Raw genomic sequence first — 72,089 nt, forward strand, 5'->3', positions numbered from 1 at the left:
AGACTGTTGGAAATATGCCCTAGAGGCAATAATAAATTAGTTATTACTATTATATTTCATTGTTCATGATAATCGTTTATTATCCATGCTAGAATTGTATTGATAGGAATCTCAGATACATGTGTGGATACATAGACAACACCATGTCCCTAGTAAGCCTCTAGTTGACTAGCTCGTTGATCAATAGATGGTTACAGTTTCCTGACCATGGACATTGGATGTCCTTGATAACGGGATCACATCATTAGGAGAATGATGTGATGGACAAGACCCAATCCTAAGCCTAGCACAAGATCGTGTAGTTCGTATGCTAAAGCTTTTCTAGTGTCAAGTATCATTTCCTTAGACCATGAGATTGTGCAACTCCCGGATACCGTAGGAGTGCTTTGGGTGTGCCAAATGTCACAACGTAACTGAGTGGCTATAAAGATACACTACAGGTATCTCCGAAAGTGTCTGTTGGGTTGGCACGAATCGAGACTGGGATTTGTCACTCCGTGTAAACGGAGAGGTATCTCTGGGCCCACTCGGTAGGACATCATCATAATGTGCACAATGTGACCAAGGAGTTGATCACGGGATGATGTGTTACGGAACGAGTAAAGAGACTTGCCGGTAACGAGATTGAACAAGGTATCGGGATACCGACGATCGAATCTCGGGCAAGTACTATACCGCTAGACAAAGGGAATTGTATACGGGATTGATTAAATCCTTGACATCGTGGTTCATCCCATGAGATCATCGTGGAGCATGTGGGAGACAACATGGGTATCCTGATCCCTCTGTTGGTTATTGACCGGAGAGTTGTCTCGGTCATGTCTGCATGACTCCCGAACCCGTAGGGTCTACACACTTAAGGTTCGATGACACTAGGGTTATAGGGAAATTATGTACGCGGTTACCGAATGTTGTTCGGAGTCCCGGATGAGATCCCGGACGTCACGAGGAGTTCCGGAATGGTCCAGAGGTAAATATTCCGGGCATCACCGGTAGTGTACCGGGACCACCGGAGGGGTCCGGGGGTCCACCGGGAGGGGCCACCAGCCCCGGAGGCCTACATGGGCCAATAGTGGGAAGGGACCAGCCCCTAGGTGGGCTGGGCCGCCTCCCACCAAGGCCCAAGGGGCCTCCTAGAGGGGAAGGGGGCAAACCCTAGGGCAGATGGGCCTTAAGGCCCACCCTAGGTGCACCTCCTATCTCTCCCCCCTTGGCCGCAACCCTTGATGGGTTTTGGGGCTGCTGCCACCCCTAGGGAGGGAACCCTAGATGGGGGCGCAGCCCCTCCCCTTCCCCTATATATACTTGAGGTATTGGGGGCTGCAACATACACGAGATCATCTCCCTCTTGGCGCAGCCCTACCTCTCTCCCTCCTCGTCTCTCGTAGTGCTTGGCGAAGCCCTGCTGGAGTTCTGCGCTCCTCCACCACCACCACGCCGTCGTGCTGCTGCTGGACGGAGTCTTCCCCAACCTCTCCTTCTCCCCTTGCTGGATCAAGGCGTAGGAGACGTCACTGGGCTGCACGTGTGTTGAACGCGGAGGCGCCGTGGTTCAGCGCTTAGATCGGAATCAACCGCGATCTGAATCGCTACGAGTACGACTCCTTCATCCTCGTTCTTGCAACGCTTCCGCTTAGCGATCTACAAGGGTATGTAGATGCACTCTCCTTCCCCTCGTTGCTAGATTACTCCATAGATTGATCTTGGTGATGCGTAGAAATTTTTTTAAATTTCTGCTACGATCCCCAACACCTAGCTAGGCATGATGATTTCAATGATGCTCACATAAAAGATAAGAATTGTAACATAAAGTGAGCATTTTGAAGAATATGACTAGCACATTTAAGTCTAACCCACTTCCTATGCATAGGTATTTTATGAACAAACAACTTATGGGAGCAATAATCAACTAGCACAGGAAGGCAAAACAAGCATAACTTCAAGATTTTCAACACAGAAAGAGGAAACTTGATATTATTGCAGTTCATACAAGCATATGTTCCTCCCTCATAATAATTTTTAGTAGCATCATGAATGAATTCAACAATATAACTATCACATAAAGAATTCTTTTCATGATCTACAAACATATAAAATTTACTACTCTCCACATAAGCAAAATTCTTCTCATTCGGAATAGTAGTGGGAGCAAACTCAACAAAATAACTATCATGTGAGGCATAATCCAATTGAAAGTTAAAATCATGATGACAAGTTTCATGGATATAATTAATCTTTATAGCATACAAGTTATCACAATAATCATCATAAATACGGGGCATGCTCTCATCATAATAAATTTGCTCATGAAAACTTGGGGGACAAAAAATATCATGATCATCAAACATAGCATCCCCAAGCTTGTGGCTTTGCATATCATTAGCATCATGGATATTCACGGAATTCATACTAACAACATTGCAATCATGCTCATCATTCAAATATTTAGTGCCAAACATTTTATAGACTTCTTCTTCTAGCACTTGAGCACAATTTTCCTTTCCATCATTCTCACGAAAGATATTAAAAAGATGAAGCGTATGAGGCAAACTCAATTCCATTTTTTGGTAGTTTTATTTTATAAACTAAATTAGTGATAAAACAAGAAACTAAAAGATTCGATTGGAAGATCTAAAGATATACCTTCAAGCACTAGCCTCCCCGGTAACGGCGCCAGAAAAGAGCTTGAAGTCTACTACACAACCTTCTTCTTGTAGACGTTGTTGGGCCTTCAAGTGCAGAGGTTTGTAGGATAGTAGCAAATTTCCCTCAAGTGGATGACCTAAGGTTTATCAATCCGTAGGAGGCGTAGGATGAAGATGGTCTCTCTCAAGCAACCCTGCAACCAAATAACAAAGAGTCTCTTGTGTCCCCAACACACCCAATACAATGGTAAATTGTATAGGTGCACTAATTCGGCGAAGAGATGGTGATACAAGTGGTATATGGATGGTAGATAAAGGTTTTTGTAATCTGAAAATATAAAAACAGCAAGGTAACTAATGATAAAAGTGAGCACAAACGGTATTGCAATGCGTTAAAACAAGGCCTAGAGTTCATACTTTCACTACTGCAAGTTCTCTCAACAATAATAACATAATTAGATCATATAACTATCCCTCAACATGCAACAAAGAGTCACTCCAAAGTCACTAATAGCGGAGAACAAACGAAAAGATTATGGTAGGGTACGAAACCACCTCAAAGTTATCCTTTCTGATCGATCTATTCAAGAGTCTGTAGTAAAATAACATGAAGCTATTCTTTCCGTTCAATCTATCATAGAGTTCATACTAGAATAACACCTTAAGATACAAATCAACCAAAACCCTAATGTCACCTAGATACTCCAATGTCACCTCAAGTATCCGTGGGTATGATTATACGATATGCATCACACAATCTCAGATTCAGCTATTCAAACCAACACAAAGTACTTCAAAGAGTGCCCCAAAGTTTCTATCAAAGAGTGAAGAAGAAAACGTGTGCCAACCCCTATGCATAGGTTCATGGGTGGAACCCGCAAGTTGATCACCAAAACATACATCAAGTGGATCAATAGAATACCCCATTGTCACCATGGGTATCCCACGCAAGACATACATCAAGTGTTCTCAAATCCTTAAAGACTCAATCGGATAAGATAACTTCAAAGGGAAAACTCAATTCATTACAAGAGAGTAGAGGGGGAGAAACATCATAAGATTCAACTATAATAGCAAAGCTCGCGATACATCAAGATCGTATGACCTCAAGAATATGAGAGAGAGAGAGAGAGAGAGAGATCAAACACATAGCTACTGGTACATACCCTCAACCCCGAGGGAGAACTACTCCCTCCTCGTCATGGAGAGTGCTGGGATGATGAAGATGACCACCAGAGAGGGATTCCCCCTCCGGCAGGGTGCCGGAACGGGTCTAGATTGGTTTTCGATGGCTACGGAGGCTTCTGGCGGCGGAACTCCCGATCTATTCTGCTCCCCGATGGTTTTAGGGTATATTGGTATATATAGGAGGAAGAAATACGTCAGGGGAGCCACGAGGGGCCCGCGAGGGTGGAGGGCGCGCCCAGGGGGGTGGGCGCCGCCCTGCCTCGTGCCTTCCTCGATGCTTCCCTTACGTACACCCTAAGTCTTTTCGATTTCTTCCGTTCCAAAAATAAGTTCCGTGAAGTTTCAGGTCAATTGGACTCCGTTTGATTTTCCTTTTCTGCGATACTCTAAAACAAAGAAAAAACAGAAACTGGCACTGGGCTCTAGGTTAATAGGTTAGTCCCAAAAATCATATAAAATAGCATATAAATGCTTATAAAACATCCAAGGTTGATAATATAATAGCATGGAACAATCAAAAATTATAGATAAGTTGGAGACGTATCACGGCCCAAGCCGCCCACGGCCCACACCGTCACATGGCCGAGCTAGCAAGCCAGCCGCCCACCGCCCTCCTAGACACGCACCAACGCTGCCACGCCTCCATAGCACCAACCTTCAGCCCACCCACCTAGCCCCCACGCCGCTGCGAGGGGCAAAGAATGGCAGCGCCGCCACCAGCCATAGCCGCCACCACTCCACCACACACGCGTCGCCTCGCCCTGGCCAGATCTGGCCAACACCTCGCCGCCCACATGGAGCAGCCGAGATGCCAGCCGTTACGCCACCACCTGGGCCTGGCCGTCGGCCACCCCCAAGGACAACCGCCGCCGCCACCTCCCGGATCTGGGCAGAGGCACCTAGATCCGACGCTAGCAAGATCCCCGCACCCACCCCGGATTCGCCATGGGAGGAGGGCGGGAGTCACGCTAGGACGCTAGGATGCCGAGGGGAAGGAGCCGAGCACGAGGGACAGCCGACGACCGCCGCCGCCGCCGAGGAGGACCGCGCCCCGCGACGGATGACTCCAGGCGCGGGAAGAAGCCCCCCCCCCCCCGCCGCCGCCTACGCCAAGCGGCCTTTGGCCGGCGACGCAACCGGCGGCGGCGGGGAAGGGGAGCCAGGGCAAGGGGGAGGGGGTGGCGCTAGGGTTGGCTCCCGGAGTCGCCCGCGGGAGCGACTCGGGGAGCGAGTTTCGATAATTGTTTCGTCCTTGATCCCTAGATGAGTTGTTCCGCCGCCGCAAGCCTTTGTTCCAAAGAGATCCCATCTGGAGGCCTTTTCCGGCACCTTGCCGGAGAGGGAAATCATCACCGGAGGCCATCTTCATCATACCCATTGTCTCCAAGACGAGGAGGGAGTAGTTCACCCTCGGGGCTAAGGGTATGTACCAGTAGCTATGTGTTTAATATCTCTCTCTCTCTCCCATGTTCTTGATTTGGCACGATCTTGATGTATCGTGAGCTTTGTTAATGTAGTTGTGATGATGAATTGAGTTTTTACCTCTGAGATATCACTATTATCGGATTGAATAAGTTTTGAATTTGAGAACACTTGATGTATGTCTTGCATGTGGATACACATGATGGTAATGGGGTGTTCTATTGATTCACTTGATATATGTTTTGGAATTCAACTTACGGATTATCGTGACATTGGGGTAATCTATGCATAGGGATTGATGCACGTTTTCGTTCTACTTTCTTCGATAGAAATTTTGGGGCACTTTGTGAAGTTTTTTGTGTTAGATTGAATATTATGAATCTGAAGTTGTTTAATGCATATCGAATAATCTGAATGGAGGTCGCTTTTTCGATCTATCGGCGGCAGTTTTGATGATATATATCACCTTGCGTGTGATTTTCCGCCTATTATTTTTTAGCATGCTCCTAAAGAGACTAATTGTGCTTCCCATGATTTAGTCAAACTAGCTAGAAATAAGGTGCATGGAAGTGGATGGAAGATCCACCTGTAGAAATTGTTGATACTCTTGTAAAAGATAATATAATGAGCATCTTGCAATAAAGAGTACTTTGATGTTGCACGAATCATAAAGCTGTATCGGTCGGACGACTGAGCATGTGACCGAGACTTTGCTAAATCTCAGTCGATTCAGATCTAACAAGCCCGCTGCATATAATGATGAAGTCATTGCTTATGACACGCATCATGGATAGATACATGCAGTTTACTACTGTACTATATTACGTTATCGGTTATCCGCCTCACCAGCTCATCTTATCGATCTCATCATAGCTTACGTAAATCAAATGCTGCATTGCTTCTATCTCACTTGAGCTGTACCAGTCGATCGTACAGCACGCGTACAATATTCTCGCATCTCTCACGAAGCTTCTCAAGTTCTCACTTGACCCATCCAACACACACCAGCAGCTACTTCTGACTGACTAAACCTCTTGGCTGATCAACATCCGTGTCGTTGCTTTCGTTTAAAATCTCAGCAGCGTCAGTCCAGGTGGTGTGAAAAGGATAAGATGTCGACGGATCCTTTCCTTGTAGAAGAGGCAGCGTGCAGCCCGCCATCTCTGACCATGCGCAACCACCACCCTTCCTCGCCCATATAAATACACCAGCTAGCAGCTAACCCAGAGACCACTCAGTTGACGATCAACGAGAAGAGCAGTTTGAGCACCTACGGCGATCGGTCTATCTCATTCTCGAGAGAGCGAATTTTACTTGTTCAGGTCTTCAGGATGTCGCAGCAGCCAGCACAGGGCCCGGCGCCGGTGAGGCTCATCACGGCGTTCGGCAGCCCGTTCGCGCACCGCGTGGAGGTGGCGCTCACGCTCAAGGGGGTGGCATACGAGCTGCTCGTGGAGGACCTGACCAACAAGAGCGAGCTGCTGCTCGCCCACAACCCCGTCCACCAGTCCGTGCCCGTCCTCCTCCACGGCGACCGCGCCATCTGCGAGTCCCTCGTCATCGTCGAGTACGTCGACGAGGCCTTCCACGACGACGGCGACGGGTCGGCGCCCCGGCTCCTTCCGGCGGACCCCTACGAGCGCGCCACGGCCCGCTTCTGGGCTGACTTCATCGCCAACAAGTGCTTGAAGCCGCTGTGGCAGGCGATGTGGACGGACGGCGAGGAGCAGGCGCGGCTGGCGAGGGAGACCAAGGAGAGCCTGTGGGTCCTGGACGCGCAGCTGGAGGGGAAGCGGTTCTTCGGGGGCGACGCGCTCGGCTTCGTCGACCTCGCCGCATGCACGCTGGCTCACTGGCTCGGCGTGCTGGAGGAAGTCGCCGGGGTGCGGCTGATGAAGGACGGCGAGTACCCTGCTCTTCGCCGGTGGGCCAGGGAGTACACCTCCGACGAGGTGGTGAGGCGGTCCCTGCCGGACAGGGACGAGCTCATCGCCTACTTCACCAAAAACAAGGAGAGGTACAGGTCGTTCATGGTCAAGGCAGCAGCAGCGGTGCAGTGAAGCGGTAGTGAGTGACGCGATCGTCGCAGCAGTACAGCGAAGCAGCAGCCACATCAGAGCTTATGCTACAGTCTATAAATACGCAATGTATTTTTTTAGATGTACGGAGTACTAAATAACTAATCAGCATGTATTTTGTTCTACACCATAATCATGCATGGTTTGCCAAACTTTCATCACGGGGGTTGATTTCTTTTTACGAAAAGGACATGCATGAATTGTTGATGTGATAGGGCCCCATGCTTAGAGAAAATAGTTAGTGATTGCAACTACTTAAGAATAGAACATTATGCAATGTGTGTCGGATAAAATGGATCAGTACACCCTTGTGACAAAGTTGTGCAAGAAAACACACATGAGGCATGTAGAGAAAGCGGCAAAAAAGAAGCAATCCACAAACTATTTTCCCCACGCATGCAACCCTTTCACATCAATAAATCATGCATGGCTGCCAAATAATTTATCATCACATTATAATTAGAGTGAATTCCTTTTTTACCCTCTATTTTGACATTTTTTACACTAATTACCTCATTTAACGGGATTTCTTCCATTTTACCCCATTTAGCAAAAGTTCTGCCACAATTTACCCATTTTAAAATTTTGCGAGCGTTCTGATGAGCAGGTCCCAATTGTTAGGTCCACCTAGCATGCCACATCGACGGTTTTTACCTATCTATTTTTCTCCATGTTGAACCGGTCCTCGCAGCTTCGCTCGACCGGGCTGGCCCGATATGATTGCCAGAGCAGGTAGCTCGCGTCCAACACACAACACCTAAGTTGGGCCGCACCACTCTGGCCTCCAATATTCATAGCACGCATCGCTCGCCTTCCTTCGAATCACACGCACGCCGCAAACAAAGAAGTAAAAGGATTTCGACAATATTCAAAATGTTGAAAAAATACTTTAAATCATTGTACGTCAATTATAGATGAGTGATATGTATACACGTAATCTTCTAATAAGCATTTTAATTATGTCCGAATCAAACGCCTCACCGGCTAATGCATGAGTCAGGAAAATTTCATAATACACAAATTTGCTATATATGATGGAGATGGTCAAAATCATGTGGAATGGGGTACGACGAGAGGGCTTGCCTGTTCACCAACCTCGCTGATTTGTTGGACCAGCGGTCCGCATCGACCCGCAACCGAGCACAACCTGATGGGGCCATGTAAATGGACGCGCGCACGCTGACGTCGTCAAGCTTGACGGAGCCAGATTACATGGGGCCGTTTCTTACCTTGATCTCGCGGCCAGACGTTGGTGAGATTGACGGAGCTGGATTCCACGGGGTCGTTTCTTGCATTGATGTCGCGGCCAACCATACAACGCCGCTCGCGGAGGTATGAAATTGCGCTGCTGCCGCTGCCGCTGTCTGACAATCCCTAACCCTAAGTTTGAGCGAGCCTGACAGGTACGTGTGGGCAGAAGCCTGGACGGGCGATGCAATCGATTGGGCATGATTAAGGAGCATGGTCGACTCGGGCATTATGCGTTGGACGCGACGCGAGCGACCTCATCGGGCCGGTCCGGTCGGAGAAGCCGCGATTACTGGTTCAGGAGAGAGAAAAATAAACAGAAAAAAAATCATCGACGTGGCATGCCAGTTGGACTTTACAATTGGACCTGTCTGTCTGAACATTCACGAAATTTTAAACAGGGTAAATCGTCACAGAACTTTTGCTAAATGGGCTAAAACAAATGAAATTTTGCTAAATCAGGTAATTAGTGTCAAAAATATCAAAATAGGGGGTAAACCTAGGAATTCAGTCTATAATTATATCTCATAATTATTTATGTCATCAGCCTTGTTTGTATGAAAACAGAAATATGAGGGTGCACACTGCAAAATGTTGGGACCCTTTTTGTGAAGTATGTCAAAATTTTGTCCTTGTTTGTATCAAAACAGAAATGTGAGGGTGCACACTGCAAAATTTGAGGGTGCCACAACAATCGCATTTCCTACAATATATTCTCCTCAGTCCCCAAGCTAAGCCACTCCTCTGGTCATTAATTATTCCTTTCACCTTGTCCCCCATGACTAATCGCGGTTCGATTCTCCCCCATTTCATTTTTTGAGGAAGACGTAAACCCTTGACTTATAAACCAACAGATTTGTTACATAAATGAATAAAAAAAACCAAAAAAGCAACGTGGGGGAAAACACTATGCCACTCAAGGGGGAAAGAGCCCCCTTGGGGATTGGGGGGAAGAGGGGGCTGCCACCAAGGGGAAAGAGCCCCCTTGGGGCGCCGAAGAAGAGAGGGGGAGTAGGACTCCCCCTCCAAGCAGGATTCGGCCCCCCTTTAGGAAAGGGGGGAGGGGGCGCCTCCCTTGTTGGGCCCTTGTGGCCCAACTCCTTTTGCACCTCTTGGCCTTATTTGGCCCGTTGATATTAAATTAAATATATTTTTTGTTCTTCAATAGAGGTGTTTGTAGCAGAGTTCATGTTGTAGAACTTTCGCAACAGAGGTGTTGTTGCAAAATTGTTTTTGCAACTAAGCTAATTTTGTAGATTTTTTTGTCTTCACCTTTATATGGCGCTCCAAAAGCAAGCTTTGCAACATCACTGGTATTGTAGAAATCCCGTTGTTCTTGCAACAGTGAGGATGTTGCAAGAAAAAACATACCATGGTTCGTCGCGGTCTTCCATCGACTGGTTGTGAGGGAGGAGCGGCATCGCCCGTCCCTGCCATCGCAAGAATCATTTCAACTATTTGGTTGAGCTGTAATTCTGAATTTACACTGAAATTCTGGATTCTGAATGATACCATATTAGGTTATTTTCATGTAGTCTGGAAAACGTCATTCATATGTTCTCATAGTCTTTTATGTGTGATTACTGTGCTTGATTTTAGTGATACATCCATCACCATTTCCTTCATCTTTGTGATTCAATAACGGATCATTTTCATGTATTTCAGATCTGCCATCAACCTGGGCTTTCATGTCTTTTCTGAAACCCGCGGTACTTTGTTCGGTTTCAATGTCACTAATATGTCGGTTAAATCAGTTGATATACACCTGGTTTTTCATTCTGCCGCCTACATGCTGGCCGAAGTTGTTCGGCTCGACAATGCTCGAGATGATATATCTACCTACATCAGGTTCATGAGAAATGTGTATGCGGAAGAATCCATTGGTCAACTCGTGGTTAAACAACTGCAACGTTGCATACAGGTATGAGATCCGCGAACAACAATGGATCTTGAAGGATGCTGAGAAGAAATACGGGCTGAACCTTACCCAAGAGGGGGCTAAAGATAGTCAGGTGAGCATGCTTGTGGGACCTACGAGGTGTAACACATGAACAAACTGGATAAATTTTTTTAATAATATCTTGCGGCCATTTTGTGGCATATATTTATTTGATCTGGTGACATAAAATAAATATGTTTATACTAAACTTTTATACTCTAATAAGTGTGTGTTTATAATATTACAATATGAAAGAGTATAATTTTCTGCTACTTAGATGAAATAGTTAAAGTCATAATAAATGTTGCTAGATATTACTTATAATGTTATTTGTTAAACATCGTGTATCACTTATTATGCGGTTCTACTAAATTAAATTGTGTTTTGAATTGTTTGTTTATAGTTTCATAAAGTATATAGTTTATTATTAAATCTTGATGCGTATGTGATCGTGTTCATATATATTTTAATTTTATTAAATTTCATGGTACAATTCTCTAAAATGTAGGGGCTAACTAATATCTTCATAGTGGTTTCTATTGTATTATTAGATAAGCAAGTTTAAAGAAAATTCTAGAGTATAAATTATACCCCTGCATATACATCTTGCAAGTTGGGTCTAATAACGAGTTGATGACATGTGAATTCTTTATATTTTGTAACGAACTAACATCGTCTATTGTAATCACCTTCAAATGTAAAAATACCACCGACTATGCATACACATGATTTGGTTACTATGATGTGCTCATTTGAAATGTGCTTGGTTTCATATGATGTGTACAAGAGCTCATGTCAGTTTCTGAAATTTAAAAGTTGAGAATGGAACTCAAGACAACGAATTTTACTTATTCAGGATGTTGCAGTAGCCAACACCGGTGAAGCTCATCACGGCGTTCGGCAACCCGTTCGTACAACGCGTGGAGGTGGCGCTCATGCTCAAGGGGAGGAGGAGCTGCGACCACTCATGATTTTGACCCATACGCCTGGACGGAGGATATCTCATTCGAGAAGGAGGAGGGGGACGACGACTGTGCGGAGGACAACGACAACGACGACTAGACGGCGCCGGCCACTGATCGAGTAGTGTAGGTAGTCAAGGTAGCAAGGCCGCTCGAATAGTGGCATTGCTTATTCTCAAAATGTTAAGTGACCTTCGTAGTCACTAATTATGTGTAATGATATGGATTTTTGCAACTGTTATAGTTTCTATTAATTTATTGTATTTAAACTTGTGTTTGCTTGTTTGGTATGTCTAGTTTGAGCTTAAATTGCCCCTATATTTTTCAAAAAGATAACCTAGAAAATCAAATAAAATGAAAGATAAGGATGACGGCTTCCATATCCCTCCATCATATGGCAGATGGCGATCCGTACATCATATGGCGGATGGCAATCACGAATGTGCTAGAGTTGCTCTAAATGACTAGAGGTAGCATATCATCTCCTTTTATATCCCAACTTAATTTTGTAAACATGGATATATGCTGAGGTCATTGCTTATGCCATGCATGATGCATAATCAGAGTAGATAGATACAAGCAGTCTATGTACAACCGTCGCTGCATTGCTTCTATCTCTCTGGAGCTGTATCAGTAACATTCTCCCACCCGTCGCTGCTTTTGCTAATGTCGGCGTCAGTCCAAGTGGTGTGAACAAGGCAAGATATCGCCAGATCCTTTCCATGGAGAAGAGGCGTGCAGCCCGCCATTGCTGACCATGCACAACCACCGCTCTTCCCCAGCCATATAAATACACCAACCAGCAGACACCCAGTTCACGAGCAGTTTGAGTTCATCCTCCAAGAAACAACAAAAACCTACGGCGATCGATCCATCCCATTCTCCAGAGAGCCAATTTGACTTGATCTCAGCCAGGATGTCGCAGCAGCCAGCGCCGGTGAAGCTCATCACGGCGTTCGGCAGCCCGTTCGCGCACCGGGTGGAGGTGGCGCTCACGCTCAAGGGGGTGCCATACGAGCTGCTCGTGGAGGACCTGGCCAACAAGAGCGAGCTGCTGCTCGCCCACAACCCGGTTCACCAGTCGGTCCCCGTCCTCCTCCACGGCGACCGCGCCGTCTGCGAGTCCCTCGTCATCGTCGAGTACGTGGACGAGGCATTCCACGACGTCGACGGGTCACTAGTAGAAAACAGGGCTTTGGTCCAGGCCGGGTCAGCCCATTAGTCCCGGTTCAGTCTAGAACCGGGACCAATGTGGGCATTGGTCCCGGTTCGTGAGCCCAGGGGGCCGGCCGGGCCACGTGGGCCATTGGTCCCGGTTCGTCTGGACCTTTTGGTCCCGATTGGTGGGACGAACCGGGACCAATGGGCCTCGCTCCTGGCTCACCACCATTGGTCCGGTTGGTGGCTTGAACCGGAACCAAAGACTCTCCTTTAGTCCCGGTTCATGCCACCAATCGGGACCAATAAGGTGCCTATATATACCTCCTCGCGCAAGAGCAGAGCACAGTGCTCTGTTTTTTCTGGCCGAGGGGGAGAGGGCTTTGTGGTGCTCTAGCTCACCTCCTATGCACATGAGGTGTTCGATGGAATGCCTGAGCCACACTACTTAAACTTTCTCCTCTCGAAGCTCGACCTCCAAGCTCCATTTTCCTCGAGATTTGTCTAGATTTAACGGTCCGTCACGCCCCGTCCCCGTCTTCACCGCCATCGATCACCCGCGCCGATCTCATCACCGACACCACCGTGGTGAGCCTCTTGTTCTTATCTTCTTTCTGAAAGGAAAAATATTCTTACTTGTATGTTTAGATAGATACTTATATCATTTTCTTACATTTATTATTGCATCTTATATAGTGCGATGGTTTTGGTATCCGCCCCCGTCGGCCCTCGTCCTGTCTATGATTCGGATGTGGTATGTATATTATCTTTATAACTATTGGTTCATTTATTGTTCATGAAAATTATGCCGACCAACGTGACATAAATTTTATTTATCTAGGATGTATGTGAATCGGAAATGCCAACCAACCCTATTGTCGAGAGGTTAAATTTAGTTGAAGAAGAAAACAATTTGTTGAAGGAAAAAATAAAAAAAGTTGAGGAGGAGAAGATGATATTGGAGTTGCATGTTGCGGATGTCGTCGATGATCACAAGATCAAGCTGGATGCAATGCGCTTGAAGATTAGAAAGATTAGAAAATATGCCATTCATAGCGAGCCTTGGTATCATTATGCCGTTGGATCAATTGTTACCTTGGTTGCGATTATGATCGCATTTGTTTTCGCATTGAAATGTTTTACATAGTTTCAATGTATGGTTTAATTAATTAGATGCTCTGGAGAGCTATATGTTGTTAGATGAGAACTATGTATGCATTTTGGTTTTAATGTGATGATGAACTTCTATTAATTTGGACACTTAATTATATATAATGCACGCAGATGAACTGGCAATGGATGTACGGTGACAGACACACCCGCGAGTACATTAAGGGCGTGCATAAGTTTCTCGATGCGGCTGAGGCAAACAAGTAGAATGGTTTTATGTGTTGTCCATGCATTGAATGTGGGAATACGAGGTCTTACTCTAACCGGAAAATCCTTCACTCCCACCTGCTTTACAAGGGTTTCATGCCACACTATAATGTTTGGACGAGGCACGGAAAAATAGGGGTTATGATGGAAGACGGCGAAGAAGAAGAGTACGATGACAACTATGTGCCCCCTGAATACGGTGATGCTGCAACGGGGGGAGCTGGTGAAGATCAAGAGGAACCAGACGATGTGCCCAATGATGCTGCCACGGGTGAAGCTGCTGAAGATCAAGAGGAACCAGACGATGTGCCCGATGATGATGATCTCCGCCGGGTCATTGTCGATGCAAGGACGCAATGCATTAGTCAAAAGGAGAAGCTGAAGTTCGATCACATGTTAGAGGATCACAAAAAAGGGTTATACCCCAATTGCGAAGATGGCAACACAAAGCTCGGTACCGTACTGGAATTGCTGCAGTGGAAGGCAGAGAATGCTGTGGCTGACAAAGGATTTGAGAAGCTACTAAAAATATTGAAGAAGAAGCTTTCAAAGGATAACGAATTGCCCGACAGTACATACGCAGCAAAGAAGGTTGTATGCCCTCTAGGATTGGAGGTGGAGAAGATACATGCATGCCCTAATGACTACATCCTCTACCGCGGTGCATACAAGGATCTGAACGCATGCCCGGTATGCGGTGCATTGCGGTATAAGATCAGACGAGATGACCCTGGTGATGTTGACGGCGAGCCCCCCAGGAAGAAGGTTCCTGCGAAGGTGATGTGGTATGCTCCTATAATACCACGGTTGAAACGTCTGTTTAAAAACGAAGAGCATGCCAAGTTGATGCGATGGCACAGTGAGAACCGAAAAAAAGATGGGAAGTTGAGAGCACCCGCTGACGGGTCGCAGTGGAGAAAAATCGAGAGAAAGTACTGGGATGAGTTTGCAAAGGATCCAAGGAATGTATGGTTTGCTTTAAGCGCGGATGGCATTAATCCTTTCGGGGAGCAGAGCAGCAATCACAGCACCTGGCTCATGACTCTATGTATGTATAACCTTCCTCCTTGGATGTGCATGAAGTGTACGTTCATTATGATGCCAGTTCTCATCCAAGGCCCTAAGCAACCAGGCAACAACATTGATGTGTACCTAAGACCATTAGTTGAAGAACTTTTACAGCTTTGGAATGGAAACGGTGTACGTACGTGGGATGAGCACAGACAGGAGGAATTTAACCTTAAGGTGTTGCTGTTCGTGACCATCAACGATTGGCTCGCTCTCAGTAACCTTTCAGGACAGACAAACAAAGGATACCACGCATGCACGCACTGTTTAGATGACACTGAAAGTATATACTTGGACAAATGCAGGAAGAATGTGTACCTGGGCCATCGTCGATTTCTTCCGACCAACCATCAATGTCGAAAGAAAGGCAAGTGTTTCAAAGACGAGGCAGATCACCAGAAGAAGCCCGCCATGCGCACCGGTGATCACGTGCTTGCTATGGTCAATGATAACGTAATCTTTGGAAAGGGTCATGATGGACTAGCTGTTCCGAATGACGTTGAGGGACACGCACCCATGTGGAAGAAGAAATCTATATTTTGGGACCTACCCTACTGGAAAGACCTAGAGGTCCGCTCCTCAATCGACGTGATGCACGTGACGAAGAACCTTTGCGTGAACCTGCTAGGCTTCTTGTGCGTGTATGGGAAGACAAAAGATACACCTGAGGCACGGGAGGACCTGCAACGTTTGCACAAAAAAGACGGCATGCCTCCGAAGCAGTATAAAGGTCCTGCCAGCTATGCTCTTACGAAATAAGAGAAAGAAATCTTCTTTGAATGCCTGCTCGGTATGAAGGTCACGACTGGCTTCTCGTCGAATATAAAAGGAATAATAAATATGCCAGAGAAAAAGTTTCAGAACCTAAAGTCTCATGACTGCCACGTGATTATGACGCAACTGCTTCCGGTTGCATTGAGGGGGCTTCTACCGGAAAATGTCCGATTAGCCATTGTGAAGCTATGTGCATTCCTCAATGCAATCTCTCAGAAGGTGATCGATCCAAAAATCGTACCAAGGCTAAGGAGTGATGTGGCGCAATGTCTTGTCAGTTTCAAGCTGGCGTTCCCACCATCCTTCTTCAATATCATGACGCACGTCCTAGTTCATCTAGTCGACGAGATTGTCATCCTGGGGCCCGTATTTCTACACAATATGTTCCCCTTTGAGAGGTTCATGGGAGTCCTAAAGAAATATGTCCGTAACCGCGCTAGGCCAGAAGGAAGCATCTCCATGGGCCATCAAACAGAGGATGTTATCGGGTTTTGTGTTGACTTCATTCCTGGCCTTAACAAGATAGATCTCCTTAAATCGCGGTATGAGGGGAGACTGACTGGAAAAGGCACTCTTGGAAGAGACTCAATAATATGCAGGAACGGATATTCTTGGTCTCAAGCACACTACACAGTTCTACAGAACTCTACCTTGGTGACCCCGTATGTCGATGAACACAAGAACAGTCTGCGCTCCAAACACCCGGAGCAGTGCGACGACTGGATTACATGTGAACACATTAGGACTTTCAGCAGTTGATTGGAAACACGTCTCAGAGGTGACAACACTATTTGTGATGAGTTGTACTTGTTGTCCAGGGGACCATCTTTGACTGTATTGACTTACAAAGGATACGAGATAAATGGGAATACATTTTACACGATCGCCCAAGATCAAAAGAGCACCAACCAAAACAGCGGTGTCCGCTTTGATGCAGCAACCGAGAGCAGAAAGGATACATATTATGGTTACATAGTGGACATATGGAAACTTGACTACGGACCTGATTTTAAGGTCCCTTTGTTTAAGTGCAAATGGATCAATCTGTTAGGCGGCGGGGTACAGGTAGACCCACAGTACGGAATGACAACAGTGGATCTGAAAAATCCTGGGTACACTGACGAACCGTTCGTCCTAGCCAATGATGTGGCACAGGTTATCTATGTGAAGGACATGTCTATCAAACCGAGAAAAAGAAAAGATAAGGAAGCGAATACATCATACGATGAGCCAAACCTCCACATAGTTCTTTCAGGAAAAAGGGACATCCTGGGAGTGGACGGCAAGACAGACATGTCTGAAGATTATGAAAAGTTTCATGAAATTCCTCCCTTCAATGTCAAGGCTAACCCAAGCATCCTGATAAACAATGAAGATTATCCATGGTTACGGCGCAATAAGCAAATGACACAAGCGAAGAAAAAGTAAAGACTTTCTCCCGCAACTATTATGATGATACCATGCCAAATTTGTAACAGACGGACATGCTACCATTGTCCGTTTTGTACATGCACATGCTATGTGGGTGAAATTATGATACCATCCCAACTTTCAACTTTTTCAGAGTTCATTTGAAATGCTTTCATGTCTTATGGTTCAAGGTTTTATGTGTTGAGGCAAATGGATCAATATGTCAGGAGGCGGGGTACAGGTAGACCCACAGTACGGTATGACAACAGTGGATCTAAACAATCTTGGGTACACAGACCAACCATTCGTCCTAGCCAATGATGTGGCGCAGTTATTGTCCGAAACTTTGATACTTCGAAAGTGATTGTCCATTTTGTACACGAAGTGCATCAAGTTTTTGTCGTAACCCTCTCTACTTTCTGGAACATACTATGTGGGTGAAATGATGATACCATGCCAACTTTCAACCTTTTCAGAGTTCATTTTTAAATGCTTTCCTATTTCAGAGTCATTTAGCTCAAAAATGAATTAATAGCAAACAGAATGAACTACAAAACTTTTATGAAAATAAAAACAATCAATTAAAATATTATGTTATGATCAACTAAAATAAAACTACAATATTCTTCAATAGCAAAAAGAATATAATTTTTGTGACCTAAAATCAAACTATAAGTATTTAATTGTAAGTATAAATAAAAAATAAATAGCAAAAAAGAAAAAAAATTTCTATTTTTATAGTAAAGTTATTCATAAACTAGTGATTCACACAAATTTTAAAAAATACAAATTTAAACTATTCAAAATTTAAAACTAATGGCACTAACAGAAAGTTTATAATTTTTGTGACCTAAAATCAAAAAGAAATCACTAAAAAACTATAAGTATTTAGTTGTAAGTATAAATAAAAAATAAATAGAAAAAAAATTTATTTTTATAGTAAAGTTATTCATAAACTAGTGATTCACACAAATTTTTAAAAATTCAAATTTAAACTATTCAAAATTTAAAACTAATGGCACTAACAGAAAGTTTATCATTTTTGTGACCTAAAAGCAAAAAGAAATCACTAAAAAACTGTAAGTATTTAGTTTTAAGTAGAAATAAAAAAATAAAAAACCAAAAAAATGTAGAAATAAAAAAGAAAAAACCAAAAAAATGCCACCTACTGGGCCTCCACGGTCTGAATACGACTAGAAACCCTACATGGGCCAGGATTCAGGCCCGCAGAAGGCCCAATAGGCCCACAGGCGGTAGCAAGTTTAGGCCCGAAAGCCTGCATTAGAGAGGAGCTCGAATGGGGAGGCACACCAGCGCTTATAAACAAGTGCCGGCGCCCTTCAGCTAGCGATGTGGGACTAAACTTTTGGGCGCGGGGCAGCACAAGGTCATTGGTCCCGGTTGGTGGCACCAACCGGGACTAAAGGGGGCATTGGTCCCGGTTGGTGCTACGACCCGGGACTAATGCCCCCCTTTAGTCCCGGTTGGTGCCACCAACCGGGACCAAAGGCCGCCGCTTCCCGCCCTTTGGGCTGCTGAAAAGAGGCCTTGGTCCCGGTTGGTGGCACCAACCGGGACTAAAGGGGGGCATTAGTCCCAAGTCGTGCCACGAACCGGGGCCAATGCTCTCAGTATATAAGAAAACACTTGTGTAATTTTCATTAAGTTCCTCATTCTCCCGCTGCCCCACCGTCCTCTGCCCCGTCGCATGTGCCCGTCGCCGCCGCCGTCGTCGTCGTCCCCGTCGCCGCGCGCCACCCCGCGTCGTCGCCGTCCGCCTCACCGCCGTCGTCGCCGCCCCCGTCGCCGTGCACCACCCCGCGCCGTCGCTGTCCGCCTCACCACGCCGCCCCGCTCCACCGCTGCCCCGACCTCGCCGCCTCGACGCCACCGCTGCCCCGCGTCGCCCCGACGCCGTCCCTGCCCCACGCGCCACCGCCTTTGCCTCAGGCCGGCCCCGACCCCTCCCCGCGCCCGTCGTCGCTATCGTCCGCCGCCACACCGATTCCGGCCGGCGACCTCGACCCCTCCCCGCGCTGTGAGCCCCTGCCTCCTCCCCTTTCCTTCTCATTGCCATCCCCGCATGCCATCCGTAAGCGCCACCGCCAACCATCGTCGCCGTCGCCGACCATCGCGGCCTATTTTTCATTTTTTTCTGTTAAGATGTATGTATGTATGTATGTTCAATGTATATATAATGCTCTGTATATGATGTATAATGCTCTTTATATGTTCATATGTAACATTTAAGAAAAAAAGTGTTGTGTTGGAGAAGAAAAGAGGAAGGAGGAAGAAGGAAAAGAAGGAAGAAGAAGGAAAAGAAGGAGCGTGTATATGCCCTTTTTTAGATTTTTTGTTTTTTGCATTTTTATAAAAATGTATATATGTATGTATGTTCTCTGTGTATATATATGTTCATGTATGCAAAATATAGATTTTTAGAAAAGTTAGGATTTTTTTTCTGTTAATAGAAGAAGAGAAAGAATGAGAGGAAAAAGGAAAATAAGAAGAGGAAGAAAGGAGAAGAACAGGAGAGGAAGAAGAGGATAAATAAATAAGAAGAAGAAAAAAAAGAAAAAGAAGAGGAAAAGAAGAAGAGGGAGAAGAGGGAGAATAAGAGGAAGAAGAGGGAGAAGAAGAGGAATAAGAATAAAAATAGGAGAAGAAAGAATAGATGAGAAGAAGTTCTTCTCCTCTATTCTTTCTTCTCTTCTTTTTTCTTCTTCTTCTTCCTCTTCTTTTTTTATCGGGAACGAGGGTCATCGAGGGGTCGAGGGGGGGCAGCAAACATTCATGAGAGAGGCGGGGAAGAGGGAGAAGAAGAGGAGAGGAAGAATAGGAAAAAAAGAAGAGGAAGAAGAAGAATAAAAAGAGGAGAAGAAAGAATAGATGAGAAGTACTTCTTCTCCTCTATTCTTTCTTCTCCTCTTTTTATTCTTATTCTTCCTCTTCTTTTTTTTATCGGGAACGAGGGCATGTCGAGAGTGTCGTCGAGCGGTTGAGGGTCGGGAAACTAGGGCTTACCCGAAGAAGGAGAAGAAGAGAAGAGGAAGAAGAGGAGAAAAAAAAAGAAAAGGAAAAAAAGAGGAAGAAGAAGAAAAAAAAGAGGAGAAGAAGAAGGAATAGAGGAGAAGACTTTGTCAGTTCTTCTTCTCCTCTAGCTATTCCTTTCTTCTTCTCCTCTTTCTTCTTCTTCTTCTTCTTCTTCTTCTTCTTCTTCTTCTTCTTCTTCTTCTTCTTCTTCTTCTTAATTTTTATCGGGGGTTCGAGGGTTTGAGGGGTCGAGGATCGCCGAGGGGTCGAGAGAGGTTTCCTAGTGTCAAAGTATTGAAGAAATCCATGCCTTCATCATTAGCCGGAAGTAACCAGGGCATGTTGGTACGAAGTTCTGCAAAGTTGTTCTGGAATGGAGTCCCGGATAGAATAATCCGCCTTTTGGTACGAGTTCAGCAAAGGCCTTCCAAATAGCGATATTCGGAAGGCTCTTGCTGAACTTTGTACCAAAAAGCGAATTATCCTATCTGGGACTCTGTTCCAGAACAATTTTGAAGAGCTTCGTACCATCATGCACATGTTACTTTCGCCTAATGATGAAGACATGGTTTTGTTGAATCCTTTGACACTAGGCAACCTCTCGACCCCTCGGCGATCCTCTCGAACATGAGAGGAAGAAGAGGGTCGTCTAGGGGTCGAGGGTTCCAGGGTCGTCGAGGGTTCGAGGGGTCGAGGATCGCCGAGGGGTCGAGAGAGGTTTCATAGTGTCAAAGTATTGAAGAAATCCATGCCTTCATCATTAGCCGGAAGTAACCAGGGCATGTTGGTACGAAGTTCTGCAAAGTTGTTCTGGAATGGAGTCCCGGATAGAATAATCCGCCTTTTGGTACAACTTCAGCAAAGGCCTTCCAAATAGCGATATTCGGAAGGCTCTTGCTGAACTTTGTACCAAAAAGCGAATTATCCTATCTGGGACTCCGTTCCAGAACAACTTTGAAGAGCTTCGTACCATCATGCACATGTTACTTTCGCCTAATGATGAAGACATGGTTTTGTTGAATCCTTTGACACTAGGCAACCTCCCGACCCCTCGGTGATCCTCTCGAACATGAGAGGAAGAAGAGGATAAAAAAAGAAGAGGAAGAAGAAAAAAAAAAGAGGAGAAGAAAGAATAGAGGAGTTCTTCTCCTCTATTCTTTCTTCTCCTCTTTTTTTCTTCTTCTTCCTCTTTTTTTTATCGGGAACGAGGGTCGTCGAGGGACATAGATGTAGTGTCGTTGTTGTCGATATATACCCCCTCCCGATAGCTTACTATGATTAGGTAGCTAGTTCTACGTTTGGCACTAATATATCCATCTGTCATGTTTGAATAATAATTGCCATGTTGTAAATATTTGTAGAAACTATGGACACCGCCCTAGACGAAGCAAAAGAAGCGTTATTGAGGGACATAATCGCAGAAGGAAGTGATGCCATCTCGTTGTTTCTCAACGAAACCGATGGTCTGGAAGGAGAGGGTGAACAAGCTGGCTACGGTGACCTAATGCTGGTGCAAGAAGAAGAACATGAGGACGGCTCCGGTGACCCAATGCCGGTGCAAGAAGGAGACCATGATGACGGCTCCGGTGACCGAACCGAGTCCGGCCAGGTATATATATTAGTTAAACCTGTAATGACTAGCTGATTGATGCATTCATTGTTTTGGTATGTACATATATTAGTTAAGTCTTTGTTCTTTTTTCTAGCCCTCCGGATCGAGCACAACTTCGGTAAAGAGACGAGGCCCGAAGAAAAAGTTGAGCTCGGATGAAAAGTTTGAGATCATAGCAATCGCGCCCGACGGCCAACCGATTGAACCCCTCAGGACAAAGAGCGCATTTGTTGCTCAGTGTGGGGTTCTGGTTAGGGACAAGATCCCGATAAGCATCCAGCAATGGTTTAAGCCGGCTACAGAAGACCCTGAGGTGTCTTATGTCAATGATATGCAGAAAAATGATCTTTGGACTGAGCTGAAGTCAAATTTCACCCTACCGCCAGAGGATAATCCAGAGAACCCAGTTAAAGAGAAATTAATCAAGTCTTTTGCTCTGAAGAGGATGGCAGAACTATTCAGGAGGTAGAAGAAAGAGTTGAATAAGTTTGTCGAAAATAATGAGACACCAGAATTCAAGGGCAGATATGAGAGATCAGAGATCACTGGCCCGCATTTGTGGCCCACAAGACATCGAAAAAGAGTAAGAAGATGTCAGCGACAAACAAGCAAAATGCTGCGAAGAAGAAGCTTCACCATCACACGGGGTCAGGTGGCTACCTCGTAGCCCGGCCTAAGTGGTCCAAGACTGAGAATGATCTGGTTCATAAAGGGATCGAACCAGAGACAATTAACTGGCCAGACCGTTGCCGGACTTGGTTCTTCGAGGCTGGCGGAACCTTGGACCCTGTAACAGGGAAGTGCATTTGGGCGAACGATCAAATGGACATACCAGTCAGTAAGCTTAAGAAGTATATCGAAGCAGCGCAGGAAGGGACGTTCTTTCCAGACAGAGAGAACGACGAGCTCACAATGGCCCTCGGGAATCCTGAGCACCCTGGACGGACACGAGGCACGCCAGGCTCCATTTCATGGAAGGTTGGGTTTCTGGACGCAGGCGGTTACAAATCCCATGAGAGGAGGAAAAAAGTGCAGCAGACCCAAATGCAGGCGCTGCAAGCAAGGGTAGACGCGATAGAGGAACGAGAAGCAAATCGCAGCAAACGTACTGCCGAAGCCTCCCCCGAAGCTACCCCGCCATCTCAACACAGAACCAGCGTGGCTTCCACCGAGCTGCTTCAGCCGGAGCATGCCTTGACGGCTCCTGCCAGCTATCCCGTGGATGCTATCACGGAGTCTCAAAATTGCCACCTTATGACGCAATGGATGAATTTGAAGGTCAAGGCGGTTGTTGGGTCTGTTTATCCTACTGAACCTGGCGCAACTTTTCACTGCCGGCCGATTCTAGAAGGATATGCTAGGGTGATGGTGGATGAAATAACGGAGGGATTTGAGGACCTCCAGCTTGACCACCCTACCGGTGAAGGGGAGACTCGGCTGGGGTTTGCTCTGAAGACTCCATGCCTATGGCGGAAGGAGCTCATCAACCTTCCGAACTGGACGCCTCCGCCTCCTCCTCCTCCTCCGGCGAGTCAGGGCACTCCGCCTCCTCCACCGCCTCCTCCTCCGGTGAGTGACGATCAGGGCCCTCGGCCGGCTCCTTCTCCGGCACGTGGCGGCACTCCGCCTCCTTCTTCGCCTGCGCCGACGCGCCCGAGCAGCCAACCTCCTCCTTCTCCGCCTCGTCAGCAAGGGCGGAAGAGACCTGCCGCCGCTCCAGCTGCTCCGGCGCGTCGTAGTCCTTCTCCTCTGCCTCGTAAGCAAGTAAAGAAGACAACCGCTCCGTCTGCTCGGTCGGCGTCTAGCAGTACAACCAGAGGCGGGAGGACATATAGATTCGGTCCTTCTCTGAAGACTTCAGAGAAGTTACCATACGAGAGGACCCCGGAGGAGAACGCGTAGATCGCGCGAACCGAAGTGGATGACTGGTTTCAAGGGTTGAAAGCAAAGAGACATCCACCTTTGGAGGAGAAGGTAGATCCGGTGAAAGTGAAGCGCACTCTGGCTGCCCTGGCAAAACCACCCAAGTCTCCGCCGAAAGGCAACTATGAGCGCATTATTGCAAAGACATGGGCCGAAGCGGAGCGGTCGGGAAGTACAGTCAGTGATCAAAGGCTGAAAGAACGACGAGCAGCTGGGAAACAAATTGCCCATCTCGGCGAACAAGCGAAGCAATCGTGCCCCCCCCCCCCTCAAGGTGCCTAGCGACATCGTCGATCCGAGGATGGTGCCCGGTTATGGCAATGTTGACGATTACCTGCCCGACGATGTACATTATGATACCATGGAGGTGCAGATACACAGATACGAGTACGGGAAGCCTCTCGTCAAAGATGAAAAATCTTTAACAACGATGATGCGAAGATTACATGATTGGTACTTAAAATCTACAGAGAGTCTGGGGGGAGGAGTACTTTGTATGCGAGAGTTAAACCGGAGCATGACCTCGTTGGAATTGAACTGTTGCCTATTCCATTTGAGGAGTTCTATCAGTTTTTCAATCAATTGGCCCTCGATAAAACAACGATCACCTGCTACTGTCTGTAAGTACTACTACTTATGTCATTAAGTCTCTCTATATAGCTCATCTCTTTCATTGCATGTATTTATAATTATCCTCACTATATTATGCAGAATGAAGATCGCCGAATTGAAGAAAAGACAAATCGGTGATATTGGGTTCGTTAACACATATCTCATAGATGCAACTGAGGTTGAACATCGTCCCGGAGATACCGAGGCCAACTTGCTACGATCATTCAAAAAAAATGAAAACAAAGATATAATACTCTTTCCTTACAACTTCAAGTGAGTGTTACTGTCTTGTGCATATTCGGTTTCCCTTATATATTAGTCCAGGTTATAGTAATGTAATTGATGAGTTATGCATGCGTGTGCAGTTTTCACTATATTCTTCTAGAGATTAGGCTTGAGCAGGGAGTAGTAACCGTCTTGGACTCTAAACGAAAAGATCCCCAGGAGTATGCAGACATGACTGAAATCCTCAAGAAGTAAGTTAAATCGATCATTATGCACCATATCAGCAACTTTGTTCATTTCCTGATATCAAGTAATTGTTTTCTTTGTTCGGTAGGGTTTGGAGAAAATTCAACAGAAAAGTTCCGGGACTGCCGAAGGAGCTGGAATTTAGACACCCGAAAGTAAGTACTATAGTACCATGTTCCGCACATCTCCTAGTGATTCAAGCCCTAGTTTCATCAATACCATTTAGCATTCTTGCTTATCAGTTTGATTGACCTCTATTTCTTGTAAAGTGGTTGTGGCAGGAACAAGGGAATGATTTCTGTGGATACTACGTCTGCGAGTCCATCCGCCACACGACCTGTGAGCGGGGCGGGTACTCTCACGAACAATATGAAGTACGTAAATAACAACATTCACAATTTTATTTTATTACCATCATTTGTATTGAGTTTCATTCATTCATATATATATATATGTATTGACCCCCTTCTTCAAATTAGATGTTTCGGAAGTGGGATGAACTCCTAGCACCAGCTCGCATGCGAGCAATTCAAGAGGAATTGGCGGCATTCTTTCTTGACCAAGTGATCGCAGAAGACGGAGAATACTATGTGGACCATGAGTCCGTATGATTATATTTGTAAGAGATAATTATTGTATATATGTAGCCGGTAGTGTCGGATAGATATACGAGAACTTGTTGTTCGACCAATCTCTCGGAGAAGGAGAGGTGGTCGATATCACTTTTCTCTGTATGCATATATGTTCATGACGATCTTCTGTTTCCTTCGTTTGCTTACTACTAACTAGCGTGTATAGTCCTCTCTATACATATGTATAGTACGTAGAGTCGACCAAGCACGGACGTAAGAGAGGACACTTCTCTCTATTAATTATAGCTAGCTAACACAATATATGAAACACCTAAATTAACCCCCCAAGACCCCCAACCCCCTTTCAAAAAAAACAAAAACTCCAGCCACAGAAATGCTGACGCGTGGATGTCTATTGGTCCCGGTTGGTGGCCACGTGGAGGCTCTGGGCTAGGCTCTTGACTGGGCTCTGCGCACTGCCCACGTGGAGGCCCATCAGTCCCGGTTCTGGATTGAACCGGGACTAAAGGGTCGGGGCATTAGTACCGACACTTTAGTCTCGGTTCAGGAACCGGGACTAAAGGCCCTTACAAACCGGGACTATAGGCCATTTTTCTACCAGTGGGTCGGCGCCCCGGCTCCTTCCGGCGGACCCCTACGAGCGCGCCACGGCCCGCTTCTGGGCTGACTTCATCGCCAACAAGTGCTTGAAGCCGCTGTGGCAGGCGATGTGGACGGACGGCGAGGAGCAGGCGCGGCTGGCGAGGGAGACCAAGGAGAGCCTGTGGGTCCTGGACGCGCAGCTGGAGGGGAAGCGGTTCTTCGGGGGCGACGCGCTCGGCTTCGTCGACCTCGCCGCATGCACGCTGGCTCACTGGCTCGGCGTGCTGGAGGAAGTCGCCGGGGTGCGGCTGATGAAGGACGGCGAGTACCCTGCTCTTCGCCGGTGGGCCAGGGAGTACACCTCCGACGAGGTGGTGAGGCGGTCCCTGCCGGACAGGGACGAGCTCATCGCCTACTTCACCAAAAACAAGGAGAGGTACAGGTCGTTCATGGTCAAGGCAGCAGCAGCGGTGCAGTGAAGCGGTAGTGAGTGACGCGATCGTCGCAGCAGTACAGCGAAGCAGCAGCCACATCAGAGCTTATGCTACAGTCTATAAATACGCAATGTATTTTTTAGATGTACGGAGTACTAAATAACTAATCAGCATGTATTTTGTTCTACACCATAATCATGCATGGTTTGCCAAACTTTCATCACGGGGGTAGATTTCTTTTTACGAAAAGGACATGCATGAATTGTTGATGTGATAGGGCCCCATGCTTAGAGAAAATAGTTAGTGATTGCAACTACTTAAGAATAGAACATTATGCAATGTGTGTCGGATAAAATGGATCAGTACACCCTTGTGACAAAGTTGTGCAAGAAAACACACATGAGGCATGTAGAGAAAGCGGCAAAAAAGAAGCGTGGGGTCCACACAACATGTGGACCCAGGTCAATTTCATACAGACACACTGTCCACTCGACCAAGCAACATACCATCCACTCGGATGACAGTTCACCACTCGACCGTATGACTCACTCGGATATACGAAGACCAGCAGGCAGCAAAGCAGTCGGCATCTTTCTAATAGTGAAGGCTTAATAGTGGGCTGTCATTATAGAATTCATACCCCACTTTGTAACATAGGAGGTGAGGAGGTGGCACACTCTATATAAGCCACCCCCCACCACTAGACTAGGGGGGCTCTTTTCTTCCATCTCTCTCTCTTTTCACCATTAGTCTCAGGACTTAGCTCAGGCATGGGGATCCGTTCCTCGCTTACACACACATTGTAATCTCCGGATATATACTCAGATAAAAACAAAGCCTCTCCGGAGCACGAGACGTAGGGTCGTTATCTCCATCGTGAGAGGCCCGAACTCGCTAAAACCACTGTGTCACCCATATGCATCTCGATAGATCATGCTCCGTTATCCTATCCCTATTCTACTGTCAGACTTAGAACCACGATAGTTGGCGCCCACCGTGGGGCATGGCGTCTGTCGAACCATGGTGCAAATGGTTTCTTCATCAATTTTTGGCAACAGATCGACGACGATCGTGAGAGAGATTGGCTGCTAGAATTCTGGCCATCACGCCATGCATGCAAAGAAAAGGATCAGGGAAGTATCCATTTTATCTAGTCCTTCTTTGAAGTAATTATCTAACAATGGGTTGATCTTTTCCTCCTGTAGGATCAGACATCACCCATGCGTGATCAATCATAAGGAGAAGAAGCGGCGAAAGGGACACCTCGCTCCGTTCTGATCGCTGGTTCTGCTCCGAGGCGATGAAGCGACGCCATCCACGCGTTGCCATCTACGGTCTCGTCTGCGACACCATCGTCGCGCCCCCATGCATGAACGTCGGCGCCGTCCACCCGTCGTCTCCGACTCCATCTATGACGCCGACGTCGCGCTTCCACGCATTGACACCGACGCCGTCCGCCGATCGTCGTCTTCGGCCTCGATGCCATCCTCGAACCTCTCACACTCGACGGCCTCGTCCTCTGGTCAGCTGCAGTGCGGTGGCCCCTGCGATAGAAACGCAGTGCCCCACACACGCGCGACTCCGGCGATCGCAGCCCGGCCCGGAACGCCATAGTCGGCTACTCCGTGCCCATCGGCGTCGTCGTGTTCGTCGACGTGCTGCTCCGCATCAGGCACGCCTGAGACGACCGCGACTTCGACGGTCTCCGAGCTGCTCTCCGGAGCCTCCGACGGTCCCGTACCCGACGAGTTCGATGCCTTCCGGGGCCGCGAGATCAAGTCCGGCAAACCCCACGGCATAGCAATGAACTGCATGCAGTGAATGACCATTCTGCGTACATGGTCTGGACGTGGGCTACTCCTTCCATGCGTTGGCTAGCCAAACAATTACACCTAATTAACAGGGATTTATTGCCCCGTTACTGACCGAGCGCTGCACCAAGTTGACCTCTCGTCCCCCGCCCAGCTTCAGCAAGATTCTGCGTACATGCAAGGGCTCACTCGGCCGTGAGGTCACGGGGTCCACTCGGCCGATCCTCCACAGCAACGACCATGACCACTGCATTCAACCCGTCTACTTCATTCGGAGGCCCCGCGCGTCGTCACTTCGCGGAACGCGTCCACTTCTATCAGACGCCCCATACATCGCCACTCCGCGGGACGGCTCTACTTCACTCGGAGGCCCCATACATTATCACTCCGCGGGACGGGTCTACTACACTCGGCCACCCCGCGCATCGCCACTCCGCGTTACGGGTCTACTTCACCAGGACGCCCCGCGCATCGTCACTCCGGGCTACGCGTCTACATCATTCGGACGCTCCGCGCGTCGCCACTCTGCGGGACGCGTCTACGTCACTCGGCCGCTCCGCGCGTCGCCACAGGTTGGTCACCTCATAACTACTCGGCCGCTCCGCGCGTCGCCACTCGGTTGGTCACCTCATCACCACTCGGCCGCCCCGCGCGTCGCCACTCGGTTGGTCACCTCATCACCACTCGGCCGCTCCGCGCGTCGCCACTCGGTTGGTCACCTCATCACCACTCGGCCGCCCCGCGCATCGCCACTCGGTTGGTCACCTCATCACCACTCGGCCGCTCCGCGCGTCGCCACTCGGTTGGTCACCTCATCACCACTCGGCCGCCCCGCGCGTCGCCACTCGGTTGGTCACCTCATCACCACTCGGCCGCTCCGCGCGTCGCCACTCGGTTGATCACCTCATCACCACTCGGCCGCCCCGCGCGTCGCCACTCGGTTGGTCACCTCATCACCACTCGGCCGCCCCGCGCGTCGCCACTCGGTTGGTCACCTCATCACCACTCGGCCGCCCCGCGCGTCGCCACTCGGTTGGTCACCTCATCACCACTCGGCCGCCCCGCGCGTCGCCACTCGGTTGGTCACCTCATCACCACTCGGCCGCCCCGCGCGTCGCCACTCGGTTGGTCACCTCATCACCACTCGGCCGCCCCGCGTGTCGCCACTCGGTTGGTCACCTCATCACCACTCGGCCGCCCCGCGCGTCGCCACTCGGTTGGTCACCTCATCACCACTCGGCCGCCCCGCGCGTCGCCACTCGGTTGGTCACCTCATCACCACTCGGCCGCCCCCGCGCGTCACAACTCGGTTGGTCACCTCATCACCACTCGGCCGCCCCGCGCGTCGCCACTCGGTTGGTCACCTCATCACCACTCGGCCGCCCCGCGCGTCGCCACTCGGTTGGTCATCTCATAACCACTCGGCCGCCCCGCGCGTCGCCACTCGGTTGGTCATCTCATAACCACTCGGCCGCCCCGCGCGTCGCCACTCGGTTGGTCACCTCATCACCACTCGGCCGCTCCGCGCGTCGCCACAGGTTGGTCACCTCATAACCACTCGGCCGCTCCACGCGTCGCCACTCGGTTGGTCACCTCATCACCACTCGGCCGCCCCGCGCGTCGCCACTCGGTTGGTCACCTCATCACCACTCGGCCGCTCCGCGCGTCGCCACTCGGTTGGTCACCTCATCACCACTCGGCCGCTCCGCGCGTCGCCACTCGGTTGGTGACCTCATCACCACTCGGCCGCGCCGCGCGTCGCCACTCGGTTGGTCACCTCATCACCACTCGGCCGCTCCGCGCGTCGCCACTCGGTTGGTCACCTCATCACCACTCGGCCGCCCCGCGCGTCGCCACTCGGTTGGTCACCTCATAACCACTCGGCTGCTCCGCTCGTCGCCACTCGGTTGGTCACCTCATCACCACTCGGCCGCTCCGCGCGTCGCCACTCGGTTGGTCACCTCATCACCACTCGGCCGCCCCGCGCGTCGCCACTCGGTTGGTCACCTCATAACCACTCGGCCGCCCCGCGCGTCGCCATCGGTTGATCACCTCATCAGCACTCGGCCGCCCCGCGCGTCGTCAATCGGTTGGTCACCTCATCACCACTCGACCGCCCTGCGCGCCTTCAGACAGCTAAGTCATTTTACGTTCTGTTATTTTCGTCTTCCCGAGTATTCCATAATTCACACATCAGGTTCACTCGGAGGCCACACCACCGAGTGTACCTCTACGCTCGACTGCTTATTTTCACATACTTGCTTAGTACTGGTTATGTGACTCCGAAGTCCAACTTCCTTTTTTCCGCATATATCATTCACGAACACCATGTGTCGTTCTTCATTTCGAGTTTGCATCGGTCCTCCGGGGCTGCAACTCAGTCAAAACACTACACTTCCATTTTATTTTAGCCAGTATTCCAACAAGTTCAGTAGGATTTCTCGCTTAGACAAGTGCGAACGAATCCTTCGCTCTTTTAAACTTTTGCTGGTCAACCAGCAAGCCCCTTGCACTCCCAGCGGGTGTCTATGGGTGTTATTCACACAAATCATTTCAGCACACATCAAATTTCCTCAAGAAATTATTGTGTTGACTTGTGCCATTTTTTACATAAGTTACCGCGATCACTCGACGGCCCTACGCACCAACTTCATCGCTGCTCGGACTCGGTCTCCATACTGGTCCTAGCGCACCACAACACTGACTTTGTCGCCCTGTTGATTTCAAACACGTCCGGCCAACCCCTCTATGGAATTCTCTTCATCGTATCAATGATATAGACCTCGTCGGGCATGAGGCAGATAAATCCCTTTCATAATTAAACTTCACACTTCACTCTTTTGCGAGTTTGCTTCTTCCGAGCATCACTCGGAAGCTTCTCCTCATCTTTACCCAAATCCGACTCGATGAATTACAAATCATCCATTCAAAACTATATTTCTCATATTCCGACATGTCTGTTGTCGAAGCCTGTAGTATGCTCGGGGGCTACGCCGCACTCGGGGGCTGCATCTCATTTGGAATGACACTCTCCTAAGTGGTCGAGTACTTCATCACCAATCAGACCCTTCACTTCAACAAGTACATTCGATCCGTCACTTTGACAAATTTCATAATCACCCAGACACTCTGTGTGCCATCTTCGTTCCTACTCAAATTCAGTTGTCGCACCGGTCTTGTTGCGCCACAGCCACACTACACCGACCTTGTCGCTACATCAGCTTCAAAAGCATCTGGCTAACTCCTTCAAGGACCACTTTTGCCACTCAGCTGGACACTTAGTCCTTCACTCGGCCGCCCCGCGCGTCGCCACTCGGTTGTGCGCGTCTTCACCACTCGGCCGCCCCACGCGTCGCCACTCGGTTGTGCGCGTCTTCATCACTCGTCCGCCCCGCGCGTCTCCACTCGGTTGTGTGCGTCTTCACCACTCGGCCGCCCCGCGCATCGCCACTTGGTTCTGCACGTCTTCACCACTCGCCCGCCCCGCGCGGCGCCACTCGGTTTTGCACGTCTTCACCACTCGGCCGCCCCGCGCGTCGCCACTCGGTTATACACGTCCTCGCTCCTCGGCCGCCCCGCGCGTCACCATCAGTTGGACATGTCTTTACCTCTACACCCCCAGCATGGGAACGGCTAAGTTACTCATATGGTCAAACCTCATATCACACTCTGTAGCAACCTTACCTCCTTCGAGCATCACTCGGGGGCTACGCGCGGTAGTTGGCCATGTCACCCTCAGGGGTTACGCCCATTTGGTCAACCTGTTGATCACATCAAGATATTCTTCTGACCATACATGCTCGGTTCGCCGAAGATCTATAAGTGAAGCACGTCCACTTGGATAAATACCCCTTTTCATGCAAAAGGGTAAAAATGAAGCGCCATCACTGAATCGTACAGGCGACCTTACTCATCGTTCGTACAACCACCTCGTTACGCATCCATCCGATTGATTCAATTCCAGACAAAGATATTTGCCATGCCAACTGCATGGAGGTTTACCGAGAGACTTAAACCCTCTGCCAGACTCATCTAGTCCGACAGAGGCTCGGGGACTACACCCAGTGGGTGCACTCAGCGTGCCCCCACTGGAAGAGGACCCAGAAAGAAACATTTTGCTCGATGCAAACCCATCTCCAGTATTACTCGACCTCCGAGTCAGAGAAGAACAAGTTCGATCAGTACCAGCTAAGAAGAGTTTTAGTTCTCACAGACTCCCGCCGACTGCCCGCAGTCGACAGCAGTCTCGGGGACTACACCCAGTGGGTGCACTCAGCGTGCCCCCACTGGAATGGTATCCACTCGGAACGGTCCGCCCAACCCGAGTGACGGCCAAACAACAACAAAAAGACAGGCTCTAAGACTCCCGCCGACTGCCCGCAGTCGACAACAGTCTCGGGGACTACACCCAGTGGGTGCACTCAGCGTGCCCCCACTGGAATGGTATCCACTCGGAACGGTCCGCCCAACCCGAGTGACGGCCAAACAACAAAAAAGACACGTTCCAGGCGTGAAGAAATTCCGAGTAATCAGTTACTCGATGTAGGCCCAGCTCCAAATCACTCCAAAAAATATTCTATAAGGCGAGTTTAACGCTCCTCCGTGGACCTGTTTTGAGCCTTCTTCTAGGACTCAAAGTGTGAAACTCACAAGTGTGGATCTAAAACCGACTCGTATTGACGTTCCTCCGGGATAAGAATGGCATCTCTCTAAGAGAACAGTCCATGTGTCAATCTGGTCGCACAGATTTAATGACACACCCATACTCAGATCACGAGTTAAACCTCTCCCGAGAGATGAACGAATGTCACCAAGTTGCTCCTCACAGACACATACCTCGATCAGTCGGGAAGCATGGTACCGGAATCCATTGAGATTTTGTTCAAACCTTGGTTGTCTGAAAGCGCGACGACATGTACCGAGTATTTCTGTAATCACTCGGACCAAACTGTGTCTTACACCAACTCGTTCTGCAAAATCGCAATCGATTCGGGGGCTAATGTTGGGGATATACATAACAGGTAGGCCCATGAAGGGTCGAGATATCATGAAGCGTGGGGTCCACACAACATGTGGACCCAGGTCAATTTCATACAGACACACTGTCCACTCGACCAAGCAACATACCATCCACTCGGATGACAGTTCACCACTCGACCGTACGACTCACTCGGATATACGAAGACCAGCAGGCAGCAAAGCAGTCGGCATCTTTCTAATAGTGAAGGCTTAATAGTGGGCTGTCATTATAGAATTCATACCCCACTTTGTAACATAGGAGGTGAGGAGGTGGCACACTCTATATAAGCCACCCCCCACCACTAGACTAGGGGGGCTCTTTTCTTCCATCTCTCTCTCTTTTCACCATTAGTCTCAGGACTTAGCTCAGGCATGGGGATCCGTTCCTCGCTTACACACACATTGTAATCTCCGGATATATACTCAGATAAAAACAAAGCCTCTCCGGAGCACGAGACGTAGGGTCGTTATCTCCATCGTGAGAGGCCCGAACTCGCTAAAACCACTGTGTCACCCATATGCATCTCGATAGATCATGCTCCGTTATCCTACCCCTATTCTACTGTCAGACTTAGAACCACGATAGTTGGCGCCCACCGTGGGGCATGGCGTCTGTCGAACCATGGTGCAAATGGTTTCTTCATCAATTTTTGGCAACAGATCGACGACGATCGTGAGAGAGATTGGCTGCTAGAATTCTGGCCATCACGCCATGCATGCAAAGAAAAGGATCAGGGAAGTATCCATTTTATCTAGTCCTTCTTTGAAGTAATTATCTAACAATGGGTTGATCTTTTCCTCCTGTAGGATCAGACATCACCCATGCTGGGCAACATACTAAACGATCGGGTTCTAAGCTAATGGAATGGGTCATGTCAATCACATCATTCTCCTAATAATGTGATCACGTTAATCAAATGACAACACATGTCTATGGTTAGGAAACATAACCATCTTTGATTAACGAGCTAGTCAAGTAGAGGCATACTAGTGACGTTTAGTTTGTCTATGTATTCACACAAGTATTATGTTTCCGAATAATACAATTCTAGCATGAATAATAAACATTTATCATGAAATAAGGAAATAAATAATAACTTTATTATTGCCTCTAGGGCATATTTCCTTCAATGTGGATCACTTGTGCACCTGGGCCTTGCTGTTTGAACCTGGGCTTGTGGATCACTTGTGCACATGGGCATTTCTGTTTATAATTATGCAAAATAAGAACCTGGGCTCTAAAAAATTCGAGGCCCAAAGAAGAATTAGACTAAAAAGGCTTGCGCCTAAAAAAGAAATGACTGTAAGAAAAAAATTATGAAAGGCTGCATAACATAAAATAAAAAGGCCAAGGCCCAAATTTGAACTAGACTAAAAAGGCTGTGGCCCAAAAAAATAGTGGACTATAAAAAATTCATCAGAAAAAGGCTCCATTCCCAGAAAATAAAAGGCCAAATTATTGGGCCAGGCCCATGCAGATAAGCAAAATAAAGAGAGAGAAAAATTAAATGGGCTGAATTATTGGGCTCGGCCCATGTAGACGGCTAAAATGGACCGGGCTGATTCTATTTTATGACCTTTTCATTTGGTCGTAATTCTGCCACCGTGGATCTGACGTGGTGTGGTCGGATTGCTAGTGACCAAAATAATTGGTCGTTAAATCTACGACCTTTTTTTGGTCATAAACGTCTACGACCATTCCAGAAGAAAGGTCGCTAATGTCAGTTTACGACGGCCAGCTTTTGACCTTATGTTTTTGGTCACAAAAAGGTCACAAATGGAACACTGTGACCAATAGTGGTGGTCACAAGTTTACATATTTCTTGTAGTGTGGATTGGCCTCCTCTTCCTCCTCCTTCATGTCTGCTTCTGGCGCCTTCTCCTCCTCATCATCATGCTCCGAAGAGTCCGGAGGTAGGCTGGCTGCAATCCGACTGGCGCACCGGGCCTAAATCTCCTCTAGAAGCTGCCACCGGTGCTCCAGAGTGAGCATGGCATAGGTGGTGATTGTCGGGCCATGGCTACCGGAGGTCCGAGCTGTGAGCGAATGGGAGGTGGATGTGCGGAGGAGAGGGAAATTGGGCTCTGGCTAGGGTTGGGCGCCGGCGTCTCGCTTAAATAGCCAGATTTGGCCGTTCAAGCACATAGGAGCGACGGCCTCATCGGACTGCTGGGCAACGACGGGTGTCTACATGGATCCCGCATGTCAGTCTGACGTGACGGAAGTGCCCAGGCGCGTCCAAGCCTCCTCATATCCACCCCTAATATGGATCAATATGGGGGGTGTCGGTCAGCCCGATTGTATAGAACCGGTTTGGGAAGGCCGACTGGGTCACAATTTTATGAACAATCACCGACTAGGTTGTCCGCCCGGACATATGTGGCCGTTTAAAGAGCCAGGTTGTAGATGCTCTCATCATGCATGGCCACCCTGCATCTCTACCGTCCATAACACGCGCGGGTCCACTTAGGAAAAACTATAAGAAATTAGGGAAAGAAATACATGACATATGGGTTTTTCTTTAAGTCAACTAATCAAAATATAAATTTGTGAAAAAATTAAGAGATTTTATAGAAATTACACAATTTTTCAATGAACTATTAAAAAAATGAAATGTGATGAAAAATAGGAACTAGCAAAAAGATTATATTTGAGAATTTTTTGAAAATATGGGACTTTTGAAAAAGTCTAGAAGATTAACAGTAGTTGTGCCTGTCCAAACAAAATAGGTAGATTTTGGGCCACAAACATAATCCGATGAAAATTCAAGACATGTAGGCAATTTCTTTGGGTGGGGGGGTGGGGATGGGCGAGGCAAACCCCTCCTAAACAAATTCTAACTAAATAGGATTAAGATATACGTATGGAGCATAAACATGTTATTAAATTTTGACCAAACATATTTTTTTATTTAGTTTGAATCTAATCGGGAATTTCCATGTACGACATATTTCGCTGCCCACCAAGTAATTTCATAAAGCTAGCCATTCCCTAGCTCAGATGAGGATTTCTATACCTCGTACTGCCGTTTGGCTTCGCCATGGACCTAATGAAATTGGCACCATTTGCCAACAGGATTGTAATGATCTCCGTTGATTAATACAATCCTTTTTATTCGCAAAAAAGACTATAACGATTTTGATCAAAGTTCACTGAATATCAATCAAATAAAAAATTGGATTTTAATTTAGTTCAAACTATTCAAGTTTGAGGTTGAATTCTTTTGGTGCCCATCGATATTCCTGTAGTTCTAAAATAATTTTAAAAATGCTAAACATCGTTTGGTAGTTACTACCTCCATTCCGAAATGTTAGACATTTATACATAGGAATTATTTTAGTTTGGAGTTAGTACATGGTATCAATTAAACAATGCCAAATTGATGTAAACATAACATAAAACAGTCAAAATATGTCGACACCTTTGACACGACGATGCAACGCTCGGTAACGTGTTTTCTTCAGTTTATTCGTTTTGCTTCGATTTTTTATGATCTACTTTATGTAAACACTCGGAAAATGTTATGCACGTATTTAGAAAATGTGTAACATGTATGTAAAAAATTTCTCCATATACAAAAAATGTTCCTTGTGTATTTAGGTAATGTTTACTGTATACTAAAACAGCTCACCATGTATTAAAAAAATGTTCATCAGGCTTAATGAAAGTGTTCGCCGTGTAATAAAAGACGTTCGGCATGTATAGAAACAATATTTTCCGTGTATTGACATAATGTCTGCCATATTTAAATAATTATTCACCATTTATTAAAAATGGAAATTAAAAATAATATAATAAAATCGGTAGGGAAATAAAAAAACAGTAAACAAAAAAACGGAACGGAAACCACAACAGAAAAACTGCAGAAAGAAAGCTGAAGCAATGTAAGGAAACAGCGGGAAAAACCGCACCGTTATATGGCTTGGGTCGGGGCCAGATGTCGTTTTGGACGCTGTTAAGCATGACTGTACCCTTTGATTTGAGTAATAGAAGAAGTATGCCGCAAAATAGAATCAGAACAAAACCAGAAAAAAATGACAAAACCTCAGAAAGAAAAACCAAAATCAACTGGAATGACTGTACCCTTTGTCGCTTTATTGTATGCAATGCAATTGCGCTGTAATGCTTTACATTATCACTAAGCGGTAGCGATAGTCGTGGAAGCATAAGATTGGTGAGACAACAACGATGCTACGATGGAGATCAATGTGTCGCGCCGGTGACGATGGTGATCATGACGGTGCTTCGGAGATGGAGATCACAAGCACAAGATGATGATGACCATATCATATCACTTATATTGATTGCATATGATGTTTATATTTTATGCATCTTATCTTGCTTTGATTGACGGTAGCATTATAAGATGATCTCTCACTAAATTTCAAGATAAAAGTGTTCTCCCTGAGTATGCACCGTTGCCAAAGTTCATCGTGCCCAGACACCACGTGATGATCGGGTGTGATAAGCTCTACGTCCATCTACAACAGGTGCAAGCCAGTTTTTGCACACGCTGAATACTCATGTTAAACTTGACGAGCCTAGCATATGCAGATATGGCCTCGGAACACTGAGACCGAAAGGTCGAGCGTGAATCATATAGTAGATATGATCAACATATTGATGTTCACCATTAAAAGCTACTCCATTTCACATGACGATCGGTTATGGTTTAGTTGATACGGATCACATGATCACTTAGAAGATTAGAGGGATGTCTTTCTAAGTGGAAGTTCTTAAGCAATATGATTAACTGAACTTAAATTTATTATGAACTTAGTACCTGATAGTATTTTGCTTGTCTATGTTGATTGTAGATAGATGGCCCGTGATGTTGTTCCGTTGAATTTTAATGCATTCCTTGAGAAAGCAAAGTTGAAAGATGATGGTAGCAATTATACGGATTGGGTCCGTAACTTGAGGATTATCCTCATTGCTGCATAGAAGAATTACGTCCTGGAAGCACCGCTAAGTGCCAAGCCTGCTGCAGGAGCAACACCAGATGTTATGAACGTCTAGCAGAGCAAAGCTGATGACTACTCGATAGTTCAGTGTGCCATGCTTTACGGCTTAGAACCGGGTCTTCAACGATGTTCTGAACGTCATGGAGCATATGAGATGTTTCAGGAGTTGAAGTTAATATTTCAAGCAAATGCCCGGATTGAGAGATATGAAGTCTCCAATAAGTTCTATAGCTGCAAGATGGAGGAGAATAGTTCTGTCAGTGAACATATACTCAAAATGTCTGGGTATCATAATCACTTGACTCAACTGGGAGTTAATCTTCCTGTTGATAGTATCATTGACAGAGTTCTTCAATCACTGCCACCAAGCTACAAGAGCTTCGTGATGAACTATAACATGCAAGGGATGGATAAGACGATTCCCGAGCTCTTCGCAATGCTAAAGGTTGCGCAGGTAGAAATCAAGAAGGAGCATCAAGTGTTGATGGTCAATAAGACCGCCAGTTTCAAGAAAAAGGGCAAAGGGAAGAAGAAGGGGAACTTCAAGAAGAACAACAAACAAATTGCTCCTCAGGAGAAGAAACCCAAATCTGGACCTAAGCCTGAAACTGAGTGCTTCTACTGCAAGCAGACTGGACACTGGAAGCGGAACTGCCCCAAGTATTTGGTGGATAAGAAGGATGGCAAGGTGAACAAAGGTATATGTGATATACATGTTATTGATGTGTACCTTACTAGAGCTCGCAGTAGCACCTGGGTATTTGATACTAGTTCTGTTGCTAATATTTGCAACTCGAAACAGGGACTACGGATTAAGCGAACACTGGCAAAGGACGAGGTGACGATGCGCGTGGGAAATGGTTCCAAAGTCGATGTGATCGCGGTCGGCATGCTACCTCTACATGTACCTTCGGGATTAGTTTTAGACCTAAATAATTGTTATTTAGTGCCAGCATTGAACATGAACATTATATCTGGATCTTGTTTGATGCGAGACGGTTATTCATTTAAATCAGAGAATAATGGTTGTTCTATTTATATGAGTAATATCTTTTATGGTCATGCACCCTTGAAGAGTGGTCTATTTTTGATGAATCTCGATAGTAGTGATACACATATTCATAATGTTGAAGCCAAAAGATGCAGAGTTGATAATGATAGTGCAACTTATTTGTGGCACTGCCGTTTAGGTCATATCGGTGTAAAGCGCATGAAGAAACTCCATACTGATGGACTTTTGAAATCACTTGATTATGAATCACTTGGTACTTGCGAACCGTGCCTCATGGGCAAGATGACCAAAACACCGTTCTCCGGTACTATGGAGAGAGCAACGGATTTGTTGGAAATCATACATACAGATGTATGTGGTCCGATGAATGTTGAGGCTCGTGGCGGATATCGTTATTTTCTCACCTTCACAGATGATTTAAGCAGATATGGGTATATCTACTTAATGAAACATAAATCTGAAACATTTGAAAAGTTCAAAGAATTTCAGAGTGAAGTTGAAAATCATCGTAACAAGAAAATAAAATTTCTACGATCTGATCGTGGAGGAGAATATTTGAGTTATGAGTTTGGTCTACATTTGAAACAAAGCGGAATAGTTTCGCAACTCACGCCACCCGGAACACCATAGCGTAATGGTGTGTCCGAACGTCGTAATCGTACCTTACTAGATATGGTGCGATCTATGATGTCTCTTACTGATTTACCGCTATCGTTTTGGGGTTATGCTTTAGAGACGGCCGCATTCACGTTAAATAGGGCACCATCGAAGTCCGTTGAGACGACGCCTTATGAACTGTGGTTTGGCAAGAAACCAAAGTTGTCGTTTCTTAAAGTTTGGGGCTGCGATGCTTATGTGAAAAAGCTTCAACCTGATAAGCTCGAACCCAAATTAGAGAAATGTGTCTTCATAGGATACCCAAAGGAGACTGTTGGGTACACCTTCTATCACAGATCCGAAGGCAAGACATTCGTTGCCAAGAATGGATCCTTTCTAGAGAAGGAGTTTCTCTCGAAAGAAGTGAGTGGGAGGAAAGTAGAACTTGATGACGTAACTGTACCTGCTCCCTTATTGGAAAGTAGTTCATCACAGAAACCGGTTTCTGTGACACCTACACCAATTAGTGAGGAAGTTAATGATGATGATCATGGAACTTCAGATCAAGTTATTACTGAACCTCATAGATCAACCAGAGTAAGATCCGCACCAGAGTGGTACGGTAATCCTATTCTGGAAGTCATGCTACTAGATCATGATGAACCTACGAACTATGAAGAAGCGATGGTGAGCCCAGATTCCGCAAAATGGCTAGAAGCCATGAAATCTGAGATGTGATCCATGTATGAGAACAAAGTGTGGACTTTGGTTGACTTGCCCATTGATCGGCAAGCAACTGAGAATAAATGGATCTTCAAGAAGAAGACCGACGCTGACGGTAATGTTACTGTCTACAAAGCTCGACTTGTTGCAAAATGTTTTCGACAAGTTCAAGGGATTGACTACGATGAGACCTTCTCACCCGTAGCGATGCTTAAGTCTGTCTGAATCATGTTAGCGATTGTCGCATTTCATGATTATGAAATTTGGCAGATGGATGTCAAAACTGCATTCCTGAATGGATTTTTGGAGGAAGAGTTATATATGATGCAACCAAAAGGTTTTGTCGATCCAAAGGGAGCTAACAAAGTGTGCAAGCTCCAGCAATCCATTTATAGACTGGTGCAAGCCTCTCGGAGTTGGAATAAACGCTTTGATTGTGTAATCAAAGCATTTGGTTTTGTACAGACTTTTGGAGAAGCCTGCATTTACAAGAAAATGAGTTGGAGCTCTGTAGCATTTCTGATATTATATGTGGATGGCATATTACTAATTGGAAATGATATAGAATTTCTGGATAGCATAAAGGGATACTTGAATAAAAGTTTTTTTATGAAAGACCTCGGTGAAGCTGCTTACATATTGGGCATCAAGATCTATAGAGATAGATCAAGACGCTTAATTGGACTTTCACAAAGCACATACCTTGACAAAGTTTTGAAAAGGTTCAAAATGGATCAAGCAAAGAAAGGATTCTTGCCTGTGTTACAAGGTGTGAAGTTGAGTAAGACTCAATGCCCGACCACTGCAGAAGATAGAGAGAAGATGAAAGATGTTCCCTATGCTTCAGCCATAGGCTCTATCATGTATGCAATGCTGTGTACCAGACCTGATGTGTGCCTTGCTATAAGTCTAGCAGGGAGGTACCAAAGTAATCCAGGAGTGGATCACTGGACAGCGGTCAAGAACATCCTGAAATATCTGAAAAGGACTAAGGATATGTTTCTCATTTATGGAGGTGACAAAGAGCTCATCGTAAATGGTTACGTTGACGCAAGCTTTGACACTGATCCGGATGATTCTAAATCGCAAACTGGATACGTGTTTAGATTAAACGGTGGAGCTGTCAGTTGGTGCAGTTCTAAACAAAGCGTCGTGGCGGGATCTACGTGTGAAGCGAAGTACATAGCTGCTTCGGAAGCAACAAATGAAGGAATCTGGATGAAGGAGTTCATATCCGATCTAGGTGTCATACCTAGTGCATCGGGTCCAATGAAAATCTTTTGTGACAATACTGGTGCAATTGCCTTGGCAAAGGAATCCAGATTTCACAAGAGAACCAAGAACATCAAGAGACGCTTTAATTCCATCCGAGATTTAGTCCAGCTGGGAGACATAGAAATTTGCAAGATACATATGGATCTGAATGTTGCAGACCCGTTGACTAAACCTCTTCCACGAGCAAAACATGATCAGCACCAAGGCTCCATGGGTGTTAGAATCATTACTGTGTAATCTAGATTATTGACTCTAGTGCAAGTGGGAGACTGAAGGAAATATGCCCTAGAGGCAATAATAAAGTTATTATTTATTTCCTTATTTCATGATAAATGTTTATTATTCATGCTAGAATTGTATTAACCGGAAACATAATACATGTGTGAATACATAGACAAACAGAGTGTCACTAGTATGCCTCTACTTGACTAGCTAGTTGATCAAAGATGGTTAAGTTTCCTAACCATATACATGAGTTGTCATTTGATTAACGGGATCACATCATTAGGGGAATGATGTGATTGACTTGACCCATTCCGTTAGCTTAGCACTTGATCGTTTAGTTTGTTGCTATTGCTTTTTTTCATGACTTATACATGTTCCTATGACTATGAGATTATGAAACTCCCGTTTACCGGAGGAACACTTTGTGTGCCACCAAACGTCACAACGTAATTGGGTGATTATAAAGGTGCTCTACAGGTGTCTCCAAAGGTACTTGTTGGGTTGGCGTATTTCGAGATTAGGATTTGTCACTCCGATTGTCGGAGAGGTATCTCTGGGCCCACTCGGTAATGCACATCACTATAAGCCTTGCAAGCATTGCAACTAATGAGTTAGTTGCGGTATGATGTATTACGGAACGAGTAAAGAGACTTGCCGGTAACGAGATTGAACTAGGTATTGAGATACCGACGATCGAATCTCGGGCAAGTAACATACCGATGACAAAGGGAACAATGTATGTTGTTATGCGGTCTGACCGATAAAGATCTTCGTAGAATATGTAGGAGCCAATATGGGCATCCAGGTCCCGCTATTGGTTATTGACCAGAGAGGTGGCTCGGTCATGTCTACATAGTTCTCGAACCCATAGGGTCCACAGGCTTAACGTTCGTTGACGATATAGTACTATATGAGTTATGTATGTTGATGACCGAATGTTGTTCGGAGTCCGGGAGAGATCACGGACTTGACGAGGAACTCCGGAATGGTCCGGAGATAAAGTTTGATATATGGGATAGTAGTGTTTGATCTCCGGAAGGGTTCCGGAATTCACTGGAAGGGGTTCCGGATATTTCCCGAAATGTTTGGGCACGAGAACACTTTATCTGGGCCAAAGGGGAAAGCCCACGAGGCTTTTGGAAAGTACAAAAGGAAGTTTTGCGGAGACCAGAGGCTAGACGCCAGGAACCCTGGCGTCTAGGGGGTAGACGCCGGGAACCCTGGCGTCTAGCCCTGGAGTCCGAGAAGGACTCTTGCCTTTCAGGTGAAACCGACTTTGAGGAGGCTTTTACTCCAAGTTTCGACCCGAGGGCTCAACATATAAATAGAGGGGTAGGGCTAGCACCAAAGACACATCAAGAAACACCAAGGCGTGTGCCGGCAACCCCGTCCCCTCTAGTTTATCCTCCGTCATAGTTTTCGTAGTGCTTAGGCGAAGCCCTGCGAAGATTGTTCTTCACCAACACCGTCACCACGCCGTCGTGCTGTCGGAACTCATCTACTACTTCGCCCCTCTTGCTGGATCGAGAAGGCGAGGACGTCACCGAGCCGAACGTGTGCAGAACTCGGAGGTGCCGTGATTTCGGTACTTGGATCGGTCGGACGTGAAGACGTACGACTACATCAGCCGCGTTGATATAACGCTTCCGCGAACGGTCTACGAGAGTACGTAGACAACACTCTCCCCTCTCGTTGCTATGCATCACCATGATCTTGCGTGTGCGTAGGAAAATTTTGAAATTACTACGTTACCCAACAGAGAGGGGGGGGGGATTGGGCTCTGGCTAGGGTTGGGCACCGGCGTCTCGCTTAAATAGCCAGATTTGGCCGTTCAAGCACATAGGAGCGACGATCTCACTGGGCCGCTGGGCAACAACGGGTGTCTAATGGCGCACTATCAACTGTTATATGGCTTGGGTCGGGGCCAGATGTAAACAAAAACGGAACGGAAACCACAACAGAAAAACTGCAGAAAGAAAGCTGAAGCAATGTAAGGAAACAGCAGGAAAAACCGCACCGTTATATGGCTTGGGTCGGGGCCAGATGTCGTTTTGGACGCTGTTAAGCGTGACTGTGCCCTTTGATTTGAGTAATAGAAGAAGTATGCCGCAAAATAGAATCAGGACAAAACCAGAAAAAAAATGACAAAACCTCAGAAAGAAAAACCAAAATCAACTGGAACGACAACATAAAGTCATAAACCAAAAGAAAACGCTTCAGCAGCCTAGCGAACGAAAAACAGCAGAAGACGCTGAGATGGGCCGACCCAATGGGCGTCCCGCGTGGGTGTCGCCCCGTCCATCCATTTTGACATCCTGCGTCAAATAGGATCGGCCGGCGGTTTGGCGACTACCGAGTGAAGGAGCAGGGTGGAACGACCGCGCGCGCCTGGCATGCCGACGACCGAGCCGCCGCACATGACATGCTCCCAGTCCAGAGGCGTACGTGCAGCACAGTCACCATCGGATTAAACTACCCGAAGCGCCCACACATACACATGAGCAACCAAATGATTGCTGCGCCCGCCGTGGAATCAAACCAACCTCCGGCCAGCCGGTCTTTATCGCGTCGCTGTAGGTAGGGGCTGCTGGCCGGAGCCAGATCTGGCTACCTTTTCTCAACCGTGGATCTGGCTAACTAACATCATGTGCGATGTTTCCACGCAAAAAATAAAAAATCATGTGCAATGTGAAGGTATATAGGTACTCCTTCCGTTCTGAATTACTTGTCTTTGATTCGTCTAGATACGGCACTCATTTTAGTGCTAAATACCTCCGTCTAGACAAATCTAAGACAAGTAATTCGAAACGAAGGGAGTACTATTTTTATGGGACTGTAGTCGGTTTCATAAATGCTTGACATGGAAAAATATAAGAACCAAGATGTTGATTACCCCCATCTTGGAATCTACTGTACATGGTTGCTTCGTGACCACTGTTCGCGAGCTCATAAACCACCCGCGAACTCGGCAAAGTAAGATGAATCCGACGTAGCAGAAACCATTTAAATTGACGCCGCGGCATGCATGATTAATCTTGTCATAGAGAAACAATATCAGAAGATTCAGGTACAATAATGCACATTCCTCCAAAACCAACTGCAAACTAATCAGCGGTCAAATCAAAGTCGTATGCATGTATTATCGGAGATGCAGCACTGTATAACATATTTTGCAACTTGCACGTACGGAGCAATGCATGCAGTGTTGTGAGCATGATCAGCAGTTCTACTTTGGAGTTTTCATTCCTCCTGAGTACACAATCATCGCCACCCAATGTCCATATGCGCCCGCAACTGATTCAGCGGTTCGCCAGGTAGCCCGCTAGCTAACTAATCAAGCTCGCACAGATAGATCCATGGGAGAGACCCTGACGAGTGATAATCGAGTTTGGTTACCAAGTACAGTTAGCCAGCCGTTGCGTTGCGTATAGTACTAGCTGGTATACCAATGCATTAGTAGTATGATTCGAATAACATGCCCTTGTCGGGCTAATAATACTGCTACCAACTAAGCTATACATGGCTAGCTAAGTAGAGTAGGACTTAGTTACACATTATCGATCACGTCGAGTTAACGAACGCTTGCAATTATTCTCTAGTTATGGCGTTTGGTCCTGCAACTGTACAGGGTTTTTCAGTTATGCATGTTGAACGACCACAAATATATTCTTATCTGGAGATAGATCAGATGCTCTAACCGGCCAACTTACGGGTAGGTAGCTATGCTAGCTGGACTGGACAGTCACATGAATCAGACCGTACCATCATGGAATTAACCACCAATTAAGTTCTCTACGTCCGAGTCACACCCATGATCAACTGATTACTGATCATGCCATCTCCCTCTATTCATGTGCATCGTCAACAGGGGAGTTATACTAGACTAGATTAGCAAACCTCTTCTAATGATCATGCATGCCTTTGCTTTGCTGCATTTAGTTTAAACCACCATGTAGACTGTGATCATGTCGATGCAGGTTTGGAGAGAACACAGCTGGACCGGCGGCAGTTATTCATGAAAAATGTACATCTTTTATCTCATGATTTGATCATGTTATCTTTGAGTACATAAGCCTAGGGAAAGCTAATTGTACGCTGAGGGGGAACTGCAGGTAGATCCCATGGACTTTAGTTTACATGTCTCCTTTTCTCTGTCGATCCACCGTTGTAACTATTTCTGCCAACCCATAAAGCATGTCTTGAAAGTTTCCCTAATAAAGAAAATCCGCTACGCGCGGCGGTGTGATGGTTCGGTGACTTTGTTTTCGTCCTATTCCTGTCTCGTGTAGTCATCGAGGTCAGAGACGGCTTTCTCAATGGGAGCAAGGCCCAATATGGTGTGACTCGTTTCCTTGAATCGAACCATATTCAAATATAATTGGCGCCATGTGACGCACTACCGCTCCACTGCGAAATCTTTCTGTGCCTCATCGTAGTGGAGCCATACGACAATGCTCCTCTTTGACGGCCAATTTATCCGAAGTGGAAGTGGAGAGGGAGAACCTTTTCATAGCGGTGAGCAGCGCCAAAACGTGCCGGGAGCGGGGCGGCGAGGAAACGTGGCAAAAAAGGATGCAGGAGGCGGGAAAACGAGGTAGGAAAGTGCATAGGGAGTTGGGCACACGACGACCGCCATTCATTGGCCCGCTTTCCAGTGCCATGGACATCTAGCCATTTGCGCCATTGCCAGCGGGGGGGGGGGGGGGGGTCGCGTGGGAGGATGAGGAGAGGGTGAAACTTCCCTTCCACGTGAGCAGTTGGCGACGTAATGTGCTCTATAGGTATGTCCTTTAGACTTGCGGGCTCGATATGTAGCACCCTCCACAAATTTATGGATATCCAAAGACAATTCACGATACTGATAGAGCGGTCTTTTCGAACAAAATCGTCGTATTGACAATTATTCTAGCAATGGGCCGATATGGCTACTATGCTAAAGTTTCTCTAAGGTGCATACAAGGTGGAGGACTGGGATCCAACCCAAACATGAAACAAAACTTTCAATATTTCCACATGTATCCTAGGCAGCCAATTGCCCAATTCCAACCTAGGCCTCCAAATCCCAAAAAGGCCTGAGATTGATGCCTGGCCCCGCGGAGGTGCCAGAAGCCGCCCACTGACCGAGCCGAAGGGCGCACATGTGTGGACGCGGTCGTATGCACGTCTGCGCTGGCGTTCCCCGGGAAGTCCCTGGCTCTACCACATGCGCGCGCGTGCCATTCTGCATACTGCGGCCAAATTTGGTGTTTTGACCCTTTTGCGAAAGTTTACCCAGATCTAACCCCTATTCGAAAATATTTCAGGATCTGACATTTTTTCTACCGCCATAGTCTCTGGCGGTAGGTTATAACAGCCTACCGCCAAGGTCTTCGACAATGGAGTTTTGGTCAATGTAAACGGCGACATCAGACTAAAAATACCCTACCGCCAAGGTTTTTGACGGTAGGCTGTTATACCCTACCGCCAGATCCCTTTCGGTAGGAGCATAAATCGCATCGCTTTGGGACACATCCTTTTAGACAAGAACACAAGCGATCACGATTGATGTAGTCGGGCTGTGGCCAGAAGGTCCCCCATCTGCTCCTGCCTACGAAATCTGCGGATACGGTCAACCACGCGTCGCACAACAACTCATCCTCCATAGTCGAGTAGCTCGCAATCCTTCGTCGTCTAAAAAACAACATAGCGTCTGAAAATAAGCTCAATGCCATTTGACCGAACACCTGTCGAGCGTGGTGTCCGCCATGGAGGAAGTCGAGAGGTGGGCGGAGTGTACCTTGGTACAAACAGCTCCAAGGTGGACAGTGTGGTCATAAAAACGAGCGGGCGCGTCGGTGCTGGTTGCCGATGTCCGACAATGCCTCTGTGACGGCATGAGACGTGACGGGGGAGGTGGAGGGTGCGAATGCAAAGTAAGGGGGAGAAGTGACGTAGTGAAAGGAAATGAGACCGGGAGGGGAATATGGGTGGGCCTGGGATGTTCCAAGTCCTAACGTGGGTACTGTCCAAACTCCCCTACCCACCCCACCCCCACCCCCACCCCTCCTCCCCGCTCCAATTTTCCGGAGAAAGTTCCACGGACCGGACAGCGTAGTCCAGATATATGCGCGCAGTTCGAGTGTCGATATTGAAGATGCCCTTAGCCACGTGCTACTAATTTAGTCGCCAGCAACGATGGCATTTAGCTCGATAGGGACACACCTGACAGTCTGACCAGACAGGAACCATGTGATGTGTGTGTGTGAGGTCCGTCGCATGCAGCACACAATGATTCGACGGTTAGTGTTGGTCCTAGTCCGCTCATCATGGCGACGATGATGAGCTCGCCTCGCTTGCGAGTTGTGAGCTGGATGGATACACAGATCTCGGATCGGATGGATCGATGATCAGGCGCACGCGTACTCTCTTGCCCCCTGCCTTTTGTCGTTGTTTGTTGCATGCATGATTTCCACCACATGCCATTGTCGGCGGCAACTGGTAATTATATGTGACGGGCTACGGATCAGTAGTGATCCAGCCATACATGTATGTACTCGGTAGATGAAAAATATAAATTAAGTTTGATTTAGTTTGAATCTAACCAAAAAGTTTCTATGTACAAAATATTTCGGTGCCTTCCAAATACCGACGTTTCACAAATTTTTGAAAATAAATGCAATTATATTTTTTATCAAAAGTCAATGGGATTTAAAAATAGTAATTTGCTTGAGACTATCCCAAATTTATTTCCGCAAAAAAAAACTATCCCAAATTTATGGTACGCAATATTTTGGTACCAGTCTATATTTCTGTATTCCATGAAATCTTGGTGAAAATATGAACCTTGTTTGGTAATTGTACGATATCTATAAATATTTGTGAGTGGAATTTAGGGGGTTAGACTTGGTGAAACACAGGGATGATCTTTTATATGGCACTAAAAAGAGATTTTGAAGCTTTGGTCACCTTTTTTGTTGGGAAATGTTACCTGGCATATGTCAACCAGGAGATAAGAACCAGCGAACGCCCTTTCTACGGTCCGATCTAGCGACACGAAACTTGGCACAAATCGGGTGCCAGGTCAGCTCTCCTCAGTCGTTTGCTATTTCAACTATATCGGCGAACATACCTTTCTAATTTCTACAAAAAAAAAGGGCAACCGCAAGGACACAAACTCGCGCCCTAATAGGGGAGCGCGATGCACACTGACCACTTGGCTGAAGCGGGATTCGCGAACAATTGTGCACAAACATATTTATGTATGTATATCTGAATTTTTTGTTTTAATTTTGTTTTTTCATTTGAGCAAAAAATCTTTCAGTCTCAATTTTTTTCATTTTGTAAAGAACAAAAAAAATTTAGAGGTGATTTTTTTTTCTAAACTCACCATGTGGATTTCTATTAAAACCATGACATTTTAATTAAAACTATGACATTTTTTAATTAAAACTATGACATTTTTTAATTAAAATCTTTCAGTCTTAACATGGAATTTTTTAATTAAAACTATGACACTTTTTCTTCGAAAACATGGCATTTTTTAATTAAAACCATGACTTTTTTTCTTTGAAAACACGGCATTTTTTACTTTCTCACATGGCACTTTTTGTCAAGACAATGAGATTTTAATAATTAATAACACTGCATTTTTATTAGTAAGAGGATGCCAATTTTATTACTAAGAGCATGGCATTTTTATTTTCAGTGGTATGGGAGTTTTTTTTACTACTAAGCGCATGGCATTTTCATTATTGAGAGGATGACATTTTTACCGTTGAGAGTATGGGTTCGATTCCCAGACACTCATTTTTTAGCTTTTTTTACCATGATGGTATCACCTTTTACATGGCAATTATATCTACAAAAAATTAACTTGGCAATTGGAATTTTATTATTATTTAAGAGATGACATTTTTTATTATTAAGAGATGACATTTTTATATTTGAAGAGATGATATTTTCTTATTATTAAGAGATGATAATTTCATATTTTCTAAGATGACATTTTTATTATTATTAAGAAATGGTATATTTAATATTAAGAGATGACATTTTTATTATTAATAAATGTCATTTTATTATTAAAAGATGTCATTTTTCATTAAGAGATGGCATTTTTATCTTTTAAGAGACGGCATTTTTTAAAGTTTAGCATGGCATTTTTATAGGATGGCAGTTTTTAAAGTTCAATATGGTATTTTTAGGGGATGGCAGTTTTTAAAGTTTAGCATGGCAATTTTATAGTTTTCTAGATCACTCGCTCTTTTTTTATCATACTCATTGTTAATTTACAAATTAGAGCAATGCCAGTTTTTATAAAATAGATGCCATTTTTTATAATTTAGATCAGGGGAATTTTTTATTGTATAAGATGGCAGTTTTTTTATTGGATACTGCTTTTATTTATTTTTTATGTACATCGTGATAAATCTTATTTTTACATTTTTTTGTACAAAAAAATTTGTAATTGGGCCTAAAGGCCTGGGGGAACCTAAAGGTGGCCTCTCTGGGCTGGTTCGCTGGCTCTGTAGTGAAGGAAACATTCGCTTTTCTATCCAGCAGCCAGCGAGATATTTGGGTCCTTTTTGTTTATTGGTGTCTCAGCCGATATATTCATTCTAGTCACCTTTTGTAATTATTTTATTTTCATATTCGCTGATATTGTACCTTTTTTTTTGGCACAATTACACTTTGTCTGTGCAATCACTCTCTCTTTTTTTCCTGTAAATGATCGTCTATTCAACTGCAATTTTTGTTTGTGTAACCACACTTTAATGACAAGTCACAAAAGCTCACATGCGCCCTAGACACTCAATTACTCAACATGTATGAACAATCAGGCATGATTAGTTTCAACGCGTATAGGATAAACCAAAGGCGTGCAAGTGCAAAAAAAAAACCCAGCTGGAACCTTTTTTTTTGCGGAAGAAAAGGAGATTCTCATTATTCACGGAGGCTTCCCAGCCAATGCCAAGTTTACAACAAAATCTAATCCCGAATGCAACCATACTACAGTACGGGGAGTGCTACGGCCATACGCGGCAAGTTCATGACTAACTTTATTCTCCGACCGACAACAGCGAGTAAAAAAAATCTCCCTATCCTCAGTTGAGACCAGATTTTGAATCTCCTTAACCAACATGCGATGTATTGATCGATCCTCGGAGTGTGCTGTGATCAGTGACACCGCCTCCGCGCTATCAAGCTCGACCAAAATGGGCAGCACTGTATGATGGAGGGCCAGCTCCAGCCTCTCCCGACACGCCGCTAGCTCAGCGTCCAACGCATTATCACATATACGGATTTCCCGACAAGCGCTATAGATGATATCACCATGTGCATCCCGTAGGATCATACCACCTCCTGCCATACCTGTGGACGGAATGAAGCTTCCGTCCGTATTTAGCTTCGTCCAACCTGACTCAGGAGGCATCCAGCGCAACTCTTCCTTAGGCTCCACGTTGGCCTTATAGGGTGGCAGAAGGGCATTGAGCACCATTTTTCCTTTGGCAACATCACCCTGGGGTACTGGTGGAGGCATAAAAGCGAGCTAATATATGCATGCAGGAACCGACGAGAAGATTCAGTAGGCGGAGGCCTTTTCTCATGCGTTATCTCATTCCACACGTACCAAATCCTCCACTTGGTCATCAGTACGGCCATACGCTCCGTCTCGTCTAGTGGTTCGAGGAGTGTAAAGAGCCACTCCGGGCCCGAGTTGTAGATTGCTTCGAGCCTCGGGATGTGCCAGTCAAGTGCCATTGCATGCCATAGTTCCTTGGCTAGGGGCACCTGCATAATGCATGGAACCTTTGGAAGCAGGCTTATTCACAGCCCTGATCTCCTCCAGATGCACCATGGCAATGCTGTAATCATGCGATGCAACAGCTTGCGTAGAGATTATGGTACTATTAATCCCCACTTGTTAGTACATTGATTGCACTATCATGTGCTTAATTATTCTACTCGAATCGCGTGATTTCTCTTCCGTGTATGGTGCCAACTGGGGAAGACTACAATAGAAGCTGGCCATAGGATAGAAGAATAGAAAAACGAATCTGGAGCATCGGATGTCCAATGGGCGCTTCAGATCAGGCACGTGGGAGCTGGTGGGAGGGTCTTTATTGTATATAGCAATTACTCAGGGAGCTTTCCGCAAAAGTACAAAGAATTCACCAGCCCTAACATTTCAAATCTGAAGCATCCATTAAGGATCCAACGGCTCCAACTTCATTTTTCTATTCTGATCTCATCTGCGAACCTGAACGAGAGCACGGTGGACCGACCGCGCGCACCTGGCATGTCGGCAACCGAGCCGAACCACATCACATGCTCCCGGAGGCGTCCGTGCGGCACAGTCACCATCGGATTAAACTACCCGAGCCACCACACACGAGCAAGCAAATGATTGCCCCATTGGCCCCGCCGTGGAAGCAAACCACCACCTCCCTCCCGACCTCCGGCCGCTCGATATTTATGGCGTCGCTGTACGTAGGGGTTGCTGGCCGGAGCCAGATCTGGCTAGCTTTTATGCACTCTAGATCTGGCTAGCTAACTTCATGTCATAGAAAACAATATCAGAGGATTGAGATACAATAACACAAATTCCTCTCAACCAACTGTAAACTAATCAGCGGTCAAATCAAAGTCGTATGTATCATTGCAGAGGCCTCACTGGCCTCTAGCAATAGCATATTAGCAACTTGCACGTACGGAGCAATGCATGCAGTGTTGTGTACATGATCGGCAGTGCTTTAATTTGGAGTTTCATTCATCCTGCGTACGTACACTTATCATGGCCACCAAAAGGCCATGTGCGGCCTGCAAATGATTCAGTGGTTCGCCAGATAGCTGGCTCAAGCTGATTAATTAACCTCCCACAGATCAATGGAAGGAAGGAGAGCCCCCTGCTGATCGATGATCGAGCCAGTTACAAAGTACAATTAGGCAGCCGTTGCATTAGTACTTAGCACACATTCATGCATGATTCGAACAACATGCCCTTGTCGATCGGGCTTATAATAATACCAACCAAGCTATTAGCATTGGCTAGCTTAGTAAGATTTCGTTGGACATTATTTGTCGCGCCAGCGAGCTAGCTACTTAACGACGATCCAAAATGAGCTAACCAACGCTTGCAATTATTCTGTAGAGATCACAATACATGATTAACGACTAGTTATGGGTATGGCTTTTGTTCCTGCAACCAGTGGCGAATCTTGGAAGAAAATCGAGGGCGGACTCAAAGTTAACGGTGTGGGAAAAAAGCCACTAACTCCTAATTCTTTTGCCCAAAGAAGGTTAAAATTTACCATAATTTTTTGAAATATGAAATTTTGTACCCCAAATTAGTTCAGAATTTTCTAGAATACCGTTGGGCACACACCAATACAAAAGGACTAGAGAAGTACTACCTCCGTCCCGGTGTATAAGTCATTCGCGTAGTTCTAGGTCGATAATTTAACCATCTAAATATGTATTATATGTGACAAAAAATATATATTTAGAAACTACATCCGTGTGGAAATCTAGTGGTATACTTTTCATGACATATAACACATATTTAATTCCTCAAATCGATGACCTAGAACTACGCGAATGACTTATACACCCGGACGGAGGGAGTAACAACAATGATAGTAATGTTGCTTGCTAATGGTATTGCAGAACAACTAGAAACCAATATATAGAAATAGATGCCCAATTATCCAACTGGAAGCCATCTGTCAAAATTAGCATAGATATTAGCAATATAATGGTATACCAATATAAGGCATCAATAAGTGACTACTAACACTTGTAAAACTGAGATATACCTCTACGAAATCACATTGTACTCATGAGGCAAATGTCCATTGCGATCTTTTATTTTCTGGAATCGTATCATAATTTGATCATCAGGAATACTTTTGAATATCCTTTTCTCGCAATAGCACACCATTAAATCATTGAGCCAATCATCCGATATCTTATTGCGCAAATCCGTTTTAATGATCTTCATTGCTGAAAATATTCGCTCGACCGAGGAAGTTCCCACTGAAAGAATCAATGTCAACTCGATGAGGCGATATACCAATTGGAAAGTCCTATGTTTAGTTGTTTGAACCATCAACCGAGCAAGGGTAGAAACATCCAAACATCCATTGAATTCATCACTTCTCCTAATATTTGTAAGAAATGTTGGAAGTTGAGTTCTTGGCAACAACCGTTCAGATTGTGTAAAATCCTCAGCATAAATTTCAGCAAGTCGAATAAGTTTGTCAACATTAAACTTTGAGAAGTTGTTGGTTGGAGTAAGGCAAGACATGCAATCCACTAACTCGGTGTTAACTTCATTGAATCGATGATTCATCTCGGTGAGAGTTGCATCAAGAGCAACATTGAATATGCTAACCTTGAAATAATGATGTCGAGTCACCTTATTCTTGCTGCGAACAGATTGCCCCATAGCTCCAACAAGATCATCCATGTTTGGCACCTCAATGCCATGTTCCTCATAGAAGTTTTTTTCTTGGTCGCATAATGACTCATACCCATTATTCCTCATATTTTGCAAAGCTTCTTTCACATCCAAGATCAAATGCAAGGCTTCAACAACATCTTGTTTCTTTCTTTGCAAAGCTTGTGATAGCAAATTAGTGGTGCTCAACAAGTTTATTAAGAATAGCATGATGAACACAAGTTTCTTGATGTAACCTAGTTCCAAATGATATCTTACAATTTTCCATCATTTCTATCAAGTTGTCTTGATGCTTTGAAAGCAATGCATCCTTCCTTTTGCAAGATGAACCCACCTGAGTCACTATCAAGGGAAGGTAGTTGAAAAAATCAGCAATAACCGGACAACACTGAGCCACTGTGACAACCACTAACTGCAACTGGTGGGGCAAAGCAATGAACAAAAAAAGCATATGGACTCTCATCACGAATTAGCTTTTGCAAACCGTTGAATTCTCCTCTCGTATTTGAAGCCCCGTCGTAACCCTGTCCACGTAGCCTATTAATAGGCAGGCCATGGTACTCCAACACATGAACCAATGCTTCTTTAATTCCGGCAGATGTACAATCTGTGATGTGCTTAATAGCAAGAAATCTCTCCTGAAGCTCCCTGTGATCATCTAAAAATCTGCAAATTTGGGAAGATACAAGTTAAAAGACAGAAATGAACAACGACTATGCAAGTTTGGGAAGCTACAAGTTAAAGACAGGAATTCATATGCATTACCTCAAAATTATTGCCATTTGCTCCTTTATTGAGCAATCTCTAGCCTCATCAATAAGTATCGAGAAATTCTTATCTCCAAGCTCATCCTTGATGACTTTGGTTAACTCCAATGCACAACATGTAGCAAGGTCCTTTTGAATATCTGGACATATCATAAGTGCATTGCCTTGCCCCTTATCAAATGCATCTTTCACATCCTTATTCTTGTCCTTATACCAGTCCAAGAACTCCATGAAATTGCCTTTGTTGACGGAATTGAAGGATTCATCATGTCCACGAAAAGCTTCCCCTTGAGCAATGAGATACCTTGCACAATCCAGATGCAGACAAGCGGATTTTATATTTTATATCAGCCTCTTTATTGTAAACTCGCATTTTCGTAGCCACATTGGCCCTTTGATTGTTGAAATCAACACATAAGCCCACAACAATGTTATGGTAACTAGATGGACCACCAACATGTTTCTTAAAATTTCCCAAAGCAGTTTTCCAACGCTTGTAACCATCTATTGTAAATACATCATTGCCAAATCTAGCAGCTTGTGATGGATTCTTGCAAAAATAAGACCGTCCAGGCTGCAACTATATATAGGCTTTTTCAGTTGAGTGTGGCTAGATCTTAATCGACTAAGACTTAACAAAGTCCAGTCAAGTGACATGGTATATAAAAAGAAAAAGAAAAAATCTTAAAAAATATTATGAATCTTCATGCAAGATCAAAGAAATATAGTATCGACCGAGACATAACGAAGTCTCGATCGACTGAGACATAGCGAAACTGTTTTCAGTTAATATGCATGTTACCACGAATATATTCTGGCGAGAGAGATTAGATGCTCTAACCGGCCAACGGCTAGGTAGTTAAGCTAGCTAGCTGGACTGGACGGTCCTCTCGAGAATCATAGCGTACCACCATGAGAATTAACGACCAATTCACTTCTCTACGTCCGAGTCACGGCCACGACCATCCATTCAGCCCTTGGTTGTTTAACAAATCTCTGTAGTACTGTATATCGATCATGTGTGTATGACCTACCTTGCTGAACTTTAGTTTAGAGTTTCGAACTAAATCTCCCCTAAGCTTTTTCTAATCTGCGAAACTAAATCAAATGAAAAATATATATTTTGAATGGAGGATGGCTTTGCATCGATTCATGCACGGAACAATGTATTGTTATTAATTACTCCCTCCGTCCGAAAATACTTGTCATCAAAATGAATAACAAGGAATGTATCTAGAACTAATATACGTCTAGATACATCCACTTTTATTCATTTTGATGATAAGTATTTCCGGACGGAGGGAGTATTAAACAATATAATATTGATATGATATGGAAAACATGTTTGTCCCAAATTTGAGTAGTTAAAGCAATATTTATGGAAATTAGTTGAAAGAGCTGAGCAGCTTACACACCTGAAGAGAAAAGGGAGTGAATGTTTGGGTTTTGGTGACCCTAGCCGCCACTGCTCCACCCATTCCTTGACAGAGAGGCCAAGAAGCCCCCCCCCCCCCCCCCACTTCGTCTGCCGCTTTGGCAGTAGGAGGGTGTGGCTCCCAATCTGCATTGCAGTGTTGTAGTTAGGTGTCTTAGGGGTAGAGTTTTGATGTACGGCTGCTACCCTCTGACGGCGATAGAGGAAGTCGGGGAATACTTTTTTGTTGTTCTTTTGGGATGGCCAATCTAGTTGTGTCTTCGTGTTAGCAGTTGGTCTTCGAATGCCTCTTTCGGTGGAGTGGACGGTGTTGCTTCGTGTCTTGGTCTTATGGCCCCTTCCCCAACCAATCACATTTAGCTAGCTTCAGCGTCGTTGAGGAGATTATGAGGTTAGCTCTTCCTGAATTTTTCTCACTATATATTGGGTAGGCTATCCGTCTTCTCCAAGACGACACACTAGTGCAGAACCGGACAATAGCACCGGTTCGTAAGGCCCTTTAGTGCCGGTTAGGTAACCGGTACTAAAGTTTGGGCACTAAAGCCCCCCCCCCTCCTTTAGTACCGGTTCAGCACGAACCGGTGCTAAAGGGCAACCACGTGGCATGAGCCAGCTCCGGGGGCCGGGAGCCCTTTAGTACCGGTTGGTAACACCAACCGGTACTAAAATGTTTGGGGGGTTTTTGGTTTTATGATTTCTTTTTCATTTAATTTTGTGTTTTCCATTTTAATTCTTTTTCGTTTGCTGGTATTTTACGGTACTACACATTGTACATGTTATGCATATATATATATATATATATATATATATATATATATATATATATATATATATATAATAGAATTTCTAGTAGAACCAATCATATATATATCATCAATGTCTCACAAACCACCATATTAATTTACACATACACACATGTATAGCTATATACAATTTCTCCTACATATGCATGTTGCCTTCGGAGCCAGTGGCATTAGCCCAATTGGTGCCTTCGGAGCACGATGACAATTGAAAGTGGTTCATGACCTGGTCGATGGGGGCGGTAGCAGGTAATAGTATTCTCCCTTCGGATTTATGACATGGTCGAGCAAAAATCCCGCTATTTCCTCTTGAAGTGCTTCTACGCGCTCCGTTTCTAGGAGCTTGTCCCGCACCTCTTTGAACTGTTAAGAAGGAGATCAATATGCATGTGTATTAGTTGTGTGACTAGATATCGATAATGGTGTAAAAATTGTGAATAGTGTTCTGACAAGCGTACCCATTTCTGTCTTTGAGATCTGCTCCTTTCGGACGTCATCATGCGAATGTTCTTGCAAACGCAGAATGCACACAGATCAGTCCCCTGCGCCTGCTTCAGGGCCTTTATTACGAGAATGGAATTTAATTTGATCAGATAATAATTAATCAAGCATGATAATTAGAGAGATGGTAGCTAGCTAGCTAGCTAGTACTACTTAATTACTTACCTTGGGTCGAAACCATTTCAGCCGTCGTTTCCATTCGCCTTCCGTGACGCTGATGAACCTTGCCCAAGCCCTGCCCGCCGACAAAAAAAATGAATAAAGAGGTTATTAAATAGTTCATATCATGAAATGACGAACTAAATAGGCCGAGATATATAGTTAATAATGATTGAAATTACCTGTTGACTATCCCAAACAAGATGTTATAGTCACTATTTGCTTTGAGTAGCGAGTTCAGTATTTCAACTGTTCCGGCGTCAACTTTAATGATACACAAGATCCAGTGAAATCTGCATGCACACACGTTTGCATGTCTTAATTAAGCGGGCATATGTAAGCAAAAACATGTAGCTAGCTAGTAGGCAAAAACAGAGAATTTGTAGTACAAGAAAGTGTGACTCACTGGAAGTTGTAAGGAAGTAGTATATCTTCATTGTATTTGAGGCGCTTCAAGAACTCTAGCATGCTGTCCTCTACCTGCTTTTCATGATGCTTGTTTATTTTCCATGTGTATTCATTAACGGTGTTTGGGTCAATGAACCCAATGCCATAGCGTCCACCTTTTCTCATTTCATACATCTTCATCCTGCATAATACCACAGAAAAGAATATAGTGAGGATAATTACAGGTAATGATTGATCAAAAGGATCACTACAGCTAGCTTGAGACTTAAATTACAGAAAGAAATCACTTACAGACAATAGCAACTGACGATAGATTTGTCGAGTGCGTCTTGATTGTATAACTGAAACAGTTCAGAATACTCAACGGTCACAGGTTTCTCATGGTAGTAATGATCCTTCTTGACTTGCACCATGAGGGACTCTCGATCGGATCTCTTGGTAATGTTCATGTACCATTCATGTAATTCATACATTCTCGTTGGGAGCTTCTTTACCTCTTCTGGCTTGACCAAAGGTTGGCCCCGGGCATATTTCCGTTTTATTTCCTCCTCTTTAAGCACAGGCATGTCCTCGATCTCGAGGAGTTGTCCAACAGTGATTTTGAGAGTTTCAGCCTGCATTATATGCTCCTGGGTTATTACCACATCGCCCACCTCGGGAACGTAAACTGTTTGGCCACAATAATATTGGGCGCGCGTACTGTCACGTGTTGTTGGCGGCACAACAAGCGGGGGATCGATTGCGCCGCCTGTTCTCCCAGCTGGGCAACGGTTTTCCCGCATTTTTTGACAGCTGCTTGTTGTTTGCTCGAGCTCGAGCTCGCCTCCTTCTGTAGACGTTGTCGATGTAACTTCCTGATGTGGCGCTCATAGTCTGTGTCAACAGGCTTAGGAGCTGGTGGTTGAGCCATACGAATGAAGTGGTCAACTACTTCCACAGGCACTTTCTCCCTTGGCGGCGGTGGCGGTTTCGGTCCAAAATGGGCGTCGACTTCTGCCCGCACTATGGCATTGGTTTGCTCCTCGGTCCTGTCGTAAGCCCTCACAGGAAGAGGAGTAGTGAGGTTTGGACCATATTTATATCGCTTGCCTCCGCCTGTACTTCCTGTACTATGACCTCGACTCGTACCGCTACGCACCATAGCTGCGGGGTGTCTCTTCTGCGATTGCTGAGGCGGCGGAGAGGCTGACGGGGCTGAGTTGGACGAGGAGGAGTGGCCTGAAGCTGTGCCGGACTTGGAGGAGGAGTGGCCTGAGGTTGTGCCGGACTTGGAGGAGGAGTGGACGTCTGACGCTGTGTCGGACTTGGAGGAGGAGTGGCCTGACACTTTGCCGGACTTGGAGGAGGAGGAGTGGCCTCACGCGTTGGTGGACTTGGAGCGGGAGTCTGCTGACTCGGTGGCGGACTTCGACGAGGAGTCGGGTGACGCGGTGTCGGTGGCCTTCGAAAGATGATGCAATCCTTTCTCCATAGGATGATATGATGTATGGCCTCTCCCAATGTGTGCTCGTCGTCACCTCCAGGAATGTCAAGCTGTAGCTCCGAATATGGGTCCACCACCTCATCAACCAAGACACGAGCATAGCCCGCTGGAATCGGGTTGCAATGGAAGGTTGCCTCGGGGGAATTTGAAAAAGCAACGGCGTCCGCCACCTTCATGGATATGTTCTTCATTTTGAAGTGTAGCTCGCAGTTAGTGTTCTCCGTGATGTCATCCACGGGGTATCTATCCAGCACTGCGTCGCCCGGGGCGGAACCCACGCTGCTTCTCGGCATGGATGGGGCGGTGCTATCCAATGCTGGATCATCCGCTAGCTGCTGCAGCTGCTGAGACCCCCTTTGCTGGCTAAGTGAGTCGATCTGCTCCTGCTGCCGCTGGAATTTAACTGCCAATTCCGCTTGACTTGCTTCTAGGCCTTGAAGGCGTTCATAGTCCCGCTTCCTCTGCTCCTCCTCCATCTTCCTCTTCTTCTCCTCCGCAATCTTCTTTCTCGCACGGGTTCTGTAGTCGGCGTTCCAGTCCGAAAACCCCTCATACCACGGAATAGCGCCCTTGCCTCGTGTTCTTCCCGGGTGTTCAGGATTTCCCAGGGCACGCGTAAGCTCGTCGTTCTCTCTGTTGGGCTGGAACACCCCCGATCGAGCCTCTTCTATTGCAACAAGTATCGCATCGTCGGCTCCGTTCAGACATGCCTTCGTCGAAACATTGCCTGTCTTCGGGTCCAACTCCCCCCCATGCGCATAGAACCAAGTCCTGCACCTGGGGGGCCAGCTCTTAGTAACCGGAGTGACACTTGCATCCTCCATCTCTTTCTCAGACTTATCCCACTTAGGCATTGCCACCGCGTAGCCACCTGGCCCCAGCTTATGGAACTTATCCTTTTTTCGGCATTCTTCTTGTTTATTCTCGACCGTTCCTTAGCTAATTCTGAATCCTTGAATTTCACGAAATCGTCCCAATGAGCACTTTGATTCTCTAGTATCCCCTCGAATACTGGAGTCTTCCTTCCTCCCTTGACGTACTTCTCCCACGTCGTTCTCTTGTGGTTCTTGAATGCAACCGCCATCTTCCTAAAAGCAGCGTCCTTGACTTTCTGCACATCTGCTTCTGTGAAATGATCTGGTAGGGTGAAATGTTCCATGAGAGTATCCCAAAGCAGTTTTTTTTATTCTCGTCGACAAAAGTAACATTTGGACGTGGCTTTGCTGGCTTTCTCCATTCTTGAAGGGAGATCGGGAGTTGGTCCTTCACAAGAACTCCGCACTGACGAACGAACTTGTCCGCAATCTTCTTAGGCGCTAATGGTTCGCCATTAGGTTTGAATGCCTCGATATTGTACTTTACGCCCTCCTTCAACTTTTTGTTCGGGCCTCGTTTCGTCCTTTTGCCTGAATATTTGCTCGATCCGGATGGCTGAAAGAAGAAAGATCGATTCGTTAATATATTTTCAACTCATTTAAAACATGCGATGATCACCAGATTTCTGCTTATATAAATATATATACCTCACCGGTGTTTGTTGTTTCAGGATCAACATGTTCTTCGTCGTAGTTCATGACTTCATCAGTTCGGTCGTCGCGATCGAATATCATATCACCCTCTCCGGTGTTGTTTAGAAATTCGGAGCCGTCAAAATCTTCTTCATTCTGATCATCATCTGGCCCGCGTATGATATTGAACATGGTCTGTTCTCTCTCTCTGTCGGTATTGTCCGCCATAGCTTTTATATAACTATGCCAAAAGAAATATAAAACAATTTAGTATAATCTCGAATAATAGATATAATCTCGAATACATCGTCTCGAATAATAGATATAATCACGAATGCATCGTCTCGAATAATAGATTTAATCTCGAATACATCGTCTCGAATAATATATAATACTGAATAGTACATCACTGGCTCATAGCTGAAGTGCGACACGGGCGGTGGACACCCAAAGAGAAGGAACCCTCACATGATCATAGCTGAAGTGAGATTCCTAAAGAAACTGCTAGGTATTGGAGAACCTGCCGCCCTCTAACGCAACCATGTAGCGATGGACGTGCTCGTCCTCCTTCCTGACACGACGACGTACCACCTCCGGCGGGGCCGGCTCCCTCCGCACCGAAACTGGCCCACGCGAACGCCACCAAACGAGATCAGGGTCGACGACGGGACCCGGGGCCGGGTTCCTCATCAAGCGGCACGCCCCTCCAAGCAGCACCTCCCAGTGCCAGCCCGGCGGAGCCCAGTCCCGGACATGGGTCAGCTGGACGTCGTCGCGGACGTGTCGACGGCGAGGATGCGGGCCGGGCATCGTCGACAACAAATACTAGCTATATGCCCGCAAAAAGTAACATTTTTTTAATGATTGGATTTTGATAACTAAAATTTCTAACATTTCTATAACATTTCTAACAATGCTATATATAACTAACATTTCTAATATTTCTATAACTAAAAAAAAGAAATATTTCTAACTTTTTTATAACTATTTCTATAACTAAAAAACAGAAAAATTTCTAACAATTCTAACTTTTTTATAACTATTTCTATAACTAAAAAACAGAAAAATTTCTAAAAATTCTAACTTTTTAATAACTATTTCTATAACTAAAAAACAGAAAAAATTCTAACAATTCTAACATTTCTAACTATTCTAACAATTCTAACATTTCTAACTATTTCTAAAAACAGAAAAATGTCTAACAATTTCTAAAAAACAGAAAAATCTATAACTAAAAATGTATGTGTGTGTGTGCGCGCGCGCTCACCGGCCGGCGAGGCGAGAGGCGACGGGGGGCGCGCGGCGACGGGGACGGCGACGGGCGCGGTGACGACGGGGCGGCGACGACGGGGACGGGGACGTACGGGCCGGGGCGGCGACGACGACGGGGACGGTGACGACGCGGCCGGGACGGGCCGGGATGGGGCGGCGGTGACGACGGGGACGACGGGGACGGGACGACGGGGCGGCGACGGGGGCGGCGACGGGCCGGGGCGGCGACGAGGGATATGGAGACGGCGGGGGCGGTGGGCGACGGTGCAGAGGTGAAGAAGCAGAGGGAGAGATGAGAAACTGACGAAATTTTGAAGTGTTTTCTTATATAGAACCAACCTTTAGTACCAGTTGGAGCTACCAACCGATACTAAAGGTCTGTTTTGGCTAGCCCAAGCGGTGGGAAGCGACCCCCTTTAGTACCGGTTCGTGGCTCCAACCGGTACTAAAGGCCCCCCTTTAGTACCGGTTGGTGCCACGACCCGGTACTAAAGGGTGTGCGCTGCTAGGCGAGGGGCACAAAAGTTTAGTCCCACCTCGCTAGCCGAGGGGCACTCGCACCTGCTTATAAGCCCCGTCTTCGCTGCTGTCTTGAGCTCCTCTCTTAAGCAGGCCTTCTGGGCCTACCTCTTCTGCGATGCCCTGTTGGGCCTACTGGGCTAGCGGGCCTGCATCCTGGCCCAACTTGAATTTTGATTTCTAGTCGTATGCAGGCCGCTGTGGCCTAGTAGGTGGGCTTTTTTTCTTATTTTTTTTTCTTTATTTATTTTTGTGAATAACTTAACTTTGAAAATAGATTTTTGAGTGATTCTTTTTTCTTATGTTTAATATTAGTGTGTTTTATCATTATATTCAATTTGGTAATGCTTAGGTTATTTAAAAAATGAAATGCCTTTGTAACGGATGAGTTTTCATCCGAAACCCTGATACTTCGAAACAGATTGTCCATTTTGTACACGAAGTGCATCTAGTTTTTGCGGTAACCCTCTCTACTTTTTTGCACATGCTATGTGGGTGAAATTATGATACCATGCCAACTTTCATCCTTTTCTGAGTTCATTTGAAATGCTTTTCAATTTCAGGGTCATTTAGCTGAAAAAATCAGTAAATGCATGAAAGAATTTGTTTGCACATAAAATTTCTTCGCGTTTCAAATGCCAAAACACATAACTAGCTACCCTAACTATTACAGAGATTCCCTCCTGGGTGTGAAACACAGAAGAAAGTGATGATAGTTAAGCCGATCACATCCCAGATCTTTGGGTGTGAAACTTTTTCTTCGCGTGTGTCCCTTTGCGTCGTAGCCATGGAAAATCTTCATCATTTAACGGGATGCTCGGGTCAATATTCACTGTGAATGGAGCAATTTCATCAAACTTTTCATAATCTTCTGACTTGTCTGTCTTGTCATCCACTCCCACGATGTTTCTCTTCCCAGAAAGAACTATGTGCCGCTTTGGCTCATCGTACGATGCATTCGCTTCCTTATCTTTTCTTTTTCTTGGCTTGGTAGACATGTCCTTCACATAGAAAACCTGTGCCACATCATTGGCTAGGACGAATGGTTCGTCTGCATACGCAAGATTGTTGAGATCCACTGTTGTCATTCCGTACTGCGGGTCTTCCGTTACCCCGCCTCGTGTCATATTGACCCATTTGCACCGAAACAAAGGGACCTTCAAACCACGTCGATAGTCAAGTTCCCATATGTCCTGTATATAACCATAATATGTTTCCTTTCCCGTCTTGGTTTCTGCATCAAAGCGGACACCACTGTTTTGGTTGGTGCTCTTCTTATCTTGGGCGATCGTGTAAAATGTATTACCATTTATCTCGTACCCTTTGAAAGTCATTATATTCGAAGATGGTAACTGGGACAGCAAGTACAGGTCATCTTCAATAGAGGTGTCATGCATGGTACGTGCTTGCAACCAGCTGGCGAAACTCCTGGTTTGTTCACGTGTAATCCAGTCATCAGACCGCTCCGGGTGTTTGGAGCGTAGCAAATTCTTGTGTTCATCCATATACGGAGCCACCAAGGCGGAATTCTGTAGAACTGTGTAGTGTGCTTCAGTGAGAGAATGTCCGTCCATACATATTATTTGTTCCCCTCCTAGCGTGCCTTTTCCATCCAGTCTGCCCTTATGCCGCGATTCAGGAACACCAATCGGCTTAAGGTCAGGAATAAAGTCAATACAAAACTCAATGACCTCCTCATTTTGACGGCCCTTGGAGATGCTTCCTTCTGGCCTAGCACGGTTATGAACATATTTCTTTAAGACTCCCATGAACCTCTCAAAGGGGAACATATTGTGTAGAAATACAGGACCCAAAACGTTAATCTCTTCGCATAGGTGAACTAGGACGTGCGTCATGATGTTGAAGAAGGATGGTGGGAACACCAACTCGAAACTGACAAGACATTGCACCAAATCATTCTGTAACCTTGGTATGATTTCTGGATCGATTACCTTCTGAGAGATTGCATTGAGAAATGCACATAGCTTCACAATGGCTAATCGAACGTTTTCCGGTAGAAGCCCCCTCAATGCAACCGGAAGCAGTTGCGTCATAATCACGTGGCAGTCATGAGACTTTAGGTTCTGGAACTTTTTCTCTGCCATGTTTATTATTCCCTTTATATTCGACGAGAAGCCAGACGGTACCTTAATACTGAGCAGGCATTCAAAGAAGATTTCCTTCTCTTCTTTGGTAAGAGCGTAGCTTGCATGACCCTGATGTATGCCGTCTTTTCCGTGCATACGTTGCTGGTCCTCCCGTGCCTCAGGTGTATCTTTTGTCTTCCCATACACGCCCAAGAAGCCAAGCAGGGTCACACAAAGATTCTTCGTCACGTGCATCACGTCGATTGCGGAGCGGACCTCGAGGTCTTTCCAATAGGGCAGGTCCCAAAATATAGATTTCTTCTTCCACATGGGTGCGCGTCCGTCAGCGTCATTCGGAACAGGTTGTCCACCAGGACCCTTTCCAAAGACCACCTTCAAATCCTTGACCATATCATGTACATCAGCACCAGTACGGTGGCGAGGCTTCGTCCGGTGATCCGCCTCACCTTTGAAATGCTTGCCTTTCTTTCTTACGGGATGCCTGCTCGGAAGAAATCGACGATGTCCCAGGTACACATTCTTATTAGCCAAATATATACTGTCGGTATCGTCCAAACAGTGCGTGCATGCGCGGTATCCCTTGTTTGTCTGTCCTGAAAGGTTACTGAGAGCAGGCCAATCATTGATGGTCACGAACAGCAACGCCTTTAGGTCAAATTCTTCCCCCATGTGCTCATCCCACGCACGTACACCTGTTCCATTCCACAGTTGTAAGAGTTCTTCAACTAATGGCCTTAGGTACACATCAATGTCGTTGCCGGGTTGCTTAGGGCCTTGGATGAGCACTGGCATCATAATGAACTTCCGCTTCATGCACAACCAAGGAGGAAGGTTATACAAACATAGAGTCACAGGCCAGGTGCTATGGTTGCTGCTCTGCTCCCCAAAAGGATTAATGCCATCTGCGCTTAGACCAAACCATACGCTCCTTGCGTCATCTGCAAACTCCTTCCCGTACTTTCTTTCGATTTTTCTCCACTGCGACCCGTCAGCGGGTACTCTCAACTTTCCGTCTTTCTTACGGTCTTCTCTGTGCCATCGCATCGCCTTGGCATGCTCTTTGTTTTGGAACAAACGTTTCAACCGTGGTATTATAGGAGCATACCACATCACCTTGGCAGGAATCTTCTTCCTGGGGCGCCGGCCCTCGACATCACCAGGGTCATCGCGGCTGATCTTATAGCGCAATGCACCACATACCGGGCAAGCGTTCAAATCCTCGTACTCACCGCGGTAGAGGATGCAATCATTAGGGCATGCATGTATCTTCTGCACCTCTAACCCTAGAGGGCAGACAGCCTTCTTTGCTTCGTACGTACTCTCGGGCAATTCGTTGTCCTTTGGAAGCATATCCTTTATCATTACCAGCAACTTTCCAAATCCCTTGTCAGATACACCATTCTCTGCCTTCCATTGCAGCAATTCCAGTGTGGTGCCCAGCTTTTTCTTGTCACCTACGCAATTCGGGTACAACAATTTTTTGTGATCCTCTAACATGCGCTGCAACTTCTTCTTCTCCAAATCACTTGCGCAGTTTCTCTTTGCATCGGCAATGGCCCGACCTAGATCATCAACGGGCTCATCTGATGCCTCTTCTTCAGCTTCTTCCCGCATTGCCGGCTCAGCTTCTTCCCGCATTACCGGCTCAGCTTCTTCCCCCATTGTTGTATCATCGTATTCAGGGAACCCATGGCCAGGATAGCTGTCGTCGTCCTCTTCTTCTTCATTGTCTTCCATCATAACCCCTCTTTCTCCGTGCTTGGTCCAAACATTATAGTGGGGCATGAAACCGGACTCAAACAGGTGGACGTGAATGGTTCTTGACGTAGAGTAATTGTGACCATTCTTACAGCCAGCACATGGACAAGGCATAAAACCATCCGCCCGCTTGTTTGCCTCAGCCGCAAGCAGAAAAGTATGCACGCCCTCAACGAACTGGGGAGAGCATCGGTCATCGTACATCCATTGCCGGCTCATCTTCATTACACAACACCGAATAGACCAAATTAATACAAGTTCATACAACACTTAAATGCAACAAACAAATAACTCTCTAGCTAAAGCATTTAAATGCAACAACAAATACGATCAAGATCGCAACTAAGGTAACAATGGATCCAACAGCATAATGATACCAAGCCTCACTATCGATGGCATATTTTCTAATCTTTCTAATCTTCAAGCGCATTTTTTCCATCTTGATCTTGTGATCATCGACGACATCGGCAACATGCAACTCCAATTCCATCTTCTCCCCCTCAATTCTTTTCAATTTTTCTTTCAAGTACTCGTTTTCTCTTTCAACTAAATTTAACCTCTCGATAATAGGGTCAGTTGGAATTTCTGGTTCACATACCTCCTAGAAAAAATTGCATATAAATCAAATACTAGCACATATATATCCTCCCAAATTACTAAACTCACAAATTAATCACTATATAAAGCATTGCAAGAGCTAATCTAGCAATGAGAGATGAAAGGACAAAGTTGCTTACCTTTGTGATCATTTGAATGGATGGGGGCCTTCAAATCTTGACAAATTTTGGGCAAAATGTGTGATGAGCTCGAGAGGAAGAGGGGAAGAACAGAGAGGGAAGAGGGGAAAGGGGAAGAACAGAGCAAGCTCGGGTGGACGAAGGGTTTATGTAGGACGACCTTTAGTACCGGTTCGTGCCAAGAACCGGTACTAAAGGGGCTGGAGGGGCCCCAGTCTGACAACATCCTGCCACCACTCTCATTAGTACCGGTTCGTGGCACGAACCGGTGCTAAAGGTTCGCCACGAAGCGGTACTAATGAAAGCGGCCCGGCTAGCCGTTGGAACCGGCACTAATGTATACATTAGTGCCGGCTCAAATACAAACCGGCACTAATGTGCTTCACGTTTGACCTTTTTTCTACTAGTGACAATATGTTTCCCAGATTGTTGTTGTGGCACCTTCTAGGTCGAACTTGTGACTTCCAAGCATCTACCTCAATGATTTTTCTTGTCTCCAATGGTGTTTCCGAGGTCTACATGGGGCATTGACTTTCGTTGATGGTGTGCCGCCGCCTAGTGTAGGAGGTAGAGACAACTATTTCCCTAAGGACATTTGTGCAATGTTTTTTATAAGGATGGCCTTGCAAGGGTTGGTCGACACTAATATATGGCCATTGTCATTTCAAAAACTTTTTTTCGCCTCCCCGTCTAGCATGTGTTTATCCTGGTTGAGTACCTTTGGGTTTTTTGGTTCCGTGGGTGATCCCCTCAAATGTGGTGGTATGTTTGCTCTACATTCTCCAAGGCCGAAATAAATTTACAAGCCCCGATGGCGAAAGGTAGTAAATGAGGAGATTATACTCCCTCCGGTCCTTTTTACTCTGCATATTAGGTTTATCCGAAGTCAATCTCATCCAACTTTGACCAAGTTTATATAAAAATTAATAGACATTCACATAACAACACCAATATCATTAGATTCATCTTGAAATATATTTTCATATTATATTTATTAGATATTATAGATACTAATAATTTTTAATATAAATTTGGTCAAACTTAGCAAAGTTTGATTTTCGGCAAAACCAATGTGCAGAGTAAAAAGGACTGGAGGGAGTATGTTGAAGGGGACTATGGATTATGTTCCTCACTTAGTGACTCATATGCCATACGACTCTTCTAAAGACTGCATGGAAGTGGCAGTGCAAACCCTAAAATCATTCTCCATTCTTCGTGAGTGGAGTCTGTGAAATGAAGAAAAACAACGAGGAAGGGAAGGTGACAATTCTTCGCCTTGACCTGGCCGAGTAGGAGCCCACTACGCATTCGGGTCTTCCTTCCTTCTCCACGTAGAGTAGGTGCCGACTAAACATCACATGAGAAACCCCGTCAGACAGGCCAGACTCCAGGCCAGGCTTGGGCCACCATTCTCTTCCAGGAAACTTAGCCCGAAAGCCGAAAACAACACGAGCAAATGTTTCTTTTCAGGAAAATAGTTGTAATGCTTCAGGAATTTCTATTTATCACTTGCTCGCTAACTAGTGATCATCATAAGGGCTCCCATTACTGGCTAGCTAGAGCAAGAGATTATTTCTATCTATTTCTTCTATACGTATTACTAAAAGAAAGTTCATCTATACATTTTCCTTCTGGCTGGATATTTATTTTGCCAGATATATTTTATGTTAGAAAAAACATGCAAAAATATTTTTGAAAAATCAGGAACTTGAAAATTTTCATGAATCTATTTTTTCAAATTACAAAAAAGATTCACGGATTTGTAAATTATTTTCAAATTCAAAGAATGTTCACAAATACAAAACAAATGTTTTTGAATTCAAATCAAAATCGCAACTTAGAAAAATATTAACGAATAACAAAAATTATTCGTAAATTCAAAAATAATTCACAGGACAATGTTCAAAAAATTCAAAACAAACACCAAACAACGTTTAAAATTTCAAAAATTCAAAAAATATTACTCCACGTGGTGGAGTAAAAACTCAAAATTGTCACGGATATGAAATGTTCGTGAGTTCAAAAAAGAGGATGAAAAAGCACAGGAGGAAAAAGGGATATTTTGTAAAAAAAAAGGAAGAAAAAAACTCGGCAAGAAGCTCCCAATGCGATGGAAGCTTCCGGAGAGTACCCTAGTGAGCCAGCCCTCTTAGATTCCTCTGTAGGAGATAAATATATTTAACTGTCGCAACGAGCAATACACATCAACCGCAATACGAGATGTGGAGTACTCCTTTCAAAGATCACCCACCCTAGGATGCGATAGGTGCCGCACAACATGCATGCCACCTGTCGGAACCTATGAGTTTTCCATTTATTCGTAGATCCATTTATTCAAAATGTTTTATCTCTTAAATCGTGTGTCCAAATCTTGAACCATTTTCATCATTGGATTTCTCGCGTCAAGATTTTTAAAACTAGATCACATGTTTGTAGGTTTTGACAAACTTTTTTTCACGAAAAAAAACAGACGAAAAAATCGCACCGGGATTACATATTTTTTTCCTTTCAGAAAGAAGCACGACTGTGTCTCCTGCGAAAGCAAAACCAAGCCTCCTGCAGAAGGAAAAAAATACATTTTTATTTCTTTCCGAGAGGCACGGTCGTGGCTCTCGCGAAAACAAAATCATACCTCTCGAGAAAGCATGACTATGCCTCCCGCGGAAGGAAAAAAAGTGTTTTTTCGTTTCCGAGAGGCACGGCTCGCAGAAACAAAATTGTACCTCACATGAAAGGAAAAAAATGCATTTTTTTTCGTTTTCGAGAGGCGCGACCAAGCCTCTAACCAAAGCATAACCGTGTCTCTCGTGAATTTTTTTTTATTTTTTTTTTCATTTCTGAGAGGCACTGCTGTGCCGCTCGCAAAAGCAAAATCATGTCTCTCATGGAAGGAAAAAGAAATAAGAAAACATGTTTCTCCGTGCGGAAAAACATCTTCTCTTATTTCTTTTTCCTTCCATGAGAGACAAAAACGCGTGCAGAAATATAAATTAAAAACAAAATTCGAAGGAAACGCCCGGAGTGCGCCACGTAGTTGCCGCTGAGTGGTCTGCTCTCAGCCTACCACCAAGTGATTGTGGGGAGGCTCCCGAAAATGCGATCGTTTAATTATTTATCTCTAAATAATAATTTAATATTGTTAGTCCAAGTCCAGCGTTTTCTGGGTCTTGGGCCAGGCTTTACATTCATGTCAGGTTTTGAAAAGCCCGGTACGGTCTCTCTAGCGCGCTGATCGCGGAAGGCCGGCGGAAGCCACTGGCAAGGGGCGCCGGGCCGACGGGCGCACGTGTGTGGGACGTGGCCGTACGCGCAGCCGCGCTGGCGTGCCTTGGGATTCCCCGCCTCCGCCACATGCGCGAGCGTGCCATGCTGCTCCTGCATTCTCCATCGTTGGCCTCTTCGTCCCCAGGAATTATTCAGATCAGAGGAAGCAGGCAGGGCAGGCCTGGAGCAGCAATGATTAGTGGGAAATGGCACTAGATCAAAAGCTCCTGTACCACCGGCCCTCCCTGTCGTTCCTCTGCCTGCTTCCCATCACATTCCTCCCTCCCTCCCTCCCTCCATGTTTCATTGATTAGTTTGTTACTTGCTACTAATGCTAGGTCTGGACTACTGTTCACCGCAAGTCTAACCCTTTTTTACGCCCTTTATATTTCTTGCAAATAGCCTATACAGAGGCCCAAGTATGTGAGAATTCTCGACTGTGTTTGTGGCGAAAATTTCCTAAGATTTATTAATAATATTCTGTTGTGTGTGTGCGCGCGTGTTTGTGTGTGTTTGAGTATGTAAAAGGAGTATAAATGTTACCGGTACGACACGCAATCGAACATGGTGAAGAACGGAATCTCTACTCCTAAGGGAGCAGTTGGTAGTCTCGCTTCCAGGTTTTTTTAGTCCCACCTCTCACGGTTTTTTTTCGTCCTAAAAAAATCTACGAAATTTCGTAGGTTAACCAGGGACAACTCCCACCTCTCAGGTTTTTTTCGTCCCACCTTCCATGGTTTTTTTTGGTACCTCGTCCCACCTCACACTAAGCCGC

General features: G+C 45.8%; 2 protein-coding genes across 3 annotated transcripts; both read left to right on the plus strand.

Annotated features, from left to right (window-relative positions):
• Positions 1-6,494: 6,494 nt before the first annotated feature.
• LOC123154315 (probable glutathione S-transferase) lies at positions 6,495-26,868 on the plus strand. Of its 2 annotated transcripts, XM_044573076.1 has the most exons (2): positions 6,495-6,858; positions 26,118-26,868. In XM_044573076.1, the coding sequence occupies exons 1-2, from the start codon at positions 6,587-6,589 to the stop codon at positions 26,572-26,574; spliced, it is 729 nt and encodes a 242-aa protein (XP_044429011.1). In that variant the 5' UTR covers positions 6,495-6,586; the 3' UTR covers positions 26,575-26,868. The 2 variants fall into 2 exon arrangements, with proteins under 2 accessions (XP_044429011.1, XP_044429010.1); XM_044573075.1 differs by lacking the exon at positions 26,118-26,868 and having other exon boundaries at positions 6,495-7,491.
• On the plus strand, positions 12,313-12,757 carry LOC123154316 (probable glutathione S-transferase). The gene has a single exon (XM_044573077.1). The coding sequence runs from the start codon at positions 12,399-12,401 to the stop codon at positions 12,702-12,704; it is 306 nt and encodes a 101-aa protein (XP_044429012.1). The 5' UTR covers positions 12,313-12,398; the 3' UTR covers positions 12,705-12,757.
• Positions 26,869-72,089: the final 45,221 nt, after the last annotated feature.

This window comes from Triticum aestivum, chromosome 7A (assembly GCF_018294505.1).
Source record: "Triticum aestivum cultivar Chinese Spring chromosome 7A, IWGSC CS RefSeq v2.1, whole genome shotgun sequence".
NCBI lineage: Eukaryota > Viridiplantae > Streptophyta > Magnoliopsida > Poales > Poaceae > Triticum > Triticum aestivum.

What these genes read in the sequence shown, in the direction of transcription:
- LOC123154315 (XM_044573076.1), top strand. Translation starts at nt 6,587, where the DNA reads ATGTCGCAGCAGCCAGCACAGGGCCCGGCGCCGGTGAGGCTCATCACG. An exon ending in TTCCACGACGACGGCGACGG is followed by an intron (nt 6,859 to 26,117) that starts GTCGGCGCCCCG and finishes TTCTACCAGTGG; the next exon opens with GTCGGCGCCCCGGCTCCTTC.
- LOC123154316 (XM_044573077.1), top strand. Translation starts at nt 12,399, where the DNA reads ATGTCGCAGCAGCCAGCGCCGGTGAAGCTCATCACGGCGTTCGGCAGC.